Source organism: Chenopodium album, chromosome 27 (assembly GCF_948465745.1).
Source record: "Chenopodium album chromosome 27, dcCheAlbu1.1, whole genome shotgun sequence".
In the NCBI taxonomy this organism is placed as follows: Eukaryota; Viridiplantae; Streptophyta; class Magnoliopsida; order Caryophyllales; family Amaranthaceae; genus Chenopodium; species Chenopodium album.
This window is the reverse complement of record NC_137860.1, coordinates 33,389,335-33,443,632: the sequence shown is the minus strand read 5'-3', so window position 1 is coordinate 33,443,632 and position 54,298 is coordinate 33,389,335. Positions and strand designations below refer to the sequence as shown.

Sequence of the window (54,298 nt, the reverse complement as noted above, 5' to 3'; positions counted from 1 at the left end):
ATTTCGTGGTAAAGGGCCTTTTCAAGTTGGGAGGGTGATTAGGGTGGATGATAAGGTAGCAAAGCAGGTAATTATAAGATGATTTGTGACAAAATTTGTGTTTTATATAAGGTGATTGTTGACAAATTTTCCTATCTATAAAAATTAATCTTAATTCAAATAATGTTTAGCCTTTATAATCTATCTCTGCCTTTCTAATAACACTTCAAAAACCTATCATTTATCTTCCGAATCCCATATATTGTGTTTCCATTGCCAAAATCTTCAAAGATTCACCAAAATTTAGCAAAAAGGCGCACCAACCATAATACAATCATATTATGTTGAGCAATTTTCTGCACCCAATATATAGTTGATCAATTTTTTAAAAAAAAAAAAAAAAAGTCTCTGAACAATTTACTTGCTGCTGCTTGATATAGTAGATCCACTGATCCATTTATCTATCACAGAGATCGGCGAAGACAGAATTAGCTGATGATTGCTTAACAGCTTTGCATGATCATCTTCTGTAGGGGAAGGCAATGGTGTGTTACCAATATGCATTTTCACAACTTCCTCTGCAGCATCATGTACCATTTCTTCTGCCTGCAATGCTTCATAATCCGCGCTTTCAATCTTCTTGAGAGCCTCTAAAACCTCATCCATTGACGGCCTGAATTCTCTATCATGCTGCAGACACTGGAACGCGAGTTCTGCCACCAAAATAGTCATCCTTCTAACCTTGAAATTTGATGCAAACCCGAGCTGTGGGTCTACTAACTCATCGAATGCACAACATTGTATTCTGTTCATTGCGTAGTTAGACAAGTTGATCTCAAGTCTATGCCTGTCCATATCAATTGCAGGCAGAGAAGATACTAGTTCGATGAGGACTACTCCGAAGCTGTAAACATCACTCTTATTTGTCAGCTGATAACACTGGTGATATTCTGGGTCTAAGTACCCTGGAGTCCCCTGTGGTGCTGTTGACACATGAGTTTTATCTGTCGGGAAGAGTCTAGAAAGCCCGAAATCAGCAACTTTGACACTGAAGTTGCTGTCTAGGAGAATGTTGTTAGTCTTTACATCGCGGTGTATGATGTCTGTAGCATGGAGATAAGAGAGTGCAGTGGCTGTTTCGATTGCAATTCTTAGTCGAACAGGCCATGGAAGGAATCCTGATTTTGTGTTTTCACCGTCCAAGTGATCAGCTACGGTTCCATTTTCCACGTACTCGTATACAAGGAGAAGTTCCCTGCTATGAGGAGAAGTGCAGCCGTGGAGTAACACAAGGTTTTTGTGTTTCAGATCAGTGAGTATTTGAATTTCATTCATAAACTGTTCTAATCTTTTGTAGTTCTTCTCATAAAGGCGCTTTACTGCTACTTCTCTTCCATCATTTAGCTTCCCTACATGCAAATTTCATTGCAATATATGTTTAAGGGTCAGTTCTTTTCAACTTAAAACACGAGTTACAAGAAAATAAATTTAAACAAGGAAAAACAAGTTCTTTGGTGAAATGACCGAAAACTTAAGGATGTTCTGTTTGGGATAACTGATGTAAATTCATGCTTACCATAATAAACAGTTCCAAAGCCACCACTGCCAAGTTCGTTAGCTTGATCAAAATTTCCAGTGGCCTCTACAAGTTGAGTATAGGAGAAGAGTGGCACACCATAGAATTTGCTTCCAAATTCGAGGTCTGATGCATTACTGTCAAGAGAGGTACTCCGGGTTCTGAAAATCGAGTGACCAGACTTTTTCTTCTGGTACCAGATGGCTATGCATAATACTACAAGAACAAGTACACCTCCTCCAATGCCTGATCATTGGTTAGTAAGGTTATGTCAGTTAATTTATAGGATCCAGCAGCTAAATTCTTATCAAGGTATAGAGTTGAAAAAATGGAATTTTGCTAATACAGAGAAAACATTGAATTACCAATACCAATTTTCAGCCTTTTCTTCTCTGCAAAAAAGCGAATGGAATGTCAATGTGGTGGTGATATAGAGCTATGTATAAAGTATTGCTAAATGAATATAAACATGTTTAAAAAAAAACTCGCAAGAAAAGTGCTGGTATAAGTATTATAACCTCATTGATGTCCTCATATCAATCATATAACCTGGCTTGGGATTATGCAAACATATACAAGTATGAAAGAAAGACATAATGTTCTAATTCCCCACTCAAACCCATTACTACGAGTCAATTAAATAGTCTAAAATTATCTGTCGATTAAAGTGCAACACTAAAAAATTAAAAAAATAAAATAAAAGACAGAGGGATCATATAAATTTGGTAAAGGCTTAGATCATTGTTCAGACTCTAAAATTGCAGTACAATTACAATGATATGGTTGTTGCAGATTGGCTAGTACTAATTTTTATTAGTAATGCATGCTTACAACAAATATTGGGTGGCAGGATGTTTTGAAACTGACCTGATTTAGAGCAATGGAGTTGATGAGGTCCATCACGGCAATAACACACAAACTGATCTGAAGTTTGATCATCTGACGATCCACATCTGCCACCAGACTTCTCACACTTGGAACATGCTGTGAAGTTTGCGCGGTACTTCATCTCAATCTGCCACCTGTTTGAGCCACTCGTAAAAAGTGAGCCACTATTTAAACTTTTGGTTACCTCATGGAAATCTCTCTCAGGCACCGGGACAATAATATTGTTCTGACACGAACACGACTCATTTTCTCTGCTAATATCTGATGGGCTGTCAGAGTAATAAACCAAATGAATGGACTGATCACCAAAGTTGGAGCAGTTAAAAGACTTAGATTGATATTTGGAGCAGCTACTGTTAGAGCAGCCATAAAATAGGCTGATGTTCCTATATTCAACGGTTGGTTTCAGAGTCGAAAACACAGTTGAACTGCTTGTGTGGTTTATATGACAATATTTAAACACACTTTCTAGGGAAACAACCATGGTGTGGGACGACGTATTGATGCTTATCAGTTCATAGTATAAGGATCCGTTTTGAGTTCCATGCATCGTAGTTCGATTATTCAAATCACATTTGAGCCTGAAGTCCGAGATCCCACAGAACTTTAGCCGCCTATTATCTCCCCAAAACGGGTACGTAATGTTTTGTATACCCCCGCATGAGTAAGACAAATCTGATGAGCATGCTGCATATTTATCATTTTCGCCATTTGACAACGAAATGGCTAAGAAAATGATCAAATTTATCAAGGGAAAGTGTAAGAAGAAGAAATACGAAGCCATATTTCTTTAATAACAAATTTATGAGATTCTTGTGTATATACAAAAATTTCATGCGTATAATTGAACCATCAAGTATTGAATGTCATTATTATTCTTTAACGTGATAAACAAGAGCTGACTTTGAGACTTGACTTGATTTCTCAAGTCTTTCAACGTTCAAGCCCAAAACTTTGAGCGCCGCCCTTGATAACCGATGTTCACACTATTGTATGGCTTAGAAAATATGGCGTTTTTTTCGTGACATTTCTCGAACTGCTTTTTAATTTTTTTAATTTCTTTTTTTAAAAAAAAAATTGGTCCTTGTAGGAAATTATTCATATTAGAATAACTCTAAAGGGGTGTTTGGTTCAAGCATATTAGGTATAACCGTATAAGGTATGGGTTTGGAATGACCAAAACCCATACCTTGTGTTTGTTTCCTGAAATTTCATTTTTCAAACCCATACCTCAATCCCCCAAGGTATGGGTTTTATAAACCCAAGGGGGAGGTGGGTATGGCTCATACCCATACCTTTGGGTTTAAAATTAAAAGGAAAACTATCATTCCTAAATAAAAATCAAACACATAAAGTCAAGTATCAAGTTCCAACCCCATACCACCCAGGTTTCACTGCCCATTCCAAACCCATACCATTGTTTGAACTAAACGCCCCCTAATAGTTGTAGCTAGCTAGAGACTTACAATTAGCTTACCATGTCATATCTCATGATCCTCATCAAAACTATATGACAAAGATTGAAAGAAGCAAGTAGATATCTCAACATTTCTCTTACTTTTATATTTGTTATATGCAAAATAACACTTCTCTTCTATTCATAGGTGAGTTTGTTTATGAACTAGTTATACGTTTTCTGTAAGGTTATTTTTCAAAAAAAAAAAAAAAATTGTCCCTTCATATTATCCTATGATATAAATTCGAAGTACTGTACAGGTTAATACATCACATAATTTAAGAGGACTAACTATTATTGACATATTATATTATACTCCGTACTAAAGTCCTGCCTATTGGCCTTGACCTTACATATCATTAAAGTCAACCCAGTATTTTACGCCAACTTTTCCACATTTTTTGAGTTGAATCTCTATTTTTTTCCAAGTAGTCAATTCTTTGACCAGAGGATAACATATTATTCGTGACATCCTACTCTTTTTCCATCACATATGTTGTGATTCCTTGAATACGTGGGCTTCTTCCACCGACCATTATTTTGGTACCTCGTATCATGCTTAATTATGCCATACAACTATACAAGTATTCTGTAAATGTTTGTTTGGTTGACAATAAAAATATACTCAATGTATAGAGGTATACATAGAAGTTTTTGTTTCAATTTTGAAAGCCCCTAAATTTGTGTATCTAGAGGTATAAAACTATAGCATATTGGAATAAATTTCTGAAAAAAATATTCTTACACAAGAAGTACAAGAATGATGAATATATCATCTTATTGTTTGAATGTTAAGAAACAAAAGCATGTAATGATATGTTGACAGTATAAATTTTTTGTTCAACCAATAAGAGTCTCAGATGAAAAAAACAAATAAATAAAAACTTTTTATCAATAAAGATCCAATCCCAAATTATTGAACCTTTTCTTAAAAAATAAAAAGAAATAAATAATAACCAAGCTCAGATGCGCACATATTCAATCTGGAGTCAGATGAATTGTGGCGGACCCAGCTGCCACAGAGAGCGCAGAGTTCATCACTGCTTGAATTATCAGTTTGTGCACCAGCCGGGAATCGAACCCGGGTCTGTACCGTGGCAGGGTACTATTCTACCACTAGACCACTGGTGCTTGTTGATTATTGAGAATATATATTTAATATTGAACCTTTATTTTTTGTCTAGTTGTCTGTCTATAACGAAGTCAAGAAGAAAATGATGTTACATGGTCACTTGCTACGTATAGAGTTTAAAACTTTGATGACTACTCCGTCTTGAAATTAGGGGTGCTAATTATATGCGATGAGTTTGAGTTTAGGTATTTTTTTTTGACTATTTAACATTTTCAGATAAGTTCGAGTTGAGTCGATTACTTTAAAAGTGAGTTATTTAGACATTTTGCTTTTAACTTTTAATAGTTGTTGATGACGAATTTATCGAGTTTCTTGTGGATTTCAAATTGGGTTTTGACTAACTCAACTCAACTAAAGCCGAATTTTGACCGATTTAGATTCGAGTAGTTCACATGTTGTCACGACTTTTTTTCAAGAGGAAATGTTACAGCCTTAATTGAAAGGTTTTATTTTAATTTTTTTAATTGAAAGGAAAGAGGACTTGATAACCTCAACCTCACGTCCTCACATACGGAGTACTATTGCCTATTGTTGCCATTGTTGGTGCTTCCAATAGTGAACAAGTATTGAAGTATTTGAGTAATTCAACAGTTACCAAAGCAACTGTAGTCCCATGTAGGCTACAAGATTAGCAAGGCACGTCTATTTAAGATGAATTGGCAAGGTTTAGGGAAGCCCTTGCGCGAGCATCAAACGATGAAACGAACAACAGAGGACAACAAACTCTAATTCACAACTGTCGGCTGTCTAAGTGCTCAGGGTTTAGCTTTCTGCGCATCATTAATCATTATTTAATCCTGAGGTGATCACAGAAGCTTTGGATACAAATTTTCAGTGTTCTTATTAAGGCATTCAAAAGAAAGAACGAAATATGTTAAAGTAAACTGTGTACATTATGTTAGCAAGGAGGCAACCTTAAGTCCTTAACAATGAAAATGAACACAGAGATGGTCAAGTTGACTATCATTCACGGTATATTAAAGCTATTTTCCCTTATTTAGAAGAATTGATCTCTTTCTAAAACAGATATAAGCAAGTTACCAAGTTCAGGAAGAGAAACTACTCCAATCACTGATCTGTTCTGTTCTGTACAGCATCATAATACAGCTCTGATAGTTCCAAGCCTCCAATTCCGACCTAGAAAAAAAAAACACAGAAAAGAGTAGGCAAAGGTTGATAATCATGAAGATCAAAAATCGGTAACTCAGGAACAATTTCTGCACAAATTATTCAGCAATCAGAGTTGCCTTAGTTAAACTATTATCATAATTACAACAAACCAAGAAATTTGCAAGCTTATTCTCATTTTTTTATCTCAGTCTCATGTTTGTAAAAGTCAAATAAAAAGTTCATAACCCAATTGACTAATAAACCTCCATATTTCCACAAAAGAATTCAAAATTATACCCAAAATTTTTAGTTTGATGATTCCAGAACTTAATTTCAACAAGGTCTCATAGGGATTAGGACTATATTTATTGTTGCATCTGCACAGAGGGTTATTTAAACAAATTTCTGATTGGGAATTAGGAATTAAACAAGCCCTGCAACCTCCGGTACTGAAGTTCTCATAATCTCATTGTTATGTGCTGAGGGAAGGAATCAGACGGAATTATATTCACGGCAATGAGAGAACCTGACATTGAGGAAGCTTGTCTTCAGCTTTTATCCTTTTCTCATCTTCATCATCATCTTCATTCCTTGATAAGTACAGGATTGAATAAAGCCGGCAGAGTAAAATGGGGAAGCAAAGGAGCATGGATTGCACACGTCTTCAAGAGTCCCAACTCTTCTACAGGTATGCTTGGAAACTGACTGAAAATCCTAGTGCAGAAAAGATGCATGTCAACTTCAAAAGAATCACAAATCATAGATTTCCACGGAACAGTAAAATAAATGCAGTATTACCAAAATTTTCAGTTCTGTACTGCTGTTCTAGAATGGCATAAATCTTCCAAATATCTCTTTCTTGGCCAGACAATATGATTAGAATTGCTTCCAATCCAACTCCCCGCACACAGACCCCTGATTTAACAGTGGTATTTCAACTATGATGCGCTTGTGCCTCGAGGAACCTTGTTAAGACCCAAGAGTGACTGCAAGTCTACAAGAACATACATCTCATGTTCTCAATTGGAATTTTTCAAGTGATCAAACCAAGATGAACTCCCTTTTAAATTTATGTGGCTTGCAGAAGGGAATCATCCTCCTGATCAAGTACATCTACACCAGACATCAGCAAATCCAGGACATTGTAAATATGATCACCACCTGGATGTGATTTATCCCCAGAAACAAATGTAGAGACCTCGTCTCTAACCTTAATCCATGATGATCCTGCATCTTTCACTACCCCTTTAGATCTCATCAGCTTTCTGATATCCGCTGCCTCTCTCCACCTTCCCTTTGCAGAGTAAATGTTAGCTAAAGTAGTAAGTGTCCCAGCACAACTGGGATTGTGTTCAAGAATCCTTTCTGCAGCATGTCTGGCACGTTCAACATCACCATGAATTTTACATGCTCTCAGAAAGGTTGACCAGATAACATCATCAACTTCATATGACATGGAATTGATCATGTTCTCAGCTTCTGTTAGCCTTCCAGCTCTGCATAAGAGGTCAACCATGCAGCCATAATGTTCTTTAGTGGGACTAATCTGAAATTTCTGGCTCATAGAATTAAAATAAGAATAACCCAGATCTACAAGTCCTGCATGGCTACAAGCAGAAAGAACTCCAATGTATGTCACAGCATCTGGCCTCAAACCAGCTTGCAGCATTTTATCGAACAAATCTAAAGCTTCTAGACTGTCACCATGTTCAGCAAATCCATTTACCATGGAAGTCCACGACACAACATCATCCTTGCTTGTTCCATTGTATATCTCTGAGGCATCCTTTATGCTTCCACATTTGGAATACATAGTAATCAGCGCACTTTGTATCAAAGATGTATGTTTTAATCCAACTTTCAATACATGAGCATGTACTTGTCTACCTTGCTCAAGTATTGCCATACTACCAGAGACGCTCAACATACTAGCAAAAGCAAATTCTGTAGGTTTTGGCCCTTCCCTCCTCATCCATGAGAAATAATCAAACGCTTCCTTGCCATATCCAGCTTGAGAATATCCTGTAATTATGCTGCTCCATGAAACAATATCTTTGCTAGTCATACAATCAAAAATCAAAGATGCTGATTTTAACTGCCCACATCTCGAATACAATGTCATGACTGAATTTGCAACAGATAGAGCATTTAAGGAACCAGCTCTCATGACATGAGCATGTAATTGTTCACCCCAGATAATTCTACCAAGATGGGCACAAGCAGTAATTACTGCAGCAAATGTGTATTCATTAGGCCTCACCTCGGAATCTCTTAATCGCTTAAACTGCTGAACGGCAACCTCTTCTTTACCCATCTGAACATAGGAAGTGATGAGTGAAGTCCATCCAACCACATCAGGGATAGTCATTCTTCCAAACAAGCACATACCATAATCCAACTTCCCACATTTGTTGTACATTGTAGCAAGAGTATTGACCACATAAGAGCCTAAATCAAAACCCTTCTTTAATGCCTGTGTATGAATTTCCTTGCCATGTTCCAGATCACATATATCAGCACAAGCCTTCAATGCAATGGCAAAACTATATGCATCACAGTGCAAACCGGAGCGCCACATTTCAGAAAAATACAGCAACCCTTCCTTACAATAACCAGCCTTAACCAGTCCTGTTATGATAGCAGTCCATGAAACTACATTCTTTTCTGGCATCTCATCGAAAACCTGACAACTCTCTGAAATATAGCCAGACTTAGCATACATGTCCAAAAGTGAACTCCCCACAAACACAGAATTAACAAGACCATTCTTAACACAAACCCCATGCAACAATCTCCCATTAATTAAACTACTATTAAGTCCACAAGCTTTCAGAGCTAAACTAAGTACAAAGGGGTCCATTCTAATAGACGGGTCAACCCACATTCTTGAAAACAAATTCAAACCCTCGTCATAGTTCGATGCATTGACATACCCAGATATCACGTTGGTCCAAGAAACCACATCTCTTTGCGGCATTTCGTCGAACAGTTTGCGTGCATCTTCCATACGACCAGTTTTCACTAACTCTTTAATCTTAAAATTACATTCTAACACATCTGGGATCTTGTTTGATTGTAGTGATGGATTAATTTGCGTTTTTATAATTGGGGATTCGAGCAAATCAGCAGTAGAATTGGCTATTCTTGTGAAGTATCCCCTGAAATGGGTTCTTGTGAACGTAATCATAGAACCCACTTTGAAGACAGAAAAACTACAACCTCCGGTTCCGGACGGTGGTTCCGGCCGACTGACCGACGGCGGCTGAGATAGTGTGAAGGAAGAGAGTGAGACTGGACTTTTGGTTATGTTTCAAGCCCTGTCTTTTTGTTGTTTCCTTTGCAACTTGACAGAGCTGGAAATCCATATTATACAAACCCGAATGGGCTAGTGTGTAAATTAACCCGACTCGAACCGAACTCAAATAAAATATTATGTGTCTTGATGAATCTGGTAACTTATTTTGTTTGAGGTAAAATGACTAATTGAGGTTTGACTATTAACCGAATATGGACTTTTGGTTAAACACGAATATGAAAATAAGATAGTGGAGTTTGGTTGATTAAAGGTGAATATGAAAAAAAAAATGGTAGAATTTTGATCAATAAGACTTTTATTTGGAGACGGATGGGATAATATGTATGTAAATAAATATAACATGAAAAATTTAAACAAATTCTATGTAATTCAAGTAAAACAGAAACAAAATAGGCTCGATTTGTACAACATGTTTGTATATACTTCGAACTACGTTCAAAAATACATATACTTCGTACTATATAGTACACCAGACTACCGGAGTTGCATAGAAACAATTCCTTTAATTTACAACCATCATATAGTAGCTGATACGAAGTATATTAGAAGGAAAGGAAACAAAATGTGCAGCTTACTTGCTGGAGCTAGATGTAGTGGAACTACCAACCCATTTAATCATAACAGAAATCGGGGAAGATGAATATGCCCGATGATTACTGTTTAACAGTTGTGCATAATCATCCTCCATGGCTGTAGGTCCTGGATCACTATTCTGAGCAGCAATCTGAGCCTTCTCTTCTGCCTTTGACGCTTCACAGACTTCAACATTAGTATCATCAGCCATCTCTTCAGCTGTTGATGCTTTATCATCCACGAAGCCAACATAATTTGCCATTTCTTCTGCCTGCAGAGCTTCATAATCAGCACCTTCAATACTCTTGAGAACCTTTAAAACCTCATCCATTGACGGCCTGAGTTCCTTGTCATGTTGCAGGCACTGGAACGCAAGCTCTGCTACCGATACAGTCATTCTCCTAACCTTGAAATCTAGTGCAAACCCAAGTTGTGGGTCCACTAACTCATCAAATGCACAACGTTGAATCCTGTTCAATGCATAGTTGAACAAGTTTATCTCATGTTCAGGCCTATCCATGTCTATTGCAGGCAAAGAGGAAATGAGCTCAATGAGGACTACTCCAAAGCTGTAAACATCACTTTTATCTGTCAGCTTATAACATTGGTGATACGCAGGGTCTAGATACCCAGGAGTCCCCTGTGGAGCTGTTGACACATGAGTTACATCGGTCGGAAAGAGTCTAGAAAGCCCGAAATCAGCAACTTTGACACTGAAGTTGCAGTCAAGGAGAATGTTGTTAGTTTTGACATCACGGTGTATGATATCAGAAGCATGGAGGTAAGAGAGCGCAGTGGCTGTTTCTATTCCAATTCTCAGCCGAACAGGCCATGGAAGATATCCTGATTTTGTGTTTCTACCATACAGGTGATCAGCTACTGTGCCATTTTTCACATACTCGTAAACAAGTAGTAGTTCTCTGCAATGCTGGGAAGTGCAGCCATAGAGTGACACAAGGTTTTGATGTCTCAAAAGGGTCAGTATTTGAATTTCGTTCATAAACTGCTCAAGCCTTTTGTAGCTCTTCTCATAAAGGCGTTTTACAGCAACTTCCCTCCCATCTTTTAGTTTCCCTACAATGCAAAACTTTTGATTAGTTGATTTGAGTTTGGAGATGTCTTGTTTAGGATTGAAGAGATGCAAGGTCAAGCTTACCATGATAAACTATTCCAAAGCCACCACGGCCAAGTTCTTTAGATTGATCAAAATTAGCAGTGGCTTCTACAAGCTCACTGTAAGAGAAGAGTGATACACCAAAGTACATGCTTCCCTTTTCAAGTTCTGATGCACTACAGTCAAGGGAAGCACTCTGGGTTAAACATTTGAGCTTCTTACGGTGCCAGAAGCCTATGATTGCTATGAACACAAGCAAAGCTCCTCCAATGCCTGATATCAATCGAGGTCATGTGAGAACTAATTTGCAGGACAGTTGCACTAAATTCTTAAAATGTAATGCAAGTAATTCAACAAGATGGACTTGGATAAATGAGAAAAATGATACTTACCTAGTCCCAGAATCAGTCCCAACTTTTCCTTTACTGCAACGATAAAGAATTGTCAGTTTTGCTACATAAATATGCTTATTGCCGTTAAAACAGACCATGAGAACTCAGTAGAGAACAGTGCTTATGGTTGAAGCCCTGAAATTGGTTTTTATGTATGCAAATTGGATAATATTTACTATAATAATAATGAGATAACCAACAAAAATATAGAAGAAAAGAAATAACTTCATGAAACTGCAAAATAAGTAGAACTCAACAGCAAGAAGCTAAAAATAATAAGTTTCTTACGGTGGGAGATGTTATGAGGACTATCTGGAGTTGGTTTAGAGCACACTAGTGGATGGGATTTGTCCCGACAATGGCACAAAAACTGATCTGAAGACAATTCCTCTGATGATCCGCATCTGCCACCAGACTCCTCACACTTGGAACAGGCCAAGTCTACCGAGTATTTCGTCTTAACTTCCACCTTCTTTAAGATATTCAGAAGTGAGGCTTTTGGGCTTCTGAGTTCATCTAACCCACTCTTATCCACCAGAAACTTGACAGTGTTATTGTGTGGACACGGCTTACCTATCGTACTGTTGTTTGATGAATCATCAAACCAATAAGCAAGACCTTTTGAACCATCATCTTTGAAACAACGAAAAGACTTGGTGAGATATCGAGAGGCATTTAAATTGACACAACCATAGGTTATACTTATATTCCTATAGCTGCCGCAGGGCTTCAAAGTGGGAAACAGTTCTACTTTACTCAAATCTCTCAAATAACAACGTTCAAGCAGGGCACTTTGAGAAAAAGTCACGGTACGGGAAGATGCATTAATGCCAAGCACTCTTAATCCAAGGTATGCGAATTGGAAAACGTTCATAGTAGTGTACTCATAAGTCTTACTACAAGTGAGCCCGAAGTCTGGCATCCCACAGAACGGGGGCCTATCACCTCCCCAGAACGGATACCCTATTTTTCTTATCTTCCCGCATGAGTATAGCTTAGAGCACGCGTCATAGCTTGTATTATCACCATTTGACAGTGGAATTGCTAAGAAGAGGCAGAAGGCTAGAAAGAAACAGGAAGCCATATTTCTAATGGAAATGTGTTTCATGGACATAAAAATGGCAAATTCTAGTATACACTTTATATACAGAAATTCATGGCTTTATTTATCATGAAATGTTGCATGCTAGAATGGTAAATAGAAAACGAACGCAAAGAAAGGAGCAAAACCATTCTCAAAGCCTCACAGGAGTGGACAAGCTAGACTAGAATTAGGACTTGATCATTCAACTTAAAGCCAAACTTCAGATGGTGCCAAACTTATGTACCTTAAAATTCCTATTTTCACATTGTACAATATATATAGGACGAGTATGATTACTTGTCAATTACGGAAACTAGCAGCAGAGAAGAAAAGGATGGGACCAAACAGGTCCAAGTGGAAACTCATCTATAAAACTGATAGCGTAGTCCGACCATCCCAAAATAATTGTCCGAGTTTTTTTAACTCTCATAATTAAAGATATGACATTCTACTGATAACTGAATATCCTACGCTCTTTATAATTCAATTTACATAAGGATATTGGATAATAATTTAGTAAATGTGACAACTTTTTTTAAATATTCCAACTATCCTTGAATAATAACCAGATCATCTAAGTACTACTATGCTCTACTAGTCACTCCCTTTGTTTCCCTCCATTTCATATGAAGTTATTACAGAGTAGAAGTAATTGATCATACGATTTATATTAAAATTTTATATTAAGAAATAATAATGCATTGGTTTTTTTAATATACAAATACTTCGTGCATTGATATCTTATGTGACAAATAAAATAGAATAAACAGAGTATTATTATAGGATAGGAATATAGAAATATTATGTGCCTCAAGTTTTCTTAAATTTCCAGATACTCATTGATTATTAAAAGAACTACTATAGCCATTTTCTCACGCCACTTCACCCCATAAATTAGTTCAACTTGATTTTGATGTCTTGAATTTTCCAACCAATCCATTATATGACATGTCAATGTGAGTTTCTACTGTTTTTTTTCCCCATTTTGCTTTGGTCCCGAAATTGTAGTGTTTCTTCATAATTTAGGTTTTTGTTTGCTAAGAAAAAACAGACTAAATGAAATAATTTAATACACTATTCGACAGTGAAATTATTTCTACTTATATTATACTACATAAGAATATGTAGACAGGCAAAAAAACTTTATTAGTTATATTATGAAATGGTCAGAAATCTTGCTCTAAGTCATCTTAGAAGTGGAAGACCCTTCCAGCAATCAACACGGTATTGAAATTGTGGGACAGTGTGGAAGTATCCAAAGCTTGGCAATACATGATTGATCAATCATTTTCGCGTACTACGTCTGCTGATGTAATCCATTCTATCTACTTCCGTAAAAGATACGAAATGGGTATTAATTTCTAAGGATCTTACCAAGTATGGCTAAATGACTCACATATAAGCGATAACAGGCACTCAATAAACTATGAAAAGTAGTTAGCTAGTTTACAGTTTTTTAACATCTTCTAATTTGAAATGACAAGGCAACTTACCATACCAATCTGTCCTTCCACTCCCAAATTGTTTAGCAATCGTAACACTATTTCTACTTTCCCACGATTTACATTCCTAAAATAAGTTGTTTGCATTTACTAGTTTCCTTCCATGACTCAAAGCTCAAAATTATTCTAAAGACTTAATGTACAAATCACTCCATGTCTACAACTTAACAACTTCTGCTAATAGTCCCAATGCATACACACATATACGATGTCTAAAACACAATGATTTTGCATATTGACGGTTGATAAACATAACATGTACACCAAGGGAAAGTGTATTCGCGCCTACAAGTGGAAGCCATGTACCACTTACAGTCACACACTGCCTTGGGTATGTTCTTTAGGTCCACCCCAGTGTATAATAGAATATGCATAATCATGGGATTAAAGAATTATAACATAATCACCACCAAACCCAATCCTCGGTACAACATAAAGAACCATCAGCAGCCCAAATTAGTCTAAATAATATAATTTGTATAATCATAAATTCATAATGGTAATCAAATTATTAAGCAATAAGCCGAAATCATTAACAACCCCTAAATTTTCTAATTATACCCTATTGAACCATCAACAGATCAAATCAATCTATTATAAACCCATGAAAAAAAAACAGATGGGGGTTTCAATTTCAGCATGACCATACCAAACAATCAAACATCATAAGCACAAATACTAAACAATAATACAAGTAAAATACTGATAAATTACTTCAAAATCATGGAAATACAAACCAACTAAAGCTACTGCATAAAATTATGAGAAATGGAATGATAAATTGTCTTTAATTGAAAACCCCATTATGAAAATTTACCCATGAATCGATGGAATGTTTACTTCGTCTTCTTCTGAGATAGGTAGCCATGGTGCCGCACTACCGCGTGTACCCTCAATCTCCCGCGCTCCATTCTAGGTTGCCAACGTTGGTGTTGGCCGTTGGGGCTGTTGCTTGATGAACTGAAACGGTGGTCATTTGCCCGCTCTTTTGTGTTTTGTTTTTAATTTTGTTTGACAAAGGTGAAAGGTGATCTACTACTTACCATGCTAAACTTGGTTTAGTAGTAAGGATTGAACCCCGAGCCTCACTAGAAGCACTTTGAGTGTGGAGGTCCCCGATCTCTTACCCTTCTCTCTCATTCTTAAAGTATTTGACCTGTAATGAGATTTTATGCATTTTGTATTATGGAGCGCGAGTATGTATTTATGTTGAATTGTACAAAGTATAAAATATTGCGTAGTACCTTACTCCCTCCGTTTTTAGATACTTGCTCCACTATTCCTTATTTGAAATGCTTTTATAATATTTGATTAATTTCTCTCACCTAGTAGTAGACCCAACATATATTCTCTATCCTCCAATTCTTTCCCCTACTTTTGCTTTCTACAATTTTTTATTCTTCCACCAACCCCACTACCTCAATATTTTATTACTTTCTCCAAATTATCTTAAAGCTCCGCGCATGGAGAAATGGATGAAGTATTTAAAACCAGAGGGAGTATAAAATAATTCATACACCACAATATCATTTTTGTAAGGAAAAACATTAGGATGGGATATTATTAATGCAAATCAGCCTCCGCCAAAGCATTAAGCTTTTGCAGAATGACATTCATACAAACATGCTCTAAATTACCCTAGTATCCCACCTAGCCACAAGGAGTTAACAAGCTTCTTATTATGGCATGAATAATGAATTCAACTCCCATTGTTTTTGTAAGTGCAACAATAGACTTGATTCTTGAACATAATTTTAAGCATTTTATTTGACTTTGGTAAAAGGATATAAGTAGGGTATATTGGTCAATTACCATCCAAAAACATACTAAAAAAGGAAAGAAATAAGTTTGTTGCGAGTAAATTGAACCACCCAAAAAAAGAAATTGTTGCGAGTAAATTGAACCGGAGGTAGTATTTAAAATTATAAAAAAGAGACGGCGAGTGAATATAGATATAATTTTAAAGAAGACAGTGAGTAAATATAGATATAATTTTAAAGAAAACCGTGACTGAATTATACTTGCGTAGTTTCACCAAAGCTACAACCCTTGTAGCTCCACAATGATAAGCTACTAAGCTAACTCCAACTATTTGAAAAATTGCAAGCACAGACCTATTTATAACCATTGTAGATGCTCTTAGGAATTAGTACTAATGATCTGTTCTGATATACTAAACTAAGCTGATCTGAACTGAATTGAATTGATGTGGCTAAACCAAATTGTTTATGAGAGAAGGAAATTAGGAACTGAACTTAAGCTCAAAAGAATAGGCCTTAAAAATAAACATTTAATACGTAGTATCTTTTCTTATTTGGTATTAATTTGTGATTACATAATACAATCGCACGTAAATCCATGTAATTAGGGTGCGTTTTATTCACATGATTTTTACTTATCTGAACTTACCTAAACTTATTTGATTTTATCTGAACTTATTTGATCTTATATGAACTTATTAACCCTTATTAGAATTTATTTTAGAGCTTATTGATCTGAACATATTTTCCTTGAAATAAGTGAAAATAATAAGGTGAATAGAACTAAACCTCAATATTATATTTTCATTAGTTTTTTCTATTTGTATGCACGTTTTCTGTATGGCTGGCTGACACACACAAAAATACTGATTCGGTAACCACTGACTGACCGAGTAACCCCGATCACACAATATGCCCTTTGTGCTCTAAATATAAAACTCTTAGGACCTTGTGTATCATTTTCTAATTTTTTTTTTTTTTTTTATTTTTTTTTTTAAAAAAAAAAACAAAAAAAAAAAAACTATTCCAACACAAGATTCGAAGCATTTGGGGCAACGAAATCAGCTACAGCTTCCACATTCCTATGATCAACACCTCCTCCTTTCAACTCTACATCCACCGTCCACTACAACTGGCCCCACCAACCATCTTCATCCTACCGCTGTAAACCCCTCAGCCCTCACTCACCAAACCTTCCCATTTCTCCCTCTTTCTCTCTCCTAAAACCCTTGTTAAACCTTGAACAGCAATCAACCTCTACGACTTCTAACTTCAAACCCCCACCATCTTCCTCCCCCCCAAAACCCCAGATAAATTTAAGATCTTCAATCAAATTAAACCCTAACAATGGCGGATTCCCTCAAAACCAGCTTATCAAATAACCCTAAAGTTTGGATTTTGATCGGTATTGGTGTTGCAGGGATCGCAGTAGTTGTTTCTAGAGAGAGGATTAGAAGAAGAGAGAAGAAGTTTCTAGAAAGAGAGGATTTTGGCGCTTTTGTTGAGCGATTTGAGCTTCTCCCTTATCCTCAACCGCCGCCTCCTGCTGCTCCTTTGCCTCTCCATGGCCTCACCTTCGCCGTCAAGGACATGTTCGTCATTTCCCATTTCCCATTTTGCATTTTTTTTTTTCGTGATTTTTGCTAATTTAATTTATGAAATGGGGTTGTTTGGAAGGGTGTGATTGTGTGTGTGATGGTGCAGATTTGAGATAAAGGGGCAAATAACGGGGTTCGGAAACCCAGATTGGAAGAAAACGCATGATGAAGCAGAGAAAACAGCAATTGTGATTACAAACTTGTTGAAGAAGGGAGCTACTTGTGTGGGGTCCACTGTTTTGGATGAACTCTCATTTGGGTACTCTATCTATCTGATACTTCTGTCTTCATTTGAATTTTTATTTCTTGGACTTTTTGTTTGGAAATTTGGATTTAAATTGCTGTATTATGGTATGATCTGGTTGATGGGTTTGTCATTTTTGGATTTAATTTGCATACATTGTCTTTAATTTGAGAGTAGAATCCAACTGTAAGTTGGGTTTATGATCGGAATCTCTCGAATACTATGCGTGAGAGTAGTGATCATACTTGGGGCATTGTGAGACATTGTTGAACTTGAACTGCACTTGTTTTAGTGAGAACTGAGAAGTGATTGGATACTTTCTTAGTTTCTAAATTATAGGCCACATTTGATTAGGGGTGTAAGGAATGGAGTGAAAATAGCATGACTATCCATCCAATGTGAGATCATTTAAATTTTGACTTGCTCTATTTAGACTGTTATTTTATTTCTGTATAATTAGAAATGTGGCTAATAATTTGTGGTCGAGGAAGTATATTGGACTCTTGGGTCTTGTTTGGTTGCTTGGGTTTTTGGGTTCTATTCTAATGCAGTATATGCAGTAGGTTCTAAGTTTCTAACTATCTGTGCATGTCATTGGTGGTAATTGGTTTGCCATATTTTTGGATGAAACTCTTGCGTGGTTTAATTCCTGGTCAGGTTAATGGTTTATTAATGAAATTAGTCAGTTGGACACTAATATTTGTAGCCCAGTGATAATTGTTCATAATGTAGCTCTTTAAATGCCATTGTTTGATTTGTTTCTGATTTGGTACTTTTCGCTTACTGATGGGAAAAAGTTTGTTGAGGTAAAGCAGTGTTTTCTTTTCAGGATTACTGGCGAAAATGTGCATTATGGAACTCCAATCAATCCGTCGACACCACATCATATTCCTGGGGGGTCTTCCAGTGGCTCAGCTGTAGCGGTTGCTGCAATGCTGGTTGATTTTTCTCTTGGTACGTGGCCTTTTCAACTCATCATGTATTTATAGAGCTTTATTATGGAGTATATAATTGGAAAGATGGCTATGCCCCATAACTGAGGTGTCTTCTAAATTTGAAAATATAGATGTGAAAGAATTATGAAGGCATCAAATGGCAAATTTATAGTTTGTTCTGCAACTACTTATTGATCTTTTCTTCTCTCTGGACATATATTGTGCATTTTGAGCAGGTGTTGTTACATTCAATGATCAGTATTTGTAGAGGCACATTTACTATGTGTTGGTGCCTTTGTGGTTTACTTAGATTCTCAGTAACTTTTGGTGTGGATTGTGGAGTCACTGGAGTATTATTGAGTTTTGTAAAGCATTTAATATGATCATATAATTTGATTTTCACTAGAAACAGCTAATTGCTGGTTATTTTGAACTTGTGATCAATCAAGTAATTCAGCAAAAGTAGTACTTTTTCTACTTCCTCCGCTTCTTTTTAGTTGCAACACTTTCCTATTTTGAAAATTATTAATTACTTGCAACACTTTCCATTTTTAACATTTCTTTCTCTCTATCTCTCCTACCCACATGGGTCCCTTTTATATTTCTTTCTATCTCTCTCCTCTTCAAAAATTGCCTAGGAGACCGCGAAAATAAAAGTGTTGCAACTAAAAAAAACGGAGGAAGTATAATATTAAGTTGGATATCTTCTCAATGATCTGACGAATCTAATGGTTCAGGTACTGATACAATTGGGTGTATAAGAATTCCAGCATCACTGTGTGGTGTGTTTGGATTTCGCCCATCTCATGGGGCTGTATGTATGGATGGAGTCCTGCCAAATTCTCAAAGTCTAGATACTATCGGTATTGAACTACTCTGCACTTAATCAATTTACTATACCCCCTTGCCCCCTCCCGTCCTCCCTTTGTTTCAACAATCCTTATAGTGTAAATCTTGGCTAATGCTATTATTCAGGATTGTTTGCCAGGGATCCCTCTGTTTTACATCGCGTTGGGCATGTTTTGCTCCAGTTAAAGACTGAGCCCAGGAGGTCAAGGCGCTTTGTAGTTGCAGATGATCTCTTTGAACTTTCAAAAGCTTCAAAGCCTAAGACATCACATTTTGTGAAGCAGATGACAGAAAAGCTATCTGGATGTAAGTCTCATTGTATGTTTTTTAAATAATGTTCGGAATGTTAAGAACTACACTGCGAATACAGCATTGCCAACCCATTTTTTTTTTGTGTAATGGTGGTTTTCTCCATCTCTTCTCTCCTTAAAAATAACACATACAATGATTTTTTCTTCCTAAGGAACTGCATAGAAATACCTCTATATCTTCCTATGAACGTAGAAATTACAAGATCTTCTAATCTTACTAAATATGAAAACTATTATAACACATATAAATTAATTAGGAAAAAATGTAAATATATTTCCTGATAAAACTCCTGAACAAGTCATTGGCTTCCTACCATCCTACATTTCTGCCAAGTACCTATGTACTCCAAGGTTTCTAATTTAATGTCAAATAGTAATATTGACGTACACGTGTGGATGTGTGGCTAGTAGTTGGGTTGCAACCCAACACATAAAGCTTTCTTCTTCTTCTGTACCGAGTTAAGTTTGAATGCCATTGGTATAATGTATATGAGAATACTTGTGTGATGATTTGATGAATTGATGGTGCACTGGTTCCATGTCAAAATAAAAGGAGATTATTATTATTATTATTTTATTTTATTATTGTAATTATGGCTCTATTTCATTGACTGTGCAGACCAGAGCCCCAAGTATGTAAATATTGGCCAATTTATTGCCTCAAATGTTGCAAGTTTGAAAGCCTTTTGTGAAGAGTCTTCAATTGTTCAAAGTGGAGTAGGAGCTCTCAAAGCTCTTTCATCGGTTATGGTTTTACTTAATAGGTATCCTCTTGGAAAGCTCTTCTTTAATTTACTAATGTTTGGGAGTTGGGACAAAGGGAGTATAAATAAGCTTTGAGGGCATGAAAATTCAGACCATTGAAGCCCTTGGCTCACCAGGGGAATTCCTAATGTAATATTCCCTTTTGTATATGAGTGATACCTTCTTGGTGTTTTTTTTTAACGAGTAACGAATATAAGAGTGTATACTAATACATACCAAAATGAATATAATTCCCTGCCTTTCATTTGCTTTATTTGGTGAATACTCTCCTAGCACTGTTGAGCACCACTGATACCACTTGCTTTCTAAACTGAGAGGCTGGTGTAATTTAATGTGGTTTAAAGAGTATTGAAAAGAAAAATAAAGACTTATTATGAAATTTATATGGATGGGATGGAGCGACCCTATGAAGCAAGTTGTATTTGATGGTTTCCAGATTTGTTTTACAGCGAAGGAGTTTATTTTGTGCAATGCTATTGTCTTTTGTTCCCCAATCTTTCATGGTGTATATGCTTAGGGTTATTAAATTTAGCTATTATAATTGCTCTTTCTTTTTAGTTTAACTTCTATAAATTGCTGAATTCAATTCTAGAGACTTTGCCTAATGTTAAAATATATATCTTTCTCTGTATCTTTCTTGCTTTTTTAGCCGGCAGAATACTTATGAAATGTACATTTAATAAACCAGATATGAGTTTACTTCGCTCAAAAATCTTGGTCTGCTGAATTAAGCTTGATTTTCTAAGTGGTTCCCCTTATTCCTTGCATGCTTGGAAAATAAAGGTGATTACATTTACACTAGATTGTTATGGTTTCTGTGGTGATTTGTTTCTCATGGCTTGTAGGTGCTGTATTTATGACGTGTTCTTGATTTTTGTATTTTTTTCTGACCTGCATTTAAAATGCCTATCAGATATGAGTTCAAAACAAATCATGGAGAATGGATCACATCAGTGAAACCAAAGTTGGGGGATAATGTATCTGGACGTATTCGTACGGCAATCGATTCAATGCCCGAGGATGTAAAAGTTTTGTATAAAGTCAGGGCCGAATTGCGTGCTGCGTTGCAGGACCTCTTAAAGGTATATTCAGCTGTTTATTAAGTTGTGTTGAATGTGACTTAAATGACCCATTTTCCAGGGCTTTAGAAGGATGAACAATCCTTTTCCCCTTATTCCTTGCATGTGTGAAATAATGGTGACTTAAATGATCCAGGTCCCAAGTCAATAATAAGGATGAATAGTCCTGTTTTCCCTTATTCCCTGTTTGCTTTTAAAATTATGATGTTTGAGTTGTGTTGAATGCGACTTAAATGACCCATTTTCCAGGCCTGTATGAGGATGAACAGTCCTTTTATTCCTGCTTGTTCAATCACTTCAATGTATCAGAACTGCCGCTCCAGGCAACCTGAAGATGTACCTTATCAGATGTAATTTTGTGCAGCTTGTTTTGAAGTACCTTTTTTTTTTTTTTTTTTTTTTGGTTTGGGAGGGGGGGGGGGGGGGGGAGGGGGAGGGGGACTTCTTTTAGGTCTTCAGAAATGAGATATTGGGATGTATTAGATCTTATGCATGTTTGATCACTCCATGGTGTTGTAACACAATTTTAATGTTAGAGATTTTAAAGGAAAACAATTATGCTTGCTTATAAGGTATGGATTATAATTTAGAGGAAGTAGCAGCATAGGTTTCTTCCTTAATGACATCTTAGATTGAGGCATCTTAATCTGAATTTTTGGATTTTCTTGTCCAGTTATTGGACATATCGTTGTGTGATTGGGTACTTAGGAGTAATGACTGCTTGATAGAATGTGTAAGCCCACATTAGTAATGAACATCTAGGTTGGACAATGACCATAACAGAGATTGTTTTCTTCAAGCTTCTGTGCAGATATTATGCTTTCTTAATCTGGGCAATTCTAATGTTTATTTCAGAATGAAACTGGAAAATAAATATGCCATAGTGGATGTATGGATTGGAACGTTTAAGGTTGAGCTGATTATTATGATTAGGAATAAGTTGTCTAAACTTATGTTCATGTTCTATCTGTGGTTCTGTTGGAGTTGAAGAAGTTGGACCATATCTTGTTTGTTGGCTAGTATATTATTCTACTCTGATTATGTGCACCAGATCTTTAGGTGGTGTACCCTTAGATTTTTTTTTTCTTTTTTCCTCTCTCATTCAGTGCGTGTGTGCGTGTGTGTGTGGGGGGGGGGAGTTTCTTGGTAAAGCTGTATCTATTGTGTTAAATCTTCTTTTTTTATCTTTTTTTTCTCAGGTAGATGGAATTCTTGTTCTTCCAACAATAGTTGATCCTCCAATAAAACGCAACTCAAGAAAAGGTCTGTCTTCTGAGTTTAATGATCGAGCACTATTCTTATCCAGCATATCAAGCATGTCTGGGTGCTGTCAGGTATTGAACAATCAGGCTGAGTTTTGGGGGTTAATTTATGGGGATTTATCTGCTTATTCTTGTAGAAGTCACATGCTGTTCTGCTGCCAGGTTACTGTTCCGCTGGGAGAGCATGATGGTCTTCCAACTTCTATTTCATTGATCGCATTTCATGGATCTGATAAGTTTCTGCTCGATACTGTGTTGGATTGCTATTCAACACTTAAAGAACAAGTGAGACTTGCATTCGAGTCCAAGCCATTGCCAGATACCAATGGTCACTTGGATGCTTCTGAACTGCTGAAAGAGAAGGTTAGCTTGTTGAAAATGCTGGTAATGTTAGGTTTGTGAAAGCTTACTAATTGTGTTCATAACAAAGCAAAGCAATGCAATGATTGATCCCTTTTCTTGCAACACTATTCCAGAGCTTATAGTAGAGCTTCCTGTGAATTACTGCTCTCATCTGATTCAGGAATGTTGTTTTACTTGGTAGCAGTAAAACATACTTCCTCCGTCTCTTTAGTTGCATCACTTTAAAAATTGTGGACTCCTAGGCAATTTTAGGAGATGAGAGGGATAGAGAGAAAGACAAGATTGGACCTATGTGATAGGAGAGAGATAGAGAGAGAATATTGACAAAGGAAAGTGGGTGCACCTAAATTGAAACTTCCCTTTTTAGTAAGCGATGCATTTAAAAAAAAAAAGCGGAAGAAAAAAGTAAAAAATTTAGAGTGTTTGAGATTGTGTGAAAGGCCAAATGTACAGTACCTTGGATAAGGAAGATGCTACTTCCTCTATAATTGAACAAGGTGGACTTGAGTTTGGAGATGCCAGTCGCTCCATACTTACCATAAAACAATGTCATGCTTTCCTTTTTTATTCCTTAACCGACACTATTGAAGTATTTGTGTGATGACTGTGATTCTTCATTAATTGGGTCTTTAACTAGATAATAATTAGGTTGAATTGTACTTGTATAAAACATTCTTTTATGAGCTGTGATTTATCACTTCACTCTAAGAGCAGGTGCATCCTAATATTGAATACTTCTGGTCCCTGCCACCCAAAATAGCAGTACTATCTTTGTGTTTTCATTCCCCTTGGGCAATCACAATTCATAAGAAAGCGATTTAGATTTCCTTGCTATCTATCTACTGATTGGGCTGTGACTTCTTGAGGTTAGTAATGCTGTTGTCAGGTTATAAAAATCGTGAAATCTCTATAGTCTAAGTTTCTAGCATATATCTTCCCTTGATATCAAGTTTAGTGCCGGTTGCTACAATGTTGAATTAAAAGTTTTTAGTAGTTGGGTGATTGATTACTCATTAGAATATCCAAACTTTGAGTCGTGAGAAACAATTATTAGCTCGTGATTGTTGGACTTCATCGTATTTCTTCTTATGTTGGAGCTTCTTTTTGATAATTTTCTAATTGTTTAGAGATATACAAATTACTGTCTCACTGTCCAATCTTTCTCCAGGGTAATGCTGCATACAAGGGGAAACAATGGAATAAGGCTGTCAACTATTACACTGAAGCTGTAAAGCTGAATGGGACTAATGCAACGTACTATTGCAATCGAGCAGCTGCATACTTGGAGCTGGGATGGTAAATATTTTTTTTCTTTTTATTCGGTTTCCCTGACAATGTTGAATTCTTTATTACAATGATAGATCATTTCTGCCTTCCCTTTGATGCACTGTGTTTTGTATATCCAATATTTGAGAAATCAACTTCTGAGAGTTTCAAGAATATAAGGAAATCCACTTAAATCACCCCCCCCCCAAAAATAAATAAATAAATAGATAAATAATGTGATGTAATTAAATCAGTTTTCTGTACGTTTGTGTAGCTTCCAGCAAGCCGAGGATGATTGCACCAAAGCTATATCACTAAGTAAAAAGGTGAGAAATCTTTCTCCCTAAATTTCAAAACACTCGGCTCTTTAATTTGATCACAAGTTGCTGTTTTTTTTCTTCTCATAATCTGCTTCTGCATTGTTTTGGTGCTGCATTTAGTGTTCCTAGTTGTTTTGGTGCTGCATTTAGTGTTCCTAGATATATTAAAACAGAAGCTATAAATAGTGTAAGAGCTTAACTTTCTTCCCCAAAAAAAAAATCTTGTATATAGAAGAAGTTATAAACAGTATAAGAGCTTTACTTGTGGGAAAAATCTTTCGATAAGGCAAGCCATCACATTATTGTAAATTGTTATCATTCTGAAGGTGACTTTATCTTCATTTGTATTTTGGTTTTGTAGATAGCTTTTGATTTATAATTTATGTTGCAGAATGTGAAGGCATATTTGAGAAGAGGGACTGCTAGAGAGTCACTTCTTCGATATAAGGAAGCTGCTGAAGGTAGTGCTTGAATTCTTGTTCTACTTTTCAATCTATTAAATGCTGCTAATATAATCGTTTAATCTTAGTGAGTGGAGGGACTGGATCTTCCTTCGTTGAATGTTATTTTCCTTTATGTATTTAACCGCCGACCTTCTTTATGATTCTTAATTACATTGGGTGTAGCTGCCGTCCGTTGTGATTTCCAAGCCTAAAACATTAGTACAAGTATAAAATTCTTCTTACTTTCCCCTTTTCAGTTACTTTCAGGGTGAGTACCCTGTAACAATTTAGTTGGATTATCTTGGGATAACCAATTGGGTAAATGCTAGATCACGACAATTGGTTGATACTGCATCATCAACATAATTGTTGCTGTCGTCATCTATTGCTAATTAACGAGACTGATGTAATCATATGGCTCTAGTTAATCCTTATTCTTCCCAAATTCTTAAATCATATGTTAAGTATTCCTCTAGTATCCTCTAAACCAAATTTATCTGAACACTGAACTTTAACTTCACTGTTATATAACTTATTGTTATAACTTTACTGATCAATGCTAAGTGTATATTCCTCTATCACAATCATTGTTGTATTTACAGACTACAAGCATGCACATGTTCTTGAGCCACATAACAAGGTCGCCAATCTTGGAGAGAAGCGGTTGAAGAAGCTCATGAGTTAAAACAGGATTTCACAAGTCGGTTTTTGCTAATTCTACTTCCAGCGGAAGGCAAACAATGAGGAAATAAAGGCTAGTAAAAGAGGGAGAGCATGGCATATATACATTTAGATCATAGATATATTTTCTTTTCTTTTAATCTGTGTATAGAAATTTTGGCACTATGATGAATGATGCAACATTCTTGCACAAGTTTTGCGGCGAAATATTAATTTTTGAGAGGTAGGTTACTTGTTTAGCTGCTTTCAAAATTAATGGACATACTCTTATCAGTCTTATGTACATGTTGACTGAAGAAATGAACATATGTGTTCAGTGAATTGATTTATTTTTAAATGTGGCCAATCTTTTGTTCTAGTGGAAAGATATGAAAAGTTTTAGAAGTTTATGTCTGGTAACTTAATAATATTCCTTGTGAAAATACTCTCTTTCCTTGGTTGTAAACAAATTTAACAGCTGTTAATTCAAAGGCTAAATTTGGTTATTAATCCTTGATTCCTTATTATGTGGAATATTTTACCTCCTTAGTCCAATCTTAGTAATCCTGATAATTATGATTAATCAAGTATCAACCAAAATAAAACTTTAGGCCATATGATTAGAACTTCTGGGTTGTAATTGGCCTAATTTTAATAGAAACAATGTTTAGCCCCACAATTATTAGATCCTTAAGCTTCACGGCTTCAAGGGACTGGTGGTACCGGCTTAACTTCTCCCATGCTGGTCTCCGGTCCGTGTCGTCAGATCTTGGGGATGGAACCATTATGCATTGTTGGGTTCCTAAGGTGTACAAGCAATCTAAGCCAAACCTTCTGTTGGTTCATGGCTTTGGTGCCAATGCTATGTGGCAATATTCTGATACAATTGATCATTTCATCCCCAAATACAATGTAATAATTCTTAGCATCAAAACTCATTTCTTTATTATCATTGTTAATATAAGTATGTATAATTTGCATTCATAACATTAATTTTGCAGGTATATGTACCAGACCTCATATTCTTTGGGAGGTCCTACACAACCCAAAGGGAAAGGTCAGAAAGTTTTCAAGCAAGGTGCTTGATGAAGCTAATGCACATACATGGAGTACAAAAAGTGAGCTTTGTAGGTATTAGCTATGGCGGTTTTGTAGGGTATAGCATGGCATGCCAATTTCCGGAGGCAGTGGAGAAGGCGGTGTTGTGTTGCACCGGGGTTTGTATTGAAGAAAAGGACTTGAAGGAGGGTTTGTTCAAAGTTCAAGACTTGGATGAAGCTGGGAAGATTTTGATGCCTCAAAGTACTGAAAAGTTGAGGGAGTTGATGAGACTCTCCTTTGTTAAACCTCCCAAGGGAGTGCCTGATTGGCTCTTGACCGACTTCATAAATGTGAGTCTCAAAATCCGAGTTCTAATACCTATGTCCACTTGTGTGTGTCACTTAATTTGTGGTTATCCGAATACCCGTTACCTGTAATCACTACCTTTTTACTCAACTTATATATATATGACTTAATAGGCTGATTAAAAGAATGACATACACTTAATATTTTGACATACAATACCAAGGAACAAGAAAAATGTATGCTCATACAATAGGCACATGGTGTTTGTGATCGACCGGGCGTTAATGACTTATGTAAATGTCTAAATGATTATGCAGGTTATGTGTAAAAATTATGTGAACGAGAAGAGAGAATTGATTGAAGAAATACTTAAGGATAGGCAACTCTCAAAATTGCCAAAGATCCGTCATGTAAGTGATTAACCGCTTTAATCTTTCTGCTTGCCACGTATGTATATGGTATAACCCCTTTTATTTTTTATTTTAATGTACATGTTATGTAAAATGAAATATGCAAATGGATCACCAATAATAATGAGGGGTACACTAAGGTATGAATGGTTTGGGCTATCAAGTAGGCCTGTCGAGACCTTTTGGGAACTCCAAGAACTATCACAACACATAATCTTGTCAGTTTTGAAAATGTTTCCAAGAAGCTAAATTTGAAGTCAATAATACACAAGATCGGACCATTTTTTGGAGATTTTGAAAAATAATGCCGAAAACTCAAATAATGATAGAGGATACATTATTTTAGAGTCATACCAATGATACCATCATATAATGTTGATTGGAGCCAAATATGGGCAATATAGTAATATCCAATAACATTAAGGCCCATGGAGGCTTGAGCAGACAATTCTAATCACAAAAATAGCCTCCCATGATTTTATGGGATCCATGGAAAACACCTCAACCTCTTTCCTTTCCAAGCCGAAAAAGTAAAAATTTGTCCAATTCAGTTTATTTCCATTAAATTTTCTGACCAATAAATTCAATGTTGAATGCAGCCCACAATGATAGTATGGGGAGAGCAAGATCAAATTTTCCCTATAGAGTTAGGATATCGATTACAACGGTATGCTTCAATACTTCTTACTTAATGCTTGATTTTTTTATATAACACTGATGCTTAAGTTAAATGCAACATATTTAGTTTACTCCATATTATCCATTCCTACATAATCACTGGTTTTAAACCAATACAAGCAATTTTATTTTTAGCATCGAACCTTCAATGACCTGTGATGTACTCCCTCTATTTTTAAATACTACGCATTTGACATTTTTGCTTGTTTGATCGCAATTGAATTTGTGTACATACAGGCACTTAGGAAGTAACGCTCAGCTAGTGGTGATCAAGGAAGCAGGGCATGCTGTGAACTTAGAGAAATCAAGGGAGTTTTTAAGGCATTTGAAAACATTTCTAAATGAATCTCAAATGATCCTTCCTTAGGATCCTACCCTCGACAATAGCAATTAAAATTGATAATCTTTGTACATAACAGTAGCTAGAGTTGAGCATCAGATTTTCCAAGCTACAAAGTCTTTGTACTCAACCTCCTTCACCTATTAACTTTTCAAGGTTAGATGTACATAATACACCCTATCTACCAATTGTTCGCCCCATAAATAAAAGTTACTTTATTAAGTTTTGGTTGAGTGAAATTGATGAAAGAGAAAAGTGGTGGGACCAAATAATGTTACCATATACTTCCTCCGTTTTCTTTTACTTGCAACACAGCCTTGTGGCACGTGTTTTGAGGTCGGGTTTATGTAAAGTAAACGGACAAATTTTTCATTATAATTTTTACAAATGATACTTAACCCTATTCTAATTTTCGTGTAAAAATTATATTGATAAAATCGCTCGTTTACCCTCATTAATCATCTCCTAAAACTGCGTGCTTAAAAGGTGTGTTGCAAGTAAAAGAAAACGGAGGAAGTACATCTTTAATATGGAGCAATCTTTAAGGGACGGCTCAAAAAAGAAATTAGGTCAAACAAAAAGGGACAAATAATGGAGTATGTGAAATTGCGAATTAGCTAAATATTCACAAGTAAATCTTCAAAAAAAAAAAAAAAAAAAAAAAAAAAAAAAAAAAAAAAAAAAAACACAACATTTGTTCAATTGTATCCTGGTCTCAAGTGCAAGCCATAATTAACATATCACACATACTAAATTACTAATATACATGCACTTCATTGAATTAAATTAAATTAATCATCCATTGATCTATAAGCATAATAAAAATTGCAATTTACGTATACCACCTAGAAAAATAAACAAGATATTGGTCCAAAGAGATTAAATTACCAACATACTCGAAGTATAATGTAAGATTATGCTATATACAACTATACAAGAAGTCAAGAAAATTTAGACAATACATACAATCCTTCAATGCTAAACAAGAAACCTTATAAACATCAACGTTGTTAGACTTGGATTGAAAGCTACATACTATATTGGAAGATTTAGAACCATATACACGTAATAAACATTCAACGGTTTAAACAACTAAACTAGTACATATCATAATTCCAACTTTATTCATTATCATAATTCCAACTTTATTCATTATTATTTGTCCACTATTTCAGATCACCCAATTTATCAACTAACCTCTCTTTAATTTCCCTCCATTCTTCCTATCTTCATACAAAATTTACACCAGAACCAAGAAAAGGTAAGCAAATTAAGACATAAGGGTGGTTATGGAGAGCTCATCAACCCCTCTCATACTGCTTCGCAACCTCGTTGTGGCTCCGCTGTTTTTGTCAGCAGACAAACCTTTCATATTTCTCTTCCATAAAACAAAACTTGTCCGAATCCTACGTTATTTTTTTGCCTTCGTTTTCCTTTTCATCCTCCACCTTGTCCACTCTCTTCCTTTGAGTTATCTCCCCTTCTCCTCTAGGATTTTAGTTAAACATAGTAAATATGAGCAGCAGCTGGTAGATAGCAGCAGCAGCACTGCTACTGGCCGAGGTGGTGACACAGCCATTGCTCGGGCTATCTACCAGCTGCTCTCTCTTGTAAACAACATCCCCACTAGCTCAAGGAAGTATGAAGTTGTACGTTCCTTGGCGGAGAGGCTGATCAACGAGAACCTTAAGGAAGGGTCTGAAGCCCTAAGACAGGTCAACTGTCTTGTTCTATCTGAGGTATTTGACAAGACACTTTCCCAACTAGAAGCCACCTTGTTGGACCAACAAAAAAAGTTTTCCCTTGGTCCAGGGAAAGGTGATTTTGGGCTCAGTAGAGTTGTAAGGGCAGCCAAGGGATGGTATCAAGTGAAAGAGGGCGATGATGAGCCCGCTATGGAAAAGATGGCAGCCGAGTTGTTATGGTTAGCCCATAAAATGGAGGAAAGTGGTGGCGGAGAGGTGGTAGTGGAGAAATGGGCTTGGGTTAGAAGGTTGGGATGGTTAGCTTTAACAACTGAGCCAAGGGTTCAAGCTTCATTGGTCAAGGTCACAGGTATGAATGAATTACTTGAGGAATAGTTTTCCCCTAAATACGGTTCTCTTCCAAAGAATATCCTCTCTTATTGTTTCTTGGTTGAAATTTTGGTCCAAGTTTTATGTGGTTTACATTGATTGGTTTCAATTTTCTTGAGTTTGGTTTACTTTGCTAGACAATAGATGGTTTCAATTTTCTGGTTCACTTTTTTAAACAAGATTAGCTCATTGTGGAATAGCACAACGAAGTTCTGCTCAAACAAACACAGAATAACATAATCTAAACACACATTAATGACTAAAAGATTCATAATAGTATGGCAGAAAAGAGGAACTTTAGATAAACATTATTCCTGCAATCTGTATTCCTCAAGACTTTTAAACTCTGAACTTCTGCAGCATTCTTGATCAAGCATGCCAAGGATATGGGTAAAGAGCAACAAACTGAAGGAGGCAAAACAGAGCAGCAAAAGCAAACTAAAATGAAGATGTTAACAACATGGCTTCCTTTACTGTGTCAAGCCAGCAACGGGACTGATGCACCAACCCTTAGCACCAGTGAACGAGGAGAGATTGAGAGTGCACTAGAAGAAATAATAGACATGATTGAGGAAGAAGAAAATCGGGAGAAAGTGTTGTCTTTGTGGCTCCACCATTTCACTCAGTGTTCCTCCTCAGATTGGCCTAACCTCTATGGCTCCTACTTAAGGTGGTGTGACATATCTCGCAAGAATTTGCTCACAGCAGAACAAATGGGGAAAGTGCATTGATGTAAATTGTGATATAGCAACTCTACAACAATGTGTACTAGGAGTCTAGGAGTAAGTTAGATTGTTAGGCATTCAAAACTCTAGCTTATTGTTTTTTCGCAGTCCTAATATTAAATCTTCAAGTCAATTATAAATCATCTTCTTTAAAGACCATTCCAGCAATTAAATCTAAAGGCAGTTTCAATGTCTCATGGTGTAACCTGGCAAAGAGGAGCGAAAAGAATGCTGTTCCAATCCGTTAGATTAATGAATAATTAGTTGGTAACTTAAACGTGATACAATGACATGTGTCAATGATTATAAACAATTAGAAAACATAATACACAACATTTTCAACAAGTATAGGTTTCTTGTTACGTAAAGAATAGCAGAGAGCTTGTTCAAAGCTTACTTTCTCATTGCAGTGATCACATGGTGAACTTCGTATTTTCAACATCAAAAATTTCAGAAGAAGATAGTTGGGGCTCCTGCAGCCAAAAACTGAAAAAATCAATAAATTTCAAATAGACTAGAGAGACCATAAAACAAAAGGATGGGAATGTTCAAATCAATCCAAGAGTCTGAGAAAGAACTCATGTAGTGTCAAACTTCCAGCATCAATAAATTGCTGGGTGATATCACAAGTACATAGCTGATCTTGAGATCTTCATAACATCAAAACTTTAATTTAATTGAATTTCTGAACATGAAATTACTATATATCCGCAATTGCATTTATGGACTATAATTTAATTGGTTTGACAGAAATCAAAAAATTAACAGCAGTACCATAACAATTATCATCTTTGAATTATGGAGTAAAATCAGATGTCTTACTATATTGAGTTCCTTAGCCAATCTATTAAAATTAGAATGCTAGTTGATAGATTTTCAATCTAAGGCCTGTCGTTATAAGGGTAAAGTATCAAATATGTGGGGGATTCGAAAGAAAAAACCTGCCTGTGATATTTTGCGGTGTAACAACTTATCAACGAGCTTAGAACTGATGCATCTTGATGCAAAGGCCTCCAGAATAGACTTCCGTACAGAATATAAGAGCTCTGAGTACGTCAATTTGGGTTTATTAAGAATAGCTTGGATGAAACAATGCGTCATGACACCACTCATGCCCTTTTTAGTCAGAGCCTGCATACATAACCAAAAACAACTTGTAGAGAAAATAGAAAGGCAAACTGAATAGATTCTAAGTTCAATATAAGAGCAGTGTAGGGTGGATGTTAGGATGTGCAAGTCTCGAGTGACATCCATAGTAAGTAGCAATGTACAGAAAGAAAAGCTAAAGAAACAATGCATTCAGGTCAAACTGACATATCGTAAAGTCTATAGCATTTGAATATGATCCAACCTACAGGAATTACCAGCACATCACAACTGCAATAACGAATCAGAAACATTATAAACAAGAATTCAAATAAGTTTGTGCGCAAATTTTAAGCAAGAGCAACAAACTTGAATAAAACAAAAGAAAGCATAATCCTATCCTTACGTTGCTGTCAATAGCCATTTCATCATCACGACAAGCACTAAAACAGATGGCACGACCACCCCTTGTACACTTCTTAGCTCCAGAAGGAGGTCTATTGAGCAACCACTTCCTCCTGTTTATATGCAAGGGACAGCCAAGACAAATGTTGTTAGATATAACACTACTTTATCACCCAGGTACATCCAATTTCTATCTAGACCTTAAACAGGGATCAGCAATCATCTGCTAGTTTCAGTATAATGGAATCCGTATATTAATTTGCAAATTGAATTTGCTCTCAAAGCATTTCCCTTAGCCTGGAAGTACAAATAAGTGGCGCAAACTCCAAAGAAAAACATAAAAAAGTGCTTGGGGCACAAATATATACTCTACTGTACATGAGGTAAGCTTAGCATAAGCATCATCAGAGGTGGGATTTGGGAGCAGATGTTAGATTCTTACCCAGTCAGATCATACAAATACTCGAGATCAAGGATGGTTCCACTATGACAAGCATCAATGATTGCATGAAGTGTTACCCCCTTGACTAGAGGTTTAACTATCATGGTGTTGATATCATTGTCAAATATCATTCCTTCGGTCTCGAAGTCAACAGGGCACAGTGTTTCATCAAATCCATCAAGCTCATCGTTGTCAAAATCACGTTGACGCAAACCATGTCCAGAGAAATAAAACACCAGTGAATCCCCTGGTTTGCTTCCTTCAACAAGCCATCTCAAGCTTTCTTCCATGTTTGCTTTAGTAGGCACTCGATCAAGATCATTTCCCTCTAGTTAGTGTTCAATACAATGATAGCACCAACAATCAGTCAGCTATTCAAATTGAAGCTTTGCTTTTGACCAGAAAATCACAAGTAAGAACCCTATAGTCTGTAGCTTCTTAATGTAGCCCATTTGCATTTTACTGCGAAAACATTCTCATGGACTAAAACGTCTAGAGAAATGCATAGGCATGTTTCATAAGATAATCCCTCCGTGTTTTTTTAAGTGATACATATTCCATTTCCGGCCGTGTTTTTTTAAGTGATACATTTCCTTTTTTGGCAAAATAATACATTAAAATATTATATCTCTCTCCTCTCATGGTCCCCACCCAAACCCACTACTACTTTTTTATTATATCTTTCCTCTCACATATATTATTTTTCAATAAACTATTAACCCCATTATCTTTCTTTAACAATTTTTTAATACTCCACTACCTCACTTACCTCTTATTTTATTTAAGTGAATTAAATTGCCTAAAACTATGTGCCAGTCAATATGTATCACTTAAAAAAACACGGAGGGAGTAATCGTTATTGTGGTGTATGTAGGCAAGACAAGGGAAATCCAAAGTGAAATTGAATCAAAACATGATGTTAAAGCTTTAAAGCTAAATGTATAAATCACATCAGTAGATACTACCAATACAATTATTTGCCATGCCCACAGATTTTGTACTTCACACCCTCTTCATAGTATCAGGTTAACACTTCAACTCTCCCCCCCCCCCCCCACCACCACCACACACACACACACACCACCACACACACACAAACACACACACACACACACACACACACACACACACACACACACACACACCAACCTAGTATAGCAATCAAACAAGGCACAAATTCATTGCCTGACATATATATTTTAAGCTGATTCTTATAGTATAGCAAACAAACAACCATACCTGTTCCTTCGATCAAATACCTGCAAATATATTTTAAGCTGATTCATATAGTATATCAATCAAACAAGGCACAAATTCATTGCCTCTATCTAAGAGTGTTGCCTGAAAGAGTTGGCATTTCATGAACAATATTATGAAATAATAATTTCAAATTACCTGTAAGGACTCTAATTGAATGCTCTGGAAAATGATATCGATTCAAAAGAAGCTGCTTTATATTGTAGACATCAGTGAGAGTTCCTCTCAGCTTGTTTTTCTGCTTCTTGTAGCTCACGCCACAGATTAATGCTCGTTTCCCAGTCCTTGCTGCAGAGATACCTCTAGGGCATGCATTTAATATTGTAAAAGAAGCTTTTGGCCATTGGCTTGCTGGAACCTTATATTCCGATGATCCTGAAGTGCTTCCAAGGTTGCCATTTCTATAAGTGCCAAGGTGCAGACTAGAACTTTTGATATTTTGCAGCTGAAAATCTTTCCGAGTTCTGTTCTTCAGAATATTAGTATAGTTTGTGACTTCACATGTTTGTATAGGAATTACGGTATGGCATCTTGAGCAACAAACAATACCAGCCCTTTTGGTGGTAAAATGCTCTAGCCTACAATATCCACATTGGATTGTACTGTTCATTTTTAGCTACGAAGCACAATCAATGAATAATGATGGCCAAGATATGCTATATGTCGTATGATTTGAAGAACAAACATGAGGAACTATAATCGAATCTTAACTTCAAAGCCAATCATAACTTGGTATACCTCTGGCATTATGCTTTCACCTGGAAAATTAGATAGCCATGTTGTCAAAACATACATGATTAGATGTTATATCCCACTCTTTTCCTTGTTCATTTTACGCATCAGAAGGAAAATGGCAGCATTATTCGACTCGTTCCACCACCATACTTTTTTGTTCTGCAGGTATTCTGACGAAGGAGCAGTACTTTATAAAGTCGCTCGAATCAGATGCTCCACTCTGTCTCCAGCCCATGAAGGTTTCCAGTTTTAAGGTCTTTGATACCCACTTATAGAAAGACCTGCAGCATAAAGAAACAATGCAATGTTTAAAGGAAACCTAATCAAAGTAAAGAGGCATGTTATATTTTCCTGGCCCCCCAGATCTCACTTGATACTTTCAATTAGTATAAAGAACCTTTTTCGCGCCAATCATGTGCAACATTGCACAAACAACATGCAATTAAATTATAATTATGCAAGTATTCACTGAAGCTAATGCGAACTTCCATTCCACCAATATTCCATTGCACTGGCTATGTAGAGTGCAATAGGCAATGCAATAGAAGGATAGTTTATGAACATTGGAACACAAGCTACCAGACATAGTACATTTTCAAGATTTAAGTAAAAGTGTCATCTACTGCACAACAATTAACTTCAACGACATCATCAGCTAATCATAATTCAAGCTCTGCCAACTTACTATACTCTCTCGAACATGACCATCCCCCTCCCCCTTACTTTCCCCTTCCTAGTTCCTAACCCGGGGTTAAATGAAACAGGCTCTCATATAGGGACTATGATTAACTCTAACAACCTTACAATAGTTTTTTCAAATGAGAAATGAAATGTCTGCAGCCTATGAATTAATCATTTACATAACAAAATCCAGTCTGAAGGATAATGAACAGAAAGGGTAGAGCTACCACTTGCAGATAGCTACATTGTGAAACAAATATACATATAATCACCCATTACAATATGATCAGCATTAACAAGCTAAATTGTTGCATAGCTATCACCACACTACTGTACTGCAAATTACAACTACAACGCGCTTTAGTGCTTTACTAGCAACATCTTTCGAGATCCAAATTAACCAAATGTGCATAGCCTTACATACCCCTGAACTAACCAGAATATGCATCACAGCACAGAAGATCAGAACTAATCAAAAGGGTGATATTTTTAATTAAATCGACTACTTTTATACCATCAGTATAATCCTTAAATTACCCTCAAAATGTAAAACCCCAGTAATTTTTAGCTTAAAATTTGACCCATAAATTGAAAATAAATCACTTTAAATTCCAAAAATAGCAAATTCAAAGTTCACAGTTATTAAAAGCCTAAAAAATCAAAAATCAGAATCAAAGAATCAATAATTTCTTTTCTGACTTTTGGGTTTCATAGTACGATTCTTCCTGCTAGCAACCATTAATTAAGAATCCAAACTTTAGAAAAAAAAAGACCCATATTTACATCACTTTTCCCTCTTATATTCATACACTGAAATAAAATATGCTAAAATTAGTAAAATATACAAAAGAAACACATAAAATTTTCAAAATAATTAAATAAAGCCGGAAGAAATCTACCTGATGGTGACCCAGGAGATGCAATGAGGTGAAATCATCAAAAGTTTTGATTTTGGGTTCGACATTGTCAATTTCAGCAGATTGCAGTGGTTTGGATTATTTAGGGAAAATGAATAAAAATAATACGAAACCTAACAGATTTAAAATCTGTCTCCTTAACCACTCGGACGTAACGATATTATTTTCACAAGTTTTCGAAATTATTTTTTTGTATTACCTAGTAATTTTTAATAATAATTTTTATATTTTGGTTTTAAAAAAACCTGTCGAGTCGAAAGTCGAAACCTATCATAAGTCAATTTAATCCAGGTTAGCAGGCTAGGTAATTTGGAAGAGCTATACGCTTATACACAGTATAATCTTCCATTTAAGTTTTAAGTGTTTTGCCTTTTGTTTGTTAATAAGTGCTCTATCTTGACTTTTGCATTATTCATCCAAATATCAACTTTTTATATGTGAACCTATCGTTAATTAAAAGATATGATTGGTCAAAATAACACATTAGTAACTATACAAATAGGAGTGCATCTAGGCGCATAGGGTCTATGCATTTGGCATGTACATAGGAGGGTAATTTGGGGTTTGGTGGTACGTTTTCTCTCTTGTGTTTGGTACTATGATACATTTTTGTGTACTACTATACACGTATATTATACCATTAAAGTATAAGTTGTTTGAATAGTATTTTTTATGTACCATTATGCATGGAGTGGTACATTTTGTCATTATATTTTCCACCCTCATGTTCCCATTATTTACAAAAATGACATTCTATTGACACCCTTAATACATAAAGTCTATACGCCAAGAGTTTTTCTACAAATATAAGTATAGCACTTATTAAAAAGTTAGAGGTGATCAAAAAAAATTGTGTCGGGCCAGGCCTTAACATGATACCTCGTGCCCAAACCCGCGAAAAAGTAGCGGGCTTTTCAGACCGAATTTGAGTTTTTTTTTTTAACTAAAACTGTATTTTTAGGTTTAAACCTGTTATATTTTCAGACCGAATCAGGCCGGACCGATGTTGATCGCCTTATAAAAAATAGACTTAGGCACGTAGCCTTACCTCCTCTTCCTAACCCTTGTAAGGTTTGTCCCTCCCTATCAAGAATTCATAATAGGTCGACTATATATATAGACCCGCTCTATTTATTTATTAGACGGATCTAACCAAATTATAATTGGGGTGAACCCAGGGTTTTTAATGGGCTTTCCAACCTATTGAGTTGCTGTAATTGTCAATATAAGAAAAACAAAAATCCTCCTCCTGCCCCCTCTCTGTTTTTCTCTCTCTCTGAGTTCTCCATTGAAGCGCACTTGACGCTCTTCATTGAGGCGCTTTCTAACACCTGTGTCCTCCATTGAAGCAGCCTCTAAGGTAATTTCTGTTTGTTTTTGTAATCATCATATCAATTTCACAATCTAGGGTTTATCTATTATCTAATTTAATTTTATTGAATTGTCTGTGTAGTAAGGTTAGGGTTCGAAAAATTAACTATTGGTTCTAATTACTAAGATTATGAATGATCATAACCAGCGATTATGTTGTTAGAAAACAAAACTATGAGTCTAATTGTTGATTGAATTATGTGTTTTTTCGAGCCTTCTTTGATAATTGAATCAAATATTCCTAAAATTTATGTGTGTTTTCGAGCCTTATTTGATAATTGAATCAAATTTGGCTGCTAATGTATTGCAGGACCTTTATTGTTAGGATTGAACTATGAAATTAGACCTTGGTTTATGGGTTTTCTTTTCACTATAGTTCAACAAGCAGTGTTTGAGCTCAAAGCTTTGGGATAGTAATCTTCGGTCTTTTTCGTGTTGTCCGATTTTCATTGAATTAAAACAATGACTATACAGTGTAGTTGCCAAGAGCTCATGCTACTGAACTTAGAATTCATCATCTAAAATTAAAGTCATTAGCATTCTTGCCAGACTAACTTAGATTATCATGAATTTTCACCTTTGGGTAATTGGGTCAATAGTTGGATTTTGTATGTAGCTCTCCGGCAGTAGGGGTACTAACTACTAAGAACTTTCGCGTGTCAAATTGATTGATATGAGATTTTGATGAAGTTACTTATTCCGCCTTTTTTTTTTCCTTAAATGGTGGAAAATGTTATCAAGAGTTGCTTTCTTGCAGATATCATTAAAATGGCTTCCTCAGATGAAGAGATAACTAGATTATACAGAATTCAGAGAACAATAATGCAAATGTTGAATGACAGAGGTTATATTGTGGCTGATCATGAGCTCAACATGTCAAAGCAGCAGTTCATTAGTAGATATGGTGAGTTTTTGAAGAGGGATGCTCTTTCTATCCAAAAAAGCAAACGAAATGATAGCTCTGACCAGGTACACCTCGAGTTGTCAACTGATAATTTTTACATGGCAAATATGTCTTGCATTTCCAGATATTCTCTTTGTTCTGCCTTTATCCAAAAACTATCAGCTGACGATTTTATCCTTTTGCAGATATATGTTTTCTTCCCTGAGGAGCCTAAGGTTGGTGTTAAAACAATAAAGAATTACGCCAATATTATGAAAAATGAAAATGTTCCAAGAGCAATTCTGGTGGTCCAACAGAACCTGACTCCTTTTGCCAAGACTTGCATAAGTGAAATGTCTTCAAAATTCCACCTTGAGGTTTTTCAGGTTAATATAACCCTTTTGTTGGTTTAGTTCGTACTTGAATAATCTATAAATGAAATGCATCTTTCTACGTTTTCCAATTTTATCAAGCTCTCTTGTCTGTAGTCTGTACTGAAGTAGTCATGTGCTCACCTGTTGCTAATGTCATAGTGGTCGAGTCAGGACTATACACCATACTGCCCATTGTTGCTGACTGTTGAATGATAGCATGGATCATTGTTTACAATGTCTTATTTTGCCCTATCTGTGATGCTGAAAGGCCATAGCATTTTAATTTATAGCTTGTAAGGATGTAGCATTTTATCTACCCATTCTGTGATTATCTGATGATCCTTATGTTGTTAGTTGTTACACTATGAAAACTAAGCTGCTAGTGGAGTTTTCTGTTGATTTCATGTTTGGGTTAAATGTATGAAAACGGTTTGTCTGTATTTCGTAACATGTATGTTTCTGCTTCAGGAGGCAGAGATGTTGGTTAACATCAAGGAGCATGTTCTTGTTCCTGAGCATCAATTGCTAAATGATGAAGAAAAGAAGACCCTGCTCCAAAGGTACACCGTCAAGGAAACTCAGGTCAGTACATTTCATGCTAGTATGTTTTTTTTTTCTATTTTTATCTCCTGGGCTGCTGCTATGGTGCAAAACTGTGAACTAAATCTTGCATGAAATGCATGTGAGTGATGTGAGTAAAGCATTCACAAATTTTAACCCTGTGTGATATATATTGCATATTTCTTTATTGTTTTAGTCCTAAAGTATATATGTTGGCGTAATTCTTGATTCTTTATATAGCTACAGCATGACAATAAAAATACGCAAATTTAGATTGATAATTGGAATTTAAGATTGAGAGTGACAAATTTGGGTTGAGGAATCAAAACTTTTTACAGGCCTTCAACTTCAATATTTGTAAATTTAACAACCATGAAGCTCAATACATGGACTCACTTGTATCACAATTTCATATTTCGATATGAATATATCTGTAAAAGAGTTCATCTTGAGGACCCATGAACTGGTTGGTCTCACTTAGTAAAAGACAACTGGAATTTTATATTGATAGTATTTATGTTTTTTATGAAGCCTGCATTTCTGAAAATATCAGTGTTTCAAAATACCCCATATTGTTTTTATAAAGCCTTGCTTGCTTGGATATTCTAATTTTCACCTTTGTTCAGTTATGAAGTAGCTTCTGATTTTTTTTCTTTGCCTTGTGTTTTGGCTCCTGAGTTCAGCTACCAAGAATTCAGATGAATGATCCAGTGGCAAGATACTATGGACTTAAGCGTGGACAAGTTGTGAAGATTATTCGCCCCAGTGAAACAGCTGGAAGATATGTCACATATCGATACGTTGTATGATTTATGCCGCCTCACAAACATATTTCAGAATCTACCATACCATGTTATTTTTGCTTTGCTTCCTGGAATTTCTTTTGACACCAAGATTGGAGTCTGTAGTAACAGTAGTCCATGGTATGGTTGAGTTTGTCATCCTACAATACTAGTGTCCAGAAGGTTTATTTCCTATTGCAATGATCTGCCAGGTGAAAGTTATACTAGCATGGTATTAGTTAAAAAATAGTAACAACTCATCCTAAACTTAGCTTTGTGTAATTGGAAGTTATATATCCATCAAATTTTAGCTCTGATTGTTTACTTGCTATAATTCATATTCATATTATGCCTTCTGATGTGCACCAATCAATCTTGGCTATGCCACCCATTGCATGCTAGATTGCTAGGATTCTTGAAGACCTTGATATACGCTTTTGAGATCTTAATGTACACTGTTATGAGTACTAACAGCCAGTTAGGTAGGTGGCATAATTGATAGTAATGGAAATAAGTACATAAGTTTTGTATGTAAATTCTACTAAAGTAAAAAAAAAAAATTATGTACAGATCGAAAAGTAGTCGAACACACAAAATTTCATAAAGCCAAATTAAATCTGAAAATAATTATTCAAAACAAAGTATTTCAACAAGCTCAGCTCAAAATCAGAAACCCAGAAATTACATCTTTTGTATGAATGATAAAAGAGTAGCAAGACAGTAATTAAACATAAATTAAAAGAATTGTAAAGTAGAATGATTAGGATGGGCGGATAGTAGGAAGAGGCGTAGGCCAGTGTTGGAGCTTAACTTGTAAGTGGTTGGAAGACGACTGTAAATGCTTGAATTCCTCATATTGTGTAAATTTGGAAGACTGTGAATGATCCTGATCCGGGAGCTGTTCAAGTCGACCCAAAGTCTTCAAGGTAGATGACCTTGTATCACACAAAAGCAGTACATATGAAGCAGTTAAGATATAAAGCAAACGCTTGTTAGTCGGGTGTACATTGATCATACGAATTCCAGATAATACTGAACGCGATCTTCCAGTCTTGTCGATGCATATACAGACCTTAAACCCCATCCAACCAACCTCAACATTATTATTAACAACTTGATTGAGATCGAGCTCTTGGTAATATATTCTTACACTAATTCCCGCTCTATAATCCACTAGTAAATTACCCTCTTTGTCCTCATGGTAAGTAGGACTCAAAGCACTGGGACGGACTGCAATCAATCTGCCTCCGCATTCTAATAGTTTTGATCTAGCAAAAATTAATGGTATTGGCAACCTTCTGGCTTCAAGAGTAGTGCCCCTGATTGTCATCGGAGTAACGTCGAACGGATTGAACATCCCGAAGTATTTATTATAGCAAAGGCATACCATACCGTTACAAACCACACCTTTTAAGAATCGTACAGGCTCAGATTGATTCGGATAGAGTGGAAACCTAACATCAATATCTATCCATTGAGAATTTTCAGAGCAAAAAACAATCACCTTCAAAGTGATAAAAGGATTCACATTAAGTCCTGCTTTGAAATTAATGGGGAAACGAACTACCACAATCCTAAACTCGTAATCATCAATATTATCATTGTTATTAGTGAAGGGATCTCGGCAAATCAAACAAGACCAACAACGCGACGAAGATGGAGATGGGGTAGGGGGTACGTCAACCCAACGCTTGGTTACAGGATTGCATATGTAGTAATGCTTGCGGCTAATATCATCAATGTATAAGATTAAGTCTTTGAATGAGGCAACAATCTTAAACGACGACGACGACCCCCTTGGAAGAAAATTCATAGGAGAGCTATAAAATACCTTATTGTGGATGTCAATATTAAATGATTGATTCCGACCCGTCTTTTCGTTGTCGTCGTCGTCGTCGTCAAGATCATTGATTAATTTCAACCCCGTTAACGATAAAAAGGTCCATGGAAGGATTCTCTGCCCATTTTTCCTCTTGTGTTCAACGAATTCGATCACGAACTTAGGGTTCGACAGTAGAGATAACCAACGTTTCGATACAAATTTGCATGTGATGACAGTTTTATAACACGCTAGTCGGATAAATATCTCAATCAGTAGTGTATCATGTACATCTGCAATTGGTGATTCATTGTTAGCCTTTTTCTTCGGGTTAAGGTTTTCCATGGGAAACTTGCCCCTTTTTTTTTTTTTTTTTTTGTGGAGGATGTATAAACAAAACCTGTAATAGTTGGCTCTTATTTATAGAATTATACTCATCACAGACTTTCCATAACTTCTTACTTCTTAGGGTTATGGTAGGGGCCAGTGGCTCCGTCAAACCCAAAAAAAAAAAAAATTAAAGAAAGAAAAAGTTAAGGGTCAATGTTGATTTTGGGTCTGTTACAAAAAAAGCAATATATTCAAGGGCCCAAATTAAAACTACTATACTATACTATATCACTCCGCATACAACTATTAAGGGCCAATGCCGATTTTGGGTTTGTTACAAAAAAGGCCATATATTCAAGTGCCCAAATTAAAACTACTACTATGCTATATTACTCAGTATACAACTATAGCAGTGCTTTTATTTGCAACTTTGGAATATTTTATATCTCACAAATAATACCCCAAAGTTGCAAATAAAAGTTAACGGAAGTAGTATGTGCTTGGTGCTCTGTCACATTATTTACCTGTATGTATATCTACTTATATGTATATCGTAATACAAAAACCTTGAGTTGAAATCAATCAGTATTGTCACCCCAAATTAACACTCATCAGTAATCACCTATGCACCTTCATCGGTTATCAACAAAATCCTTGCGACAGATCTCATGAGTTCTTTGAAGTCCCTAGTGACGGTCAGATATCTCCTCCTACTTTGAGCTTCACTGAGACCAACCTCATACTGAACAGTAACATCATTTTGATTATAGCCCAACTCATCGATGACAGGGTTAACGTGTAGCAGAGTGAACTCATCAAGATTGTCATACATCTCAAGATCCCCTCTATGAAGGTATGCCACAATATCTAGTACGTCTTCATCCTCACCCTCTCCACGAAAAACAGGAATGAAATCTCGGATCTCATAGCTAGCATCAAGAATAGGACCGAAAACAGGGCCTCGAAAAGGACCATGGACTTTTGGCCGTTCGGGTGACTTCTGGAAATCAATTACACCAAGATCGTCTTCTTCAGCCATGATTGAAAACTGAAACAAGATAATAATAGGTTTAATAATTAATTAAAAATCATCAAAAGTGCATATCCAGCCAAGATTAAGATAATAATTGATAATTAATTAAAAATCATCAAAAGTGCATATTTGACAATTGATAAACTGCACATTATTCAAATTATCATGGAGGAATTGGTAATCAGGACAATCAACTAAAAATCAAATACATTCAAGTATGCAACCTTAAATTCATTTTAACTAAAAATCAAATACAACAGTGAATACGAAAGGTTTGAATATCAGTATAATCAACAACTTACAAGGTAAAAGACATGCTAAATTCAATTACATTTGACAATCGACAAAACACAGATATGATTCACCTTAAATTAGTTAACCAAACTTGATTTAAAATGCAAATTCTCAATTGCTACAAAAATATAAGCATTGCAAACTAATAAGCAACAAAATTCAACCTAAAATTACTCATGCTAATTGAAAAATAAAGAAATTGAATGTATTAATATCGTTAATCTAATTTAAAGTGAAAAAGAATCAAAAATATAATTAATCAAGCATCAAAACTAAGAAAATCATAAACACAAATTGAAATTGGAGAAATGGAAGAGAGCTTACTGTAGCAGATACAATTATGCCTCCATTGTTGATGAGCTCTGAAGAGAATATGAAAAGAGATTTGAAATGAAAGAGGGAATGAAATGGGAGGGAAATTTGAGGGGAAATGTTATATATATACACTAATACACGTAATTACGTAGTATATATATAAAAAAAAAAAAAAAAAGTAAATGGAAATTAGAAGGTGTTTTTTTGGTGCAAAACGAGAGGCCAAGCCCCAGAAACTAAAACACAAGAATAAAAGCACTACGGTGGAACGAAGCGGGACATAGCCACTCCAACCACATCATTACGAGTATGTAAAATACGACCTAATTCTAAAGGTGGGACTTGAATCAACTCAAACTTATTGTTCTGTGTTACTCCTTGATTGGCAAGCCAATCTGTGACTCTATTAGCTTCACGATAGATGTGCTCCACTTGTACTTCCCATTCCACTTCTGCCAGCAACTTTTTACAATGTGATATGTCATGCACACATTCACCGTTGTACTCACTCTAGCTATTAAAGATTTGGACCAGAGCTTGATTACCAATTTATACTTAAATGAAATTAATTTTACGAAATAAACTTATTTTAATTGAAAATGGACCCTCTTTTTTTTTTACTGGGGTGAATGGAACATGGTCTAAAATTTGACTTTTATTACCCTGAATATAAATTTAATCATTTTTATTTTTGAGGAAATAAATTTAATTATTTTTATTTTACGTGAAAGCTATTTAAATGTAAGTTTTAATCCAAAAAAAATATGTAATAGAGGTAGTATTTAGATGAAGTATGTCAATATACATATACTTATATACTATTTAAAATTCTGCATATGAATCTTATATTTCTAGCTGAAACTTATATCAATATATGGCTATATGCCTATATGCATATGCTAGTTTGCAACTCGTGTTTTTACGGTGAATTACGAATTATAGCAACAAGCTACACACTTTCTCGTATTCTTTGAGAATAGTGATAGAAAAAACTTCATTAATAGAAAATAGCCAAACGGTATTTACAACCAAGAGAAATAGTGCATGTTATATATGTGAATGTGAAACATTATTGCAACTGAGTAAAGGATATCATTTACACAAGCCAATCATAATATATGGAGTAGCTTGAGGCCACCAGCAGTTCCAGATGCAGCTTAGGTTCATTAAGAAGCTGGAAATTTTAACACTGGAAGAGAGAAAGATTAGCTTTAACTTATTTGAAGTTCTATATTAACTTATCTAAAGTACATACTTGTCTTCTAAATTCCTAAGCAGCATTGTTTCAGAAAAAAAAAAAAAAATCTTAAGCAGCAACTACAGTACTGCAGTACACCAAGCAATAAACTCAAAGTTCCCACAAATAGGAGAGATAGATCGTGACAAAGTTAAAACATTGGTTTTGCAAGAGCAACACTAAATTCAGAAACATATGCATTGACTCAAAGCCATGCAATGGTAGACATCAGATCGATAAGATCACTGTTGAGCTTACTGGACTTTGTCATCTTCATCGTATGCCTCCTGCTGTGCCTGTGTCTGCTTCCTTTCAATTTCTTCTTAATGCTGACACCATGCAATATTAACTCTTCACATTTTTTTTTTTTTAAAAAAAAAAAAACAAAAAAAAACTCCATGTCTGTGAGACCCATTGATTGCTTAGGAGAAAGGATCGCTTCCAATGCTGTAACTTGATCAGGGTTCAAAGAATCAGGTAACTCCACTGTGAAGTGGATGTACATCTTGCCCTGAATGGCCTCCGGTAAATTGGCATGCCCTCACCATCAATTGCCTTGAATGGATCTGCTCACAGAAACCAACAATTAAAGATGACAGTTAGTAGTGATTTGGGATGATCAAAATTTGAGACTAATTGTAATTATACTATAACTCGTTCAATATCTTCCTTGATAAAAGGTCTAATTAACTTCAACATGTCCTAAATGATACTAACCAGGCTGTATAACTTCTCCTGTGTTTGATTTGATAAGAAGTTGCCTTCCAAAAAGGTGGCCTGGGAATCTAAAGCCACAAAGAGCTTCAGTCCGGCTGGAGTGTGCTGAGAAGAGATCTTCACCCTCGCTCTTGAACTTGGGATGCTCTTTCTGCTGCATAGCTGCAGGACAAAGACAATCTTCAGTCAGTATTAGGTTGGAAAGAAATAGAAAAAAGGTGTATGCAACCTATAATATCAGCTCTATCTTCATATCATCCCATTTCCAACTTAGTTCAGTTGAAGTGCCAAGCTACATTTAGCCATCTAATGTCACTTCTTCAATAGTTCAAAATACTTCTAAGAAAAATATAAATATAAACTAACAAACTCCAAACTACGATCATCCTTTCCAAAACTTAAAACATCACATACATCAACCACTGCAAATTCATTTCTCCAAGGCTTCAAGCTCCAACATCAAAATGAGAAATAGACTTCTAGCAAATTAGATATGAACTTCACTAAACAACACTCAACGTCATACATAAAACGGTAAAATCATCTAGTCTTCATGGCAAAACTTTTATAGTAAATACTGCCCTATCCAATACCGTACATTTCCATGCAATGAAAACATACAGAGCACACACCCTCGTCCACAAGGGAATATCAATAAGTCAATCGTAGATGTCAATTGTTCCAATATAATGGCACAGAGTATGATCCTTTTTGAGAGCCTCCGCAACTTCCCCTATACAAAGAACAGCTCTGCTGTCACCCAAATTCCAGACAACCATCTCTGTCCCTTCAATTCCAATCACAACCGAGCCTTTCAACTACGTTTTGCTCATGAGAGCTTTTCAAGGAGGTGAAAAAACTGAAATTAATGGTGATTCTGAGAATGCCAAGGAGCCTTCTGATCTTCAGCCTCAAAATATAGGAAAGAACATCACAGCTGCTGCAAGGGAAGTGTTATCCGAAACTGATACAATATCAGGCGAAATACAAGGTGACAAGAAGAATGCTGATACCTCCCTTCCCCTCTCTTCTTACCCCCACCCCCCCCCCCCCCTCCCCCCCTCTCCTTCCCCCCTATCTCCCTCCTCCCCTTACCTATTTATATAAAATTTATCATAGTATACTAGACCGGGAATTCAGCGGACTAAGAAGCTAATCCAATATGATAGTGTAGAAATGAAACCCATAGTTCTTATTAATATAGATACAACAATTAGAGGTATCAAAGAGCACATAACTGAGATATTCTGGCATTTTCAGAATATCAAAAACAATTTTGTAGACTTAAAAGTTGAGTTCAAAAAAATAAGAGTACTCCTAAGACATTGGAATCTAACATTACATGCATCAAGTAGAAACTATCATAATTTGAAGAAAGATTTTTATTATACTTCTTACTTCCATTTGAGAGAGCTAACAAAAACATAACAATCTTTTATCTATCTTCCAATAATCTTTCATTGATATATCGATAATCCTACCAACAACTAATTAATAAAAAAAACTAACAATGATTGGAACATAACTAGAGCATTATAGACCTAAAAACTAAACACTTAGGTGACAAGACATACCAATTAACAAGAAAATTTGTAGCGTTTATCTTTCACATCATTAACAATACACAACTATTTTTTAATGAAGTAAAGCAATGACACTGGCAAAAACAACTCTACTACTACACTAAGCCAAAAACATTATCTCAAATTACCTGCAAAGGTTTATCAGTGCTTTAGGGGCTAAGGCACATGCTAGCAAATGATCATCATTTAGGATCCGTATCTGAGCACAAGTATCGCTACGAATGGTTTGAATAATTAGACCACCTTTACCAATAATACATTCAATCTGATCAGAAGGGATAAGCAGCCGAGCAATACATATGTTGATTACCTTCGGGCTCATCGTCAGAACCTGCATGGCTGCATCCTCAGCATCGCTCTGTCATGCACCCTAAAGAGTGCAACCTGGGATGGACAAACCTGAGAATCCATTTCATTAAAGGCACTTGCTTCATCAATTTCACTATAAATCGTCATGACCCGCTGATCACATCCTGGCAGTCTCACCAATTCTTATTTTTGATGTTGTGTCCAATGATCTATAGACTAAAATGGTACCAAAGTTCAATTGATATAACTCATATTCCCGGCCATAATCTAATAGCTCAAAATGCAACTAAGCCTCGAAAATGAACCACTAAAAACTTTGAAATTCAAAGAATCACCAGACTCATCTTTTTTACAGTATTAAGCTTATGCAAGACAACATTTAGCTGAAGTAATTATGGTCATAGTGTTATATAATACAAAGCTCCTTTCGTTGTGTCTCGCAGACTCTCACTACCTCTATTATAGAGACAGAACAGAAGCAGCAAAGATATATAAGTTCACGTCGCCTGGTAACTTTGTTAGAACTATTTTGCAGCCATTGTTATTTGGTTTACAACGAACATTCTCGTATATTCTCTCCTGGCTACTTTCTCGGAGCTATCTTTGCTAATGCTGGTGTGGGAATGGGTGACATTGTGAGGAATCATGAAGGGGTGATCGACAGAGTTGCTTGCCAACAATATAAGGAATAGTGGGGGATAGAGCTAGTGGAAGCTAAGGCAATTGTGTTGGGGCTGCAAATGGCATTACAATGTGGAGGGAGCTCAATTTAAATTGAGTGATAACTTGATAGTGACATTGAAATTGAAGGGTTATGTATGCATAAATCTTATCTTGGTGTAATTATCCATCAAACTGATTGAAGCATCACATGAATATTGCATACTATCACAGGTAATTATCCATCACTACTCATTGCAATCACCAAACATTAATCTCGATTATCCTAACAATTTGATTAATATCGAGAACTAATCTCAATCAATTATTTGATCATTAGCTATCAACTTAGCATAACTGCGAATTGATGGGATAAAAAGCAAGGAAGAATTTAGATGAATAACATACACATTCAAAATTACTTTGAGCAATAAATAAAAACCATAAATTTCCATGAATATAAACAATGAATGAATAAAGAAAGCCAAAGCATTCCTCAACTATTACAATGAACCCATATCAAATTAGCAAAAATGAAGAGCAAATTATAATCATAAACCCCAGAAAACAAACAAATTAGGGTCATTAAAAAAAACGAACCTTTGGAAGACCAGAGGGTTTTGGCTTTTGAGGGGAAGAGCCAATTTGACATGAGTGATGAGTTTCTTCTGCATGCAATTCAACCCAATATTCAACTTTCAATCTTTATCAATTTCGTTTCATCCATAATTCAACCCCAGATAGAATAGATGACCCCAAACTATGAGTGTCTAATCGCATCATTGACAGGCTCATCTTTCGCAAGTGATTCAACTTCAGATTCCTGCTTCCAAAAATAATTTTTGATGATCAGAAACGCCGATTAGGATTAAAGGATCCATATTTCCCGGCGAAATTACGTCGGAAAAAAGTAGATTGAATACCTGAGCTTGGGGTAGGTCGTTCGTCGTTTCAGAGGTTTCTCCGGCTAGATTTGGTTCAACTTTGCCGGAAATTCCTCTTTTCGTTTGATGCTGAAAATAATCACAAAGGTTTTTGCAAGGGAAAATAAATAAATGGGTTAAGTACTTAAATATAAAACATTGTACAGTACTACAGTATAACTGTATAACAGTATAAGACATAAGTTTGTGCACACTGCACAGCAGTCTACAGTCTTAACAGTTGAGGTCTTAATTTCTTTTAGACAGATGCCCATGGTTTGGAACCCTGCAAAATGCAAATGCATTAGCCCTTTTGTATTAAATTATTTAATAGGTATTGTTAGGGTCTATTCTCATTGACTGAACTGAATATTTTACTACCTCCGTTTCTTATTACTTACAACAAATGAATATTTTATATCTCACAAATAATACCCCTTTGTTGCGAGTAATAAGAAACGGAGGTAGTATAAGAAAAGGAAATTAGGAGCTGAACGGAAAATAATCTTATGAGAAGTGGCTCTTAGTGTATGTATGAAGTGAAACAGTAAATGTCAATAATGATAGATTTTGGCATTTTAAAGTTTGGAGACGAAAAGTTTAGAGTACATTTTGGGAAAAAAAGTGAATCAAAATAATAAAATCGTCCACTTGTTCCTCCCCAAATTAAATTCAAATTGATGTCTCCGCCTTAAAATAAACCTCCAACACTTCAAATTGACATATATTATGCACACCCAAATTATCAGTTTAAAATTTTATTTTGAATTATAATTATACTTAATTTTAAACAAATGTACTAACGTAACTCACTAGTTGGGACTTGGGAGAGCAATCATGGCTTTTCATTTAGGAATTACTTCCTCTGTTCTTTTTTACTTGACCTGTTTCTTTTACCACGCTTGCCAATGCAAAACTTTAACGATCAATAACTTGAATTCCCCATAAGTAAAAATTATAAAATTTATATACAAGTATTATGATAGTATTAATTAAGACGAATTTAAAAAGATCCCACATGAATATGTTTTTTCTTATATATTATTCACAAAAGACGGTCAAGGAAGTGAATAGTGTAAGAGTCAAAGCGGATCAAGTAAAAAAGAACGGAGGAAGTAGGTCATTAGGATAGAAGAAGTCAGGGTTTATACTGGTTTGATAGTAAGCTAAAAACAAAATTAGGAAATGAACATGGCCGGCTCTTACCATGTGCAACATGAGCGGCTGCAAAGGGCCCAAAATCAGTGGAGGCCCAAATTAGTATAAAGGGTTATTATCATATGATGTTGTTTAGCTTAATGGCTGATTTGTGTCCTTGCTGGAGGTGCCCAATTCGATTCTTAGGAAATAGTATTTTTTGTTTTGATAATACTACACAATTCTATAAACCTCATATCAGCTCCTTAAATCTAGCACCCAACATTTCAATACTCCGCTTGATAGAAAACCAAACCTAGCAGTTATCATAATTAAACTTCCCCAAGTATTAATTGGGGTTTACCGGTACATGATTTTTACTACTTTTTGAAAGCTTATGATAGAGATTGCTTACGTGAACAAGAATTGTACTCATAAATGCTTCTATCATTTGGAAAGGAAATGTTACAAAGCATAGCAAGTACATCTGAGCAGCTTTAGGAGTGTCAACAACCACAATGGTCAAGCTTACAAAGGAAGGAAAGCTCAAACTACATACCAATGCAATCAAGCCAATACTCACAGAGCAAAATATGAAAACCAGATTATAATGGTGCTTGCAACCCTTAGACAGGAACACCTTTGATGAAGTGACACAATTCACGTAGATGAAAAGTGGTTCTACTTTATTTCTATGGATGAAGGCATAATTCTACAATTACCTTTTTCGGGGGGTTCTACGATTACCTTTTAAAGGGAAATCACCTGTTTTGACAAGTTCATCAAATTGCATACACCCAAGCATACCACAAGCAGTATAAAAATGCAAAATTATCACAAAAGTAGCCTGCCTAGCCTTCAATGCTCAACATTAGATTTGTGCCTCACCACCATCACCTTCCGGAAGTATTACCAGAATTCTGTTAATGCCAACCATTAAGTCTCTGTTGTTCAAACCGATGGTAAAGAATCTCCTCCTACGATCAAAATAATCGAGATAGATTTGATACAGAATCAAAGCAGCATTAGAATCATGTCCCAACTCATCAATCACGGGATTAAGGTAAAACATCGTGACTTCATCAAGGTTATGAAACAGCAACATGTCAGCTAATCGAAGGTATGCAATGATACGAAGTCTGGGATCATTCTCACGCTCTCCAAGAAAAACAGGAGTATATCCTTCACCCTGGCGCCTAACATCAAGAACAGGACCGAGAACAGCGCCTCGTAAAGGTGGCGTTCCCGGCCGTTCGGGAGAACTCTGGTAATCAATCTCACCAACATCGTCTTCCGCCATGATTGAAAACTGAAACAAGATAGTTATAGGTTTAATAATTAATTTAAAATCATCAAAAGTGCATATCCACCATCCAGCCAAGATTAAGCCATTGCAAAAATCATATTTGCAAAAAACAATTGCATATTTAACAATTGATAAACTGCACATTATTTAAATTATCATGGAGGAATTGGTAATCAGGACAATCAACTGAAAATCAAATACATTCAAGTATGCAACCTAAACTTCATTTTAACTAAAAATCAAATACAACAGTGAATACGAAAGGTTTGAATATCAGTATAATCAACAACTTACAAGGTAAAAGACATTCTAAATTCAATTACATTTGACAATCGACAAAACACAGCTATGTTTTACCTTAAATTAGTTAACCTAACTTGATTTAAAATGCAAATTCTCAATTGCTACAAAAATATAAGCATTGCAAACTAATAAGCAACAAAATTAAACCTAAAATTACTTATGCTAATCGAAAAATAAAGAAATTGAATGTATTAATATCGTTAATCTAATTTAAAGTGAAAAAGAATCAAAAATATAATTAATCAAGCATCAAAACTAAGAATATCATAAACACAAATTGAAATTGGAGAAATGGAAAAGAGCTTACTGTAGCAGATACAATTATGCCTCCATTGTTGATGTCTTGATGAGCTCTGAAGAGAGAATATGAAAAGAGATTTGAAATGAAAGAGGAAATGAAAATGGGAGGGAACAAACTGAGGGGAAATGTTATATATATACACGTAATTACGTAGTACGAAGTATATGGAAAGTAGAAGGTGATTACCAATTTATTTTTTTTTTTGTGCAAAACGAGAGGCCAAGCCCCAGAAACCAAAACACGAGAATAAAAGCACTACGGTGGAACGAAGCGGGACATAGCCACTCCAACCACATCATTACGAGTATGTAAAATACGACCTAATTCTAAAGGTGAGACTTGAATCAACTAAAACTTGTTGTTCTGTGTTACTCCTTGATTGGCAAGCCAATTGATGACTCTATTAACTTCACGATAGATGTGCTCCACTTGTACTTCCCATTCCACTTCTGCCAGCAACTTTTTACAATGTGATATGTCATGCACACATTCACCGTTGTACTCACTCGAGCTATTAAAGATTTGGACCAGAGCTTGATTATCAATTTATACTTAAATGAAATTAATTTTACCGAACTAAACTTATTTTAATTGAAAATGGACCTTTTCTTTTTTATTTTTTTAACTGGGGTGAATGGAACATAGTCTAAATTTTGACTTTATCGCCCTGAATATAAATTTAATCATTTTTTTAGGAAATAAATTTAATCATTTTTATTTAACGTGAAAGCTTTTTTTTTTTTTTTTGAAAGACGTGAAAGCTATTTAAATGTAAGTTTTAATCCAAAAAAAATTGTACTACCCCGTTACATATTATTTGCAACGATTAGACATTTTTCCTCTCTACTTTATGTCAAATCGTTGCAAATAATATATAACAGAGGTAGTATTTAAATAAAGTATGTCAAAATACATGTACTTGTATACTATTTTAAATTCTGCATATGAATCGTATATTTCTAGCTGAAAGTTATATCAATATCTG

General features: G+C 35.7%; 7 protein-coding genes, 2 non-coding genes and 1 pseudogene across 9 annotated transcripts; 4 read left to right on the top strand and 6 right to left on the bottom strand.

The window, feature by feature from the left end:
- Window positions 1-219: 219 nt before the first annotated feature.
- LOC145619538 (LEAF RUST 10 DISEASE-RESISTANCE LOCUS RECEPTOR-LIKE PROTEIN KINASE-like 1.1) lies at window positions 220-3,227 on the bottom strand. The gene is made up of 4 exons (XM_081674251.1): window positions 2,423-3,227; window positions 1,921-1,947; window positions 1,556-1,801; window positions 220-1,388 (listed from the first exon to the last, which is right to left on the bottom strand). Exons 1-4 carry the CDS (start codon window positions 3,225-3,227, stop codon window positions 397-399), a joined length of 2,070 nt encoding a protein of 689 aa, XP_081530377.1. The 3' UTR covers window positions 220-396.
- Window positions 3,228-4,857: 1,630 nt separating this feature from the next.
- LOC145621788 (small nucleolar RNA snoR114) lies at window positions 4,858-4,945 on the bottom strand. Its single transcript, XR_014108585.1, has one exon. It is a non-coding gene; the product is annotated as a small nucleolar RNA snoR114 (small nucleolar RNA).
- A 14-nt stretch (window positions 4,946-4,959) lies between these two features.
- Window positions 4,960-5,030, bottom strand: TRNAG-GCC (transfer RNA glycine (anticodon GCC)). Its single transcript has one exon. It is a non-coding gene; the product is annotated as a tRNA-Gly (tRNA).
- Window positions 5,031-7,105: 2,075 nt separating this feature from the next.
- Window positions 7,106-9,458, bottom strand: LOC145619536 (putative pentatricopeptide repeat-containing protein At3g47840 pseudogene; annotated as a pseudogene).
- A 398-nt stretch (window positions 9,459-9,856) lies between these two features.
- On the bottom strand, window positions 9,857-14,699 carry LOC145619401 (LEAF RUST 10 DISEASE-RESISTANCE LOCUS RECEPTOR-LIKE PROTEIN KINASE-like 1.2). The gene is made up of 4 exons (XM_081674086.1): window positions 11,846-14,699; window positions 11,537-11,569; window positions 11,187-11,417; window positions 9,857-11,104 (listed from the first exon to the last, which is right to left on the bottom strand). The coding sequence occupies exons 1-4, from the start codon at window positions 12,648-12,650 to the stop codon at window positions 10,029-10,031; spliced, it is 2,145 nt and encodes a 714-aa protein (XP_081530212.1). The 5' UTR covers window positions 12,651-14,699; the 3' UTR covers window positions 9,857-10,028.
- A 2,244-nt stretch (window positions 14,700-16,943) lies between these two features.
- LOC145619504 (outer envelope protein 64, mitochondrial-like) lies at window positions 16,944-26,260 on the top strand. The gene is made up of 13 exons (XM_081674207.1): window positions 16,944-17,474; window positions 17,587-17,739; window positions 18,554-18,678; window positions 19,397-19,522; window positions 19,635-19,814; window positions 20,439-20,583; window positions 21,498-21,666; window positions 22,863-22,997; window positions 23,088-23,288; window positions 24,457-24,584; window positions 24,829-24,880; window positions 25,266-25,335; window positions 25,920-26,260. Exons 1-13 carry the CDS (start codon window positions 17,230-17,232, stop codon window positions 26,000-26,002), a joined length of 1,812 nt encoding a protein of 603 aa, XP_081530333.1. The 5' UTR covers window positions 16,944-17,229; the 3' UTR covers window positions 26,003-26,260.
- A 380-nt stretch (window positions 26,261-26,640) lies between these two features.
- LOC145620111 (uncharacterized) lies at window positions 26,641-28,779 on the top strand. Its single transcript, XM_081674758.1, has 5 exons — window positions 26,641-26,889; window positions 26,979-27,368; window positions 27,642-27,734; window positions 28,334-28,401; window positions 28,650-28,779. Exons 1-5 carry the CDS (start codon window positions 26,641-26,643, stop codon window positions 28,777-28,779), a joined length of 930 nt encoding a protein of 309 aa, XP_081530884.1.
- Window positions 28,780-29,980: 1,201 nt separating this feature from the next.
- On the top strand, window positions 29,981-31,711 carry LOC145619505 (uncharacterized). The gene is made up of 2 exons (XM_081674208.1): window positions 29,981-30,807; window positions 31,188-31,711. Exons 1-2 carry the CDS (start codon window positions 30,042-30,044, stop codon window positions 31,556-31,558), a joined length of 1,137 nt encoding a protein of 378 aa, XP_081530334.1. The 5' UTR covers window positions 29,981-30,041; the 3' UTR covers window positions 31,559-31,711.
- A 94-nt stretch (window positions 31,712-31,805) lies between these two features.
- LOC145619506 (metacaspase-1-like) lies at window positions 31,806-37,184 on the bottom strand. The gene is made up of 6 exons (XM_081674209.1): window positions 37,058-37,184; window positions 34,881-35,758; window positions 33,486-33,813; window positions 33,045-33,156; window positions 32,498-32,683; window positions 31,806-32,025 (listed from the first exon to the last, which is right to left on the bottom strand). Exons 2-6 carry the CDS (start codon window positions 35,350-35,352, stop codon window positions 31,966-31,968), a joined length of 1,158 nt encoding a protein of 385 aa, XP_081530335.1. The 5' UTR covers window positions 35,353-35,758; window positions 37,058-37,184; the 3' UTR covers window positions 31,806-31,965.
- Window positions 37,185-38,310: 1,126 nt separating this feature from the next.
- On the top strand, window positions 38,311-41,363 carry LOC145620929 (DNA-directed RNA polymerases II and IV subunit 5A-like). The gene is made up of 5 exons (XM_081675671.1): window positions 38,311-38,435; window positions 39,204-39,415; window positions 39,536-39,715; window positions 40,172-40,285; window positions 40,948-41,363. The coding sequence occupies exons 2-5, from the start codon at window positions 39,215-39,217 to the stop codon at window positions 41,071-41,073; spliced, it is 621 nt and encodes a 206-aa protein (XP_081531797.1). The 5' UTR covers window positions 38,311-38,435; window positions 39,204-39,214; the 3' UTR covers window positions 41,074-41,363.
- The last annotated feature ends 12,935 nt before the right edge of the window (window positions 41,364-54,298 follow it).

Coding starts and splice junctions, on each gene's coding strand:
- LOC145619505 (XM_081674208.1), top strand. CDS start 30,042: ATGGAGAGCTCATCAACCCCTCTCATACTGCTTCGCAACCTCGTTGTG. Junction 30,808..31,187: donor TTCATTGGTCAAGGTCACAG/GTATGAATGAAT, acceptor GAACTTCTGCAG/CATTCTTGATCAAGCATGCC.
- LOC145619504 (XM_081674207.1), top strand. CDS start 17,230: ATGGCGGATTCCCTCAAAACCAGCTTATCAAATAACCCTAAAGTTTGG. Junction 19,523..19,634: donor TCAAAGTCTAGATACTATCG/GTATTGAACTAC, acceptor GCTATTATTCAG/GATTGTTTGCCAGGGATCCC. Junction 21,667..22,862: donor CGTTGCAGGACCTCTTAAAG/GTATATTCAGCT, acceptor TTTTTTTCTCAG/GTAGATGGAATTCTTGTTCT.
- LOC145620111 (XM_081674758.1), top strand. CDS start 26,641: ATGTTTAGCCCCACAATTATTAGATCCTTAAGCTTCACGGCTTCAAGG. Junction 27,369..27,641: donor TCTTGACCGACTTCATAAAT/GTGAGTCTCAAA, acceptor ATGATTATGCAG/GTTATGTGTAAAAATTATGT. Junction 27,735..28,333: donor AATTGCCAAAGATCCGTCAT/GTAAGTGATTAA, acceptor TGTTGAATGCAG/CCCACAATGATAGTATGGGG.
- LOC145619506 (XM_081674209.1), bottom strand. CDS start 35,352: ATGAACAGTACAATCCAATGTGGATATTGTAGGCTAGAGCATTTTACC. Junction 33,157..33,485: donor TATTTGTATGATCTGACTGG/GTAAGAATCTAA, acceptor GCATATAAACAG/GAGGAAGTGGTTGCTCAATA. Junction 32,684..33,044: donor AAATGGCTATTGACAGCAAC/GTAAGGATAGGA, acceptor TTATGTATGCAG/GCTCTGACTAAAAAGGGCAT.
- LOC145619538 (XM_081674251.1), bottom strand. CDS start 3,227: ATGGCTTCGTATTTCTTCTTCTTACACTTTCCCTTGATAAATTTGATC. Junction 1,802..1,920: donor AAGGCTGAAAATTGGTATTG/GTAATTCAATGT, acceptor ACCAATGATCAG/GCATTGGAGGAGGTGTACTT. Junction 1,389..1,555: donor CTTTGGAACTGTTTATTATG/GTAAGCATGAAT, acceptor ATTTGCATGTAG/GGAAGCTAAATGATGGAAGA.
- LOC145620929 (XM_081675671.1), top strand. CDS start 39,215: ATGGCTTCCTCAGATGAAGAGATAACTAGATTATACAGAATTCAGAGA. Junction 39,416..39,535: donor GAAATGATAGCTCTGACCAG/GTACACCTCGAG, acceptor ATCCTTTTGCAG/ATATATGTTTTCTTCCCTGA. Junction 40,286..40,947: donor ACACCGTCAAGGAAACTCAG/GTCAGTACATTT, acceptor TCCTGAGTTCAG/CTACCAAGAATTCAGATGAA.
- LOC145619401 (XM_081674086.1), bottom strand. CDS start 12,650: ATGTCCATGAAACACATTTCCATTAGAAATATGGCTTCCTGTTTCTTT. Junction 11,418..11,536: donor GGGACTGATTCTGGGACTAG/GTAAGTATCATT, acceptor GATTGATATCAG/GCATTGGAGGAGCTTTGCTT. Junction 11,105..11,186: donor CTTTGGAATAGTTTATCATG/GTAAGCTTGACC, acceptor TTTGCATTGTAG/GGAAACTAAAAGATGGGAGG.